This window comes from Mus caroli, unplaced genomic scaffold (assembly GCF_978045245.1).
Source record: "Mus caroli unplaced genomic scaffold, Mus_caroli_1 scaffold_10, whole genome shotgun sequence".
NCBI lineage: Eukaryota > Metazoa > Chordata > Mammalia > Rodentia > Muridae > Mus > Mus caroli.
The window spans coordinates 44,300,182-44,371,419 of record NW_028227265.1 but is presented as its reverse complement, the minus strand read 5'-3'; the positions used below and the strand labels follow the sequence as shown (position 1 = coordinate 44,371,419).

The window sequence follows — 71,238 nt, the reverse complement described above, 5'->3', positions numbered from 1 at the left end:
TTCCCCAGAAAGAGAGATTGAAAGTAAAGTTCACTTCTGGGCTGGTTCCATACCCAGTCTGCAGTTTTCTTTGGCATGTACCCCAATATTCAGGGATCTTCAATATCTTGGAATCTCCAACAGAATCCAGATTCACTTTCACAGCTTCACACAATGGCCCTTTGAGCCTGCATGCAGGGACACCCCTGACACATTCCTGGCCTCAGAGTCTTTCATTAGCCATGGAGGGAGATTTCACATCTCCTTTCTTGTATCCTTGACTCTAAACCCAAAACCACATTAAATAGCATGAGCAAGACCCCATCCAGATAGGTTTCCAACTTTTGAAAATGAGTTCAAGGAGGCCAGTACAGTGAAGGAGACCGTCAACATGTTGTTTAATCTCTGTCTGCTCTAGACATTCAGCTACTCTCAAAGCATCTTGTTACTTCCCGGGTGGACCCCACCTGCCAAGCCGGTGTACCACTCCTTACCACCTGGAAAAAGAATGCCATCCTGGGATTTCACCCACGAACATCCTCCACCTAATTACCTCACCTTAGTTTCACGTCTCACTCCTGACCATGCCCTAAGCACTACTCCTGCAATCTGAACAGGGACAAGCTACCATATCACAATTTTCTCTGCAAACATTATTTCCTCTAACCATGCAACTTTACTTCAGCTCTTGACTCATCCATGATGGGACACAATTGCTGTTCCCAAACATTCTTAGTTTTGTCATGTTCTGCAAGCTACGCTAAGTGTTTCTAAAATTCCTTTCTCAGGAGAGATAAAACAATGTCTACCCCTCCTCATTCTACTAATGTCCCAACGATACACTGAGACACAATTTCCCTCAAAGTTCACCCTGGGAAAAAATAGTGCATTTATTGAGGAGCTTACTCACAGAACATAAAGAAGGGGTTACTTACAGAAGTCTGGGTGCTCCCCCACAAAAGATCACACCAAAACATATTTACCCAACTGGGCCGATGGCTTTCTTATAACCACAGAGATGGAGCCCACCACTCCTTCATATGTTAAATCATCTATTTCCTCAGAGTTTGACAACTACTGATCAGTTTTGTTTATAGGAAGTATTATGTAGCCCAGGATATCCTTGCACTCTCTGTGTAGCCATGGCTTACCTTGAAACCATTTACCGCAAATGTTGGAATTCCAGAGATATGCCACCACACCTGAATTTATGTATTGTCAGCAACTGAACCCTGTTTCTGCTGCTTGCTTGTTGGAACTCAGCCCCCTCTTTCAGTTATGCTTGCATCAGCTTTCTGTTGTTGATGGTCTCCTTCACTGCATCGGCCTCCTTGAACTCATTTTCAAAAGTTGGAAGCCTTGCTGGGTGGGGTCTTGCTCTGAGGTCACCACTCCCTTTAGTCCATTTAGCACTAGGCTTTTCTGTAAACCTTTTATCTCCCTGAGCACTGGACTCAGCTCCATGACCCTTCTTGGTGTTCCTTTTCTCCGCACACTGGACAGTTTGTACTTCTCTTTGGCCAGCTTGCTCGTTTTCATTCCAGAGCTGCAGAAAGTGATTACTAACAGCCATCTGGCAGTCAGTGCGAAGCTGTCTTAAAATCTTCTCTGCCAACGCCATTAATCTAAAACTCTTCAATTTAGCCTTCAGCAGACTTTTAGGACAAGATCAAAAAGCAGCCACATTTCCCCCCCAAAATATCACTAGAATGCTCTAGTGATCATTTGTTAATATTCTTCCCCTCTGAAACCTCTTAAGCCAGGCTTACATTGCTCTCAGTACTACCAGCTTCCAAGCTTCTATCAGGATGGATCAGTAAGAATCAGTAAGCCATGCTTAAAGTATTCAACTACTTTCCCAATCTAATGTTCACACTCCATGAACAAACATTATGGTCATACCTGCCACAATACTCTAGTCCCTGGTACCATGTTGGTACTTCCAGTGATGTGAAAAGATACTATGACCAAGCAATTTATATAAAAGAAAGGATTTAATTGTGGACTTGCTTGCAGTTTTAAAAGGTTAGTCCATTATCATGTCTGGGAGAATGCTGGCAGGCAAGATTGCCATCTTCTGAGAGTTTTATATCCTGATCCTCAGGCAGCAGACAGAGAAAGAGAAAAGACTAGACCTGGCATGTTTTAGTGACATACCTCCTCCAACAAGACCACACCTCTTAGCCCTTCCCAAACACTTCCACTAACTGGGAACAAAGTATGCAAATAATGAACATATGGAAGCCAGACTCATCCAAACCAGCATGCCAGGGCTTTGTGCACAATAGGAAGTCTGCCAACTGGGCTTTATTTCTAGTCCTTCTCACAGGTGCAGTGGTTCATCTGTGACAGAGGTATCAGCAAACATCTGCAGAAGCAGTCTGGCTGCTGCAATGTGTAATACATTGATTTGAGGCCAAGCTGGCATCCCAAAGGGAGACTGACAGTGTAAGGAAGGAATCATAGTAAGAAAGAGATATGAAATACAAGGCTAGAATCTATGGTATTGGCCTGCCACTTTTTAAAGGCTATGGAACTCAAAATGGGAAGTGCTAGCTTCTAGTTTTGTTGATTCTTTATATAGTTCTCTTTGTTTCTATGTGCTTGATTTCAGCCCTGAGTTTGATTATTTCCTGCTGTCTACTCCTCTTGGGTGTATTTACTTCTTTTTCTTCTAGAGCTTTCAGATGTGCTGTTAAGCTGCTTGGGTATGCTCTCTCAAATTTCTTTATGGAGGCACTCAGAGCTATGAGTTTCCCTCTTAGGACTGCTTTCGTGTGTTTCATAAATTTGGGTATGATGTGCCTTCATTTTCATTAAATTCTAAAATGTCTTTAATTTCTTTATTTCTTCCCTGACTAAGTTATCATTGAGTAGAGAGTTGTTCAACTTCCATGAGTATGTGGGCTTTCTGTTGTTTTTGTTCTTATTGAAGACCAGCCTTAGTCTGTGGTGATCTGATAGGACGCATAGGATTAATTAAATTTCCTTTTATCTGTTGAGGCTTGTTTTGTGTCTGATTATATGATCAATTTTGGAGAAGGTACCATGATGTGCTGAGAAGGTATATTCTTTTGTTTTGTGTTCTGTAGATATCTGTTAAATCCATTTTGTTCATAATTTTTGTTACTTTCACTGTATCTCTTTTTAGTTTCACTTTCCAGGATCTGTCCATTGGTGAGAGTGGAGTATTGAAATCTCCCACTATTATTGTGTGAGGTGCAATGTATGCTTTAAGCTTTAATAAAGTTTCTTTTACAAAGATGGGTACCCTTGCATTTCAGGCACAGATATTCAGAATTGAGACATGATCGTGGTGGATTTTTCCTTTGATGAGTATGAAGTGTCTTTCCCCATTTTTTGATAACTTTTGGTTGAAAGTCTATTTTATTCAATATTAAAATGACTACTACAACTTGTTTCTTGGGACCATTTGCTTGGAAAATTTTTTTTCTAGTCTTTTACTCTGAGGTAGTGTTTGCCTTTGTCACTGATGTGTGTTTCCTATATGTAGCAAAATGCTAGGCCCTGTTTACGTATCCAGTCTGTTAGCCTATGTCTTTATTGAGGAATTTAGTTTATTGATGTTGAAAGATATTAAAGATCAATGATTGTTGCTTCTTGTTATTTTTGTTGTTAGAGGTAGAATTTTGTTTGTGTGGTTCTCTTCTTTTGGGCTTCTGTGAGATTAATTTCTTGGTTTTTCTTGGGTGTAGTTTTCCTTCTTGTGTTGGAGTTTTCCTTCTATTATCCTCTGTAGGGCTGGTTTAGTGGAAAGATATTGTTTAAATTTGGTTTTGTAATGGAACATCTTGGTTTCTCCATCTATGGTAATTGAGAGTTTTGCTGGGTTTAGTAGCCTGGGCTGGTATTTGTGTTCTCTTAGTGTCTGTATGACATCTGTCCAAGTTCTTCTGTCTCTGTTGAGAAGTCTGTTGTAATTCTGATAGGTCTGCCTTGTATGTTACCTGATCTTTTTCCTTTACCACTTTAATATTCTTTCTTTGTCCTGTGCATTTGGTGTTTTGATTATTATGTGACGGGAGAAATTTCTTTTCTGATCTAGTCTATTTGGAGTTCTGTAGGCTTCTTGAATGTTTATAGGCATCTCTTTCTTTAGGCTAGGGAAGTTTTCTTCTATAATTTTGTTGAAGATGTTTACTGTCCCTTTGAATTGGGAGTTTTTGCTCTCTTTAAAAACTATTATTCTTAGGTTTGGTCTTTTCATTGTGTCCTGCATTTCTTGGATGTTTTGAATTAGGAACTTTTTGCACTTTGTATTTTCTTTGACTCTTGTGTCAATGTCTTCTATGGTATCTTTCTATGCCTGGGATTCTCTCTTCTCTCTTGTATTCTGTTGGTGATGCTTGCATCTGTGACTCCTGATGTCTTTCCTAGATTTTCTATCTCCAGGATTATCTCCCTTTTTGATTTTTTTATTGTTTCTATTTCCATTTTAAGATCATGGACCGTTTTGTTCAATTCCTTCACCTGTTAGATTGTGTTTTTCTGTATTTCTTTGTGTTCTTCTGCATTTCTTTAAGGGAGATATTTATGTCCTCCTAAGGTCCTCTATCATCTTCATGAGATGGGATTTTAGATCAGAACCTTGCTTTTCAGGTGTGTTAGGGTAACCCAGGCTTGCTGTGATGGGAGAACTGGGATCTGATGTTGCCAAGTAGCATTGGTTTCTGTTGCTTAAGTTCTTGCAGTGGCCTCTGGCTATCTGGTTACCTCTGGTGTTAACTGGCCTTGCTGACTAGAGCTTGTCCCTCCTGTGAGCCTGATTATGTTGGGCCTCCTTGGGTCAGGCTGTCTCTGGGAGTGGGAGGGGGTCTGGAGAGCCTGATCTGTGAGCCTAGCTGTGTCAGACCTCCTGGAGGTTAAGGTGTCTCTGGGTGTGGATGGGGTGGGGAGAGTGGTAGAGCACAGGATCTGCTCCTGGGTGTAGATGCAAGCTCGAAGGAAAGTCTCTATAATACTTTCAGAGAAGATTGTGGTGCTTTGAATAGGAATGGCCCCCATAGACTCTTGTGTTTGAATGCTTGGCCATAGAGAATGGCACTCTTAGAAGGTGTGACCTTGTTGGAAGCAGACTTTGAGGTCTCCTATGCTCAAGCTACTATGCCCAGTGTGTCACACAATCTCCTTCTGCTGCCTACAGATCAAGATGTAGAACTCTCAGTTCCTTCTCCAGCACCGTATCTGTCTTCATGCTGCCATGTTTCCTGCCATAATGTGTAACAGAATTTTCCCTCAATTAATTTAAATATTGATACAACAAGAAGCCTGTGGTTGGGCAGAGGAAAAGGAAGGCAGGTGGAGATTTTTAAAGACATGAGAGAGGACAAGAGGAGGAAAGAAGATGGAGGAAGAGAGAGACGATTCAGACTTGACATGGCTTTAAATAGCCCCAGGTAGCTATGAATATCATAAAAGGATAGGGTGATTGGGATAACTTGTCTAATCTAGCTTGTACCTTTATCAGTTGGCTCTAAATTATTGTGTGGGCATCTTGTGAATTGAGAATTTGATATATAAAACTGACTGATAATTATAAGCTTCTAGAGTTTTGATTTACTGGGTTAAGGGGATTTGTGACAACTAGCCATGTATGTAGGAGGGGGTTGGCTGGGAAGACCGCCATCTGGGGCTAGCCATGGAGGTGGCGAGACCAAGACTGCCAGAGCAGAGAGTAGCTGGGCATAGCATGGGATAGTGACATTTTAAAATATTTCCCATAACAATAATGGACTAAACCTCTGAAACTGTAAGCCAGCCCCAATTAAATGCTTTCCATTAAAGGAATTGCAGTGGTCTCTTCACAGCAGTAAAACTATAACTAAGACAAAGATCTATAGCCATTAAGTTATTCAAAAAATAAAAAATAAAGGGACAGGGCACTTCCAAGCTCTTTGTATGAAGCCACTACTACTCTAAAACCAAAACCAGGTAAAGAACAACAAAAAAACCAATATCCCCAATGAACATAAATGGAAAAGCATCAGTAAAATACTAGCAAACCAAATACAGACACACAGCATTAAGGCCCTCTATCACAACCAAGTGGCTTTATCCTGGGAAAGCAGAGTTGGTTTGTTTTTTTTTTTTTTTTTTTTTTTGGTTTTTTTGTTTTTTGTTTTTTTGGTTTTTCGATACAGGGTTTCTCTGTGTAGCCCTGGCTGTCCTGGAATTCATTCTGTAGACCAGGCTGGCCTTGAACTCAGAAATCCGCCTGCCTTTGCCTCCCGAGTGCTGGGATTAAAGGCATGTGCCACCAGGCCCAGCCAGAGTTGGTTTTTATATATCATATAAATGGAGTTAGGGCAAAAAAAAAAAAAAAATCATATGACCATCCCAATGGCTGCAGCAAAAGGCCTGTGACAAAAGTCTAACAAACTTCCATGATAAAAGTCCTAGAGATAGAAGGCCTAGAAGGAACATGCATCGGCATAATCAAGATTATATATGACATTGTTATAAATAACACTTGAAGCAATCTCATTATAATTAGAAATGAGAGAGTTGTCTACTATCCCACTTCTTTTCAATATAGTCCTCAAAGCACTAGTTGGAGCAATAAGGTAAGAAATCAATTGTAGGGACATAAATAGTAAAAATAAGTCAAATTGTCCCTCTTTGCAGATGAGTTAATATTATTCATAAGAGAGCTCAGATTTTTCATTAGAAAAATTTTAGAAACAATAATTTTAACAAAGTGGCAGAGTACAAAACCAATGTACAAAACTTAAGGGATTGCCAGTTCAGATTTCAGGATATATATTATAGAATTACAGTTGTAAGGCCCTCAAGTTGTAAGCCTCAAGGCTCAAGAGGTTAGGTCCCACCCCCTAGACTATTCTATCAGTCAAAACCAGTCATTCCCAGTCCCTCAAAGTAGGAGAGTGGCCAGGACCCACCCTATAGGGGAAAAAAAAAGGCTCAACTCCCAAGCCACCTTGTACAATTTTTCCCTACAGGAAACCTTGTATAAAGTCTGCCTCCTGCTCAGTTTTTTGCTACTTCTCTCCTAAGCAAAGGCAGCCACCCTCTTGCATCTTTCCCAACAAATCTCTTGTGTGAATCTGTTGTGCAGTGTGACTCTGTGGTATTCCTTGGCTACCAACTGCCAGAATACCTTTCCCCTCAGAGTTGTAACACCTACAATAATAATGAAAACAATATGGTATTGACATAAAAAATAGACACATAGACCAATGGAATAAAACAGAAGACCTAAATGTAAATACTCATAACTTCAGTCATCTGATATTTGGCAAGGAGACCAAAAACATACACTGGAGAAAAGACAACATCTTTAAAAATAGTACTGGAAAAACTCAGTGTCCATATGTACAAGAATGAAATTAGACATGTATCTATTACCTTGTACAAAAATTAGATCTAAGTGGCTCAAAGACCTCATTTTAAAACCTGCAATGGTAAAACAGCTAGAAGAAAACACAGCCAGTACTCTATAAGAATATAGGCTCAAGAAAGGAGTAATTGAGGCCAACATCTGACAAGTGGATCTCATAAAACTAAAAAGCTTTCGATGAAGAAGAAATCAAAGAATGGTGGAGGATCTTACAGTAGACAGAGGATTAATATTCAGAATATACAAAGAACTCAAATCAGAGTCAAGAAATGAACTATGAAAAATTGGGCTAGAGAACTGAACAGAGTTCTCATGAGAAACAATAAAAATAGCTAAGAAATACATCAATACATGTTCATCATTTTTAGCAGTTAGAGAAATGATAACTAAAACAACTTACCATGGTCAAAATGACAAAGATCCAACAAAACAGCTGATAACAAATGCTGTGTGGTACGTGGGGGGAAAGAACTCAAATTTACCTTTGGTGGGAATGCATGTTCCTCAAATCCAAATCCTTGAGGAGCTTAAAAGATTCCACCATATTACCAGCTAGACCACTCCTTTGCATATGGCCAAAGGACTCAACAGACATCCTACTCCACAGGTACTTGTGTAACAATAGACACTGACCCCAATTTACAATACCTAGCAAATAAAAACAACTTAAAAGTCTTTTTGAGGGGCTGGTGAGATGGCTTAGCGGTTAAGAGCACCGACTGCTCTTCCGAAGGTCCTGAGTTCAAATCCCAGCAACCACATGGTGGCTCACAACCATCTGTAATGAGATCTGACTCCCTCTTCTGGTGTGTCTGAAGACAGCTACAGTGTACTTACATATAATAAATAAGTAAATCTTTAAACAAAAAGTCTTTTTGATGAATGACACAAATAAATACTATTCATCTGTAAGGAAGTGAAATAAGGAAATTTGCAGGTAAATAGATGTATCTAGAAAATATTGATTCAGGTGACTCCGCTTTTTTGATAAAGCCTTAAAGAACATTATTTTGTATTTACCTACAACTATATATAATGCATATAAGTGTAGTGGATGCATTTGTGTACACATATGTACACATATAACTCTTAAATGAAGTTACGTCACTTGGACTGATAATGCTCTTCACAAGAGCCATGAACTGCTTTAAAAAATCCTAGTATCCAGGATTAAGAAACCTCCATTTTAGTTGTCCAGAGTAATCTAAATGATTCCTAAAATAGCAGGCTATTGTTGTTGCCCTTGCCTTCCAGAAGTTGAAGATAAATTCCTACTGTTGAAGACACCAGCTACTTAAGATGAAGGACTGGGATGGTTTGAATGGGATCTAACCTGAAAGCTTTCCTCCTGCAGTCTTGATTCCATAGAACCAGAAAGGACTATGCAAACTGCTTAGGGAGAGAAGCAATCCTAGTCATCTCCAGCTGTGAGGCCTGAGAGCGATAATAATGACCAGCATGGGGCGATACCCCAAGGGTGCAATACTGGCCCTCATCTGAGGTGGAACCAATAGCTTAAGTCTAATTGGACTCCGGGCTTGCTCAGTGACTCAGGGACAGTGAAGTCATGGATCTTAGAGAACCTACTACTGCCATTTTACTTGACCTGCATAATATCTAACTGCATTCTGAATAGTTAACCTTATATTCACAGAAAAGTGTAGCTCTCAGCCTTCACCAGATGCTTCTCTTTGGAATAGAGAGTTACAGAAAACCATAGCTGGTCAAAATACAGAAGACAACTGATCTATAACACAATTCCTGTATCTAAGGCTCAGGAAACTTCTAAGAAAAAAGGAAAGAAAGACTTCAAGAGCCAGAAGCCCAGGAAGTCTGTTGTAAAATTGTAGCTCCTAGAATTGACAGGGAATCTTCCCTTATGATATCTAAACCATGTCTACCTAAACAAGACCTGAACAAGACCAATAAGCATGCTAATGTGAAAGGAAGAAATCTCATGGGGTGTCACTACCGTCTCTGACCAGCAGAAAAGAAGCGATGAAAACGATGTCCTTTTTAAGGCAGTTTATTCAGGAACTTTACAATGTGCAGGAAAAAAGAATGCCCCGACCTCTCTCGGCCATCCCTCTTTATACCCTCTTGTCCACTCCCCATCACCCCAGTCCACGTAGGCACAGTTCATTAGCTCAGGACTACATTCTTCACATCATCCAATCTTACGTCGTGGTGCATCTGCACAATGCAGCTCAAGGTACGTGGCTATCTTGAGGGATATGAGGAAGTCAGGTGCCAGTCATAAGACTTGGCAGCAGTCCCAGGCGCCATCTTGGGGCCGAGGCCACACCTGCTCCTCACAATGGGGCATCTCTAGACAAAGAACTAAGTAGTCGGTTTGGAGAGACGGCTCAGTGGTTAAGAGCACTGATTGACTGCTCTTCCAGAGGTCCTGAGTTCAATTCCCAGCAACGACATGGTGGCTCACAACCACCTGTAACCCACCTGTAAACATCTGATGCCCTCTTCTGGTATGTCTGAAGAGAGCAACAGTATACTCACATAAAATAAATAAATAAATAAATAAATAAATAAATAAATCTTAAAAAAAAAACCCAAAACTAAGTAGTCTTCCTCCCATAGAGAAGGCCACTAAAATGGAATATTCAACACTGTATTAGTTACTGTACTATTGCTGTGAAAAGACATTACAACCAAGGCAACTCTTAGAAAAGAAAGCATTTTAACTGGAGACTTGCTTACAGTTTTAGAGGGTTAGTCCATGATGTTCATGATGGGAACGACAAGCTTGGTGCTGCAGCAGTAACTGAGAACTTAATATCCTATCTGTATATAGGCAGGACAGAGAAAGAGAGAGAGACAGAGAGAGAGAGACAGAGAGCTAGACAAAGAAGAAACAAGGCACAGGGTCTGGTATGGGCTTTGAAAGCTCAAATCTCAAATCACATCCCTCTAACACAGCCACATCTTCTCAAACAGTTCTATTAACTGGGGATTGAGTTTTCAAACATGAGCCTATAGGGGCCATTCTCATTCAAACCAACACAAACACTAAGTGATCAGCCCTGAAATCACGTGCACCAATACTTAATAGACTTATCAGACTTCATCTATATATTTACACATAAACACATACACACACACAACAACAACAGTAACAACAGCAATTAAAGGAGGAGGCCAGGAGTTTCAGAGGAAGTGGGGCATGGTAAGAGTTTGAGGAACAAAATAGAATAGAATGTTATCATCACATCTTAATGTAAAAATGTCTATAAAATTAGGATCACAGGACTGAGCAAGGTACACACACCAGTAACCCAAGAACTCAGGAGGCAGAAGCAGGTAGATCTCTGAGTTCAAAGTCAACCTCACCTAGTGAGTTCCAGAATAGCTGGGGTTACACAGAAACTATGAGTCAACCCCTCCTTGCAAATAGAATCACAGTTATATCAGAACATACTAAATTATGTATTACAATTGCAAAAATTTATATTTCACTAATCTGGAAATTCTAAACGCAATGGATGATTTTCTAGTGTGTATAACCTACCAAAGTTAAGCCCAGATTTAATAAATACATAATTTAACAGATAGTAATTGTTTTGCTAAATGGCACATTAAAAACTGCCTTCCAAATGTTTGTGCTGATACCCAGATTAGTGCTGCTCTCACCTTTGATCACAGCTTTTTTTATGGTGGAAAAAAGTCAACGCAAATTTATAAGCAAAGTGTTGAGTGAGACATCTCTATCACTTCCTACCTTGAGTTAACCTCCAGCTCCCAAGGCTCAGGGAGCATTGCAGAAGAGGGGGTAGGAAGAATGTAGGAGTTGGAAGATGTGAAGTACTATCTTCTGAACGAGTGATGTGGAACTGCACTCATGAACTCATATCAAATGTTACTGTGTCAGATCAAGCCAATCAGTATTCCAACATGGGCAACAGGGTTCACGAGGCCCTGCTCCTAGCTGAAGAGCAGTTGATGGCTCTTGAAGAAGGGGGACTTTTCTTCTAGAGTGTGGATACTAGTAAGTCACATTTGTTCCAGTGGATGGTTCCATATGTAGACAGCACTCACCACTCAATGGTTTATTTGGGGGTAGGAGAGAAGACATGATGAGGAATGTGTGGTGTGTACATGGTAGCCTAGCTAGACGGTGGTGACCCATGTCTTTTATCTCTTGGAGGCAGGTAAATCTCTGAGTCTGAGGCCAGCCTGGTCTACAGAACTAGTTCCAGGTCAGTCAGGACTACCGAGAGAAACCTCGTTTTGAAAAACAACAAAACAAAACAAAAAAACAATGTATATTTCTATAAAATCCTCAAAGCATAATTTAAAAATATTCTTTAAAAAGAAAATAAAAAAGAACCAGAGGAGCTTATGGTAGAAGAGGCCTGTAATCCTAACCCTGAAGAGGAAGATACAGAGCGTCAAAGTTTGGGACCAGCTCGTGCTGTAGAAGGAAAACATATCTAAAGAAAAACAAAAGTTAGAACATAATTCTCTTTTGAGTGTGGGCTAGATTTCTAAGATCAGGTTATCACATGGTATTGTAGTATCCCCTTGCTCTTTCTGGGGTTTATTCTGGAGAAGCCAGCTGCCATGTGGAAAAGGACCCATAAGCTACACTGTGGAAAGGGCCATGGGACAGGATCTAAAACCTCCAGTTAACAGTCATGGAGTGTCCACAAACAGGTCAGTCATAACGTCCAGACGGCAGCACCCTAAGATGTGATAAAACAGGCCGACCTAGAACCCAAGCTAAGCTGTTCTCAAATTTCTGATCTAGACTATCACAACATACTAGGTTGGCTCCTGAAACCCTGACAAGTGGTAGTGAGGAAATGAAGACAGGATAGATAAAACAGGTACAGGAAAGCTTTGGAACAGGTTCAGTAAGCTAACAGCCCAAGCAACCCAAAATCTCATAGTGTTTATTAGGTACAATACAGAGGGGAGCAGACAAATACCAAAGAGGAGGAAGCGACCGTTGGCAACTGTCCACAAACACTAATACTCAGCTTCTAGAGGAAAGAGCCTCGCCCAGGCAAAGCTCTATTACACATGGGAATGAGGCATTCCCTTCACCTAGCAGTCCCTTTGTCAGCAATACATATTTATTCAGGACTTTATTTATCCAGGCTCTCCACCACTCCTCACACTGCACAATGGTGAAATGAATGTTTTTAGGCAGTTCCAAGAGTGACTGATACATAATAGTTAACTATACAGGTAGAGAACCTTTAGGGATATGATGGTAACTCATTTTACCCTAAAAGGGACGGTGGTGGTGGTGGTGGTGGAGTGGTTGAAGAAGGTAATTAGCTGTAAATATCTAACAGATGGTATCTTATTTACTAAGCACTTAAAACTAGAGTTAAATGGGTGAACACCAAGCAGGAGGAACTGTGGTGGGCAAGAGAGCTTCCTGGAGACCAGGTCTGTTTCTGCATAGCTGCAATGGACGTATCTTAGAGAGGCACAGCCCCCAGGGGGCTCATCTCTAGACTGCCTCTTGCTGCTGCTGTACCTTCTCATGTTTGTCATTGCTATGTCCCTCCTGAATGTGTGAATGAGCATGGGGGGGGGGTCCTCACTGCCTACAGTCTGGCGTGATTGTATCGTGGGAGACAGCCCACTCTGTTGCACAATTTTCCTGCAGATCAACATGAACTTTCATAAAATAATATTGTTTAGATAAATTAATAATTTTTACAAATTCCTGATTTAAATAGTTATACAAAGTTAGGATAGTTGGTAGAAAGTTTAATTATATTTATTTATATTGTTTTGCTAGAAAGATATAATAAAGTACAGTGTGGCCCCTCCTTGTAGTGAGGGCTGCATAGGTTAGGAAAGAGTACAGTAAGCTTTCATACGATACAAGCACATAATGGTACTTGAAAGAGAAAATAGACTTGAAACAAGTTAATGAACAAAGAAAACATTCATTCTAGGTTGGGTCTGAGTTCCTTCATCTTGTGATCTAGGGATATGATCATAGGTTTCAGTGTGCAGCATGAAAAAGACAGGATTATGAACAAAGAGTAAATAATTCTGTAAGAATAGAGTCAATAATTAGCCAGTTTAGCTGAACAAGACTTCAAAAATAAGATGTAAGAAGATGATCTGTTGCTTGGTAAATACAAATTGTCAGCTAATCATTAGGAAAAACTACTATAGACTTGGCTTGCATAAACTTTGTTAATCAATGACAAAAGAATTATTGCTTCTGGGTTATGATGAATTGGAGAGAGAAAGATGGAAAATGTTCAGTTAGGTTGAGTTTCGAAAGAAGACTATAAATCCATAATCCTGTAGTAATCTCCTTTTGTGTAAAGATTTTAGCCTAACTTAAGGAATATGTTTTTGTGGTGGCCCTAGAGAATTAAGTTTTGCTCCCTCACCCTTTTTGCCAGCCTTGGCGAATCAAGTTTTACTCCCTCAGAGAAAAAGTCTACTGAGTAATTAATCAATCACTGACTCCATGCCTCCTTCTTGGTTTACTTATTTAACCTGTCAAAACTGGCCTTCAGCATTAAATAAAAGAATTCAGTAAGCACAAGACTACATGGCAACCACTCCACAGGTAACCTACTAATTTCCTTCATCAATTGTACAAAAAACAAAGATAATCCAAAATTGTTAACAGCAACTTTATTATTTCACTGATGAAAAAGTTGTAGTTGTGATGCATTTCACATAAATTTACAATAGTGGAGGTTATACATAAATTACATTAAGTCACAAAATTTCTATTTTATAGAATCAAATTACTTTGATGTATCCAGATGATGGCATAGTTCTTAATGGATAGCTGAGTCCAAATATGCAAAATATAGCTTCTGCTTCTGACCATGGTGCTTTAAAATTCTTCAACATGCATTAATATATTCTAGTTGTAGGGAATATATTACACATAGGCTTTATCTTGCATTCAGGGAAAGCCCAAGCTGAATTTCACACACAGTACTCCTGTCCTCTAAAGTAATCTCAGATAGGACCAGAGAACAAAGAAACAAGTATGTTTGGGTTAGTATTCCCCATTAATGAAGAAAATACACAATCAACAATTCATCAAAATAAAAATAAGAAAGGAGAGCTCCATTAGTAGCCAGAATAAGTGGGTTTTGCTTTCAATTTTCACGGATCACAGAAGTTTAAAGAGCAGATCAGTCATGCTACTTGGGTGATCAGACAGACTTAAACAATTATGAAGTGAGTTAAGGTCCTGAAGGTGTCTGGAGGTGCTGGGTAAACACATCACAGGTAAGGAATGGGAAACCTACCTCAGCATTTCTGAAAGGCACAATCTATGGAAGGGAGACCTAGTTAAGCCCTTTCTGATGTGTAGAAAGGAGTATGCTGAGCTGTCTTCTTTTAAAGGATGAGACCTTCATAGATTGGCCCCTCAGACTCTGGTGATTCCCGTCTTGAGCGCAAGTGCTCCAATGTGTTGTGAAAATGCTTGTTTATTTGTTCTGTTTCTTCACTGGACTCAAGATTTGGGAGATCTTCTCGAATCTTTTGAATAAGTTGGTTCAAGACTTGAATTGTTACCTACAAAAAGAATAATTGTGTAGCAGGCATGTATCACAAAAGAAAATTTAGCAGCACTGTTTTAAGGAACTTGCATTACTTTCATCAAATACTTGAGTAATTATGAAAAAGAGATGAGAATATGATTCTGAGTTTAAGCAACATCTATTAGCTATTCACTAAGGAAAAAAAGAATTGTAAAAACTCAAAATATAGAGCAACATAAACCAGCAAAAGAATAAAAAACAAAACTGTATTTAACTTAAAAATCTTTTAAAAATGTATTTATTTCTATTTTATGTGCATTGGTATCTTGTCTGACTGAGGGTGTTGGATCCTTGGAGTTACAGACAGTTGTGAATTGCCATGTGGATGCTGGGTATTGAACCCAGGTCTTCTGGAAAAGCAGTCAGTGCTCTTAACCACTGATTCATCTCTCCAGCCCCTAACTTAGAAATCTTAATAATTGCCATAATGCTACAAATGGACAATGCCCTTAGGAATGACTGAACTACTACACAGTGACAAATCAAGCCTACAAGTTGGCAATGTGTATTTGGTATTTTGTTAATTGTACAGTATAAACAGAAAAAGATTCTGGATAATGGAAATAGATTGCAGGTAGACTAAGCAAAGTTAAATTTTCACAAATTAAAAGTATCAAATTTACAGAAAGAGAGCGATTTCACTTACCGCATCATTTTCTTTTTCATAGAAATAGATGTACCTGTTCAGAATCTCTATAAAGAGCTGAACTTGTAGAGAGGGGTCCATGCACTGATTTGCTATTTTTAGTGCCTTCTTTAGGCACTCCATGACCCTTTTACCTCCATGAAGCTAAAATAAACGGCATGAAAATATTAAAAGGATTAATGAATGAGAAATATCCCATTTTATCACCATCAAAGAAGCACAACACTATAAGGCTCTTTTATGCTGCAAAGAGACACAACGAAATCCTAAAACAAAGCAACTGTATTTAAGAACAGAACTGGTGCCAGGTGTGGTGGCAAATATCTAACTTTAACCCCAGTATTTGGGAAACAGAGACAGGTAGATGGGTCTCTGTTAGTTCAAGGCCAACCTAATCTACATAGTGAGTTTCAGGACACCCAAAGCTACATACAGAGATTCCAACTCAAAACAAACAAAAAGAAAATTACAACTAGTAGTTAACAAGCTGTAGTGACAATTTCGGCATTTTGGTTTCTTTTTAAAAAAAAAAAATTCAGAAATATTTTAAGGATATGTTTTGGTTTTAAGCCCAGATGTGAAATATGGGGTTGCTTCAGATTGTCCACAGCAGCTGACTATGATGTGCTCTAGCAGGGATGTGATTTTGCCAGCTGTAGGTAGTTTCTGCAATTGTGTGATGTTTTGAATTCTGGGGACTTTTGAGAGAGTATATAAATGCTAGGGATCAGAGAGGCAGGGTTGTTGTTGGTGGATAGTTGATTGGTTGCTGTTGGTCACAGTTTATTAAATAGTGGTGCACAAAGCAAAGACAACTTAGATATCCTGATAGTGAAGATCAAACTTGCCCTAAGGAACTCTAATCAAACAGAAACATCTCTAATCAGCAGGAAGTCTAACTTACCCCCTTTCCCCTCTATCCATTTTTATCTCTTATTTAGTGTTAGGGGATTGAAAGGGTGAAAGAAAAGGGGAGGAGAAAGGTGGAAGAAAGAAGAACCCACAAAGTAGCAAATACCAGCTACAACAGTTGCTGTAAACACAGCCTTTTTAAAGTAGACCCTTTACCACAGGGTGAAATGCTAACATCACCACCTATTCATTTCCTCTAATAAAGCAAAGCAATTGTCTTTGTCAAATTTCCAAGCTCCCAATGTTTCACTTCCAAAGCCCAATGACAGGTGACCAATCCCTGGTACCAATTCTATCTTCTCTAACAATCAAGAGGAACGTTACCTCTTCCCCATTTTTGTCTGTGTTTCGGCCAGACCAAAACAGATGTGCACATGTGCTCACGGCTCGGCCTTGATCTGGTTTTTTCAGAAGTTTTGATGCAGCAAGCGCACACTGAGTTCTCAAGGGTTCATGATTCTCTTCACTGAAGCATTTCATCCTCTCAAAAGTCCCGATGATCAAGGTGATAGCAGCCAGCTGTGCTTTAGAATCACTGATTTCATCTTCATATAGAGAAAATGCCTGGTATACATAGAACAAATATTCATGAACCAACCTTCAATAGGAACATTTTCTAACGTTCTTCCAAACCCCATTCTATGAGATGGTCCAAGTGCCATTCACACTAGTGCACGGTGTACCTTTCAGTGAAGAGGCACAAACTACAGCCAAAAGAAACCTAGTCCAACTTTCTTGAGCTGATACTTCTCAACTGAACTAACCACAGAATGAATGTTTTGTTCATGAAATACTTTCACAGCTACCCACTAGTAAATCTTGGGTTTCTTCAGTTCCTGGAAACTCAACAATTTTGCTACTCTACAGAGGCAATGTGACTACCATAATGAAGAGATTCCCACATGGTCAGATAGTTAGTCATAGATTAAAAGATAAAGGAGAGTGCTTGGCATAGTGGTGCACCCTTTTAATCCCAGCACTGAGGAGGCAAAGACAGGTGGGTCTGAGTTCTAGATCAGCTAGGTCTACATAATGAGACCCTGTCAAAAAACAGTAAACTAGTTAACACCAAGTGCATTTCCTTAAAAATAATGGACCAGTGACTGAACCCAACAAACTGGACGGGAAAACCCAAGAAGGAAGAGAGAGCTCACCTGGGACATAAATTCATATGCTACTGTTTCATGATTTTCAAAGCCAATTTCTCCAGCAGCTAATGCTCCTTGAAGAAAAAGTCTCAGTGGTAATTCAGCCAGCTCAGCTTTAATCAAAGCACTAATAGTCTGGTGAGCAAATGAAAATATCTTCTGGCATTTCTTTTCCCACTTGTCATCCTGAAACAGGAAAAACCTATCAAGTCCAAAGGTAATTTGTTCATTCTACTGAAAATTTCTAATAAAACCTCTAAGCGAAAGGACTGGATCTCAGGTCAGTTTCTCTGTCACTTTCTTCTCCCTCATTTACAGAACGCAGAAGTAAACTAAGCAGGGTATTTCCTTAAAAACTAAACCCATCTAAAGCTGCTGCTCTGTAATTTATATAGATCTGATATTTCTTTTTCTGATTAGAAGAGCAATACATCCCTAAATTGAGGAAAATAACACACACACACACACACACACACACAAACATAGAAAATACAATCAACCCTGGTAACACAGTTGCTAATGTCTTCCTGTCCACTTTTTTTCTATGTAAAGATAGTGGAGATATTTGTGTGTAGATTTTGTGATCTGTTTGCTTTAAAGCAGATCACTGAAAAAAAGTTAAAATGCGGGCTGGTGAGATGGCTCAGTGGGTAAGGGCACCCGATTGCTCTTCCAAAGGTCCAGAGTTCAAATCCCAGCAACCACATGGTGGCTAACAACCATCCGCAACGAGATCTGGCGCCCTCTTCTGGAGTGTCTGAAGACAGCTACAGTGTACTTACATATAATAAATAAATAAATCTTTAAAAAAAAAAAAAAGTTAAAATTGGGTTCATACTACAAACGATTTGTATGTAACTTCTTGTCAAGACAAGATTCCTCATAATACTAAGTTTTTATTATTTTAACAAGGAAGTATTCCTTCAACTCATTTATAATCTAATTGGTTATACAGTCCTCCTTTAGAAAGCATCTGTGAAAACATATAAAAGGTCAGAATATATACAAGGCTTTATTAATACCCTAGTTATGTGCCAAGTGCTATGATTTAGCAGGTACAAACACTTGCCATAAGTCAGATAACCTGAGGTCAATCCTGGAGCCCCTAAAGTGGAGGGAGAGAACTGACTCTATAAACTCATCCTTCGTCCTCCACATACACACCACAGCATCATCCCAACCCATCATACACATAGTAGTAAAACACATAATGACGTTTAAAAAACTTCCACGATTATCTCTTAGTGTAAAATCTTAGAATAATAATTAATGTATTTATAACACTACAGTTACACATTGGCAGCATGCTAAAAATGTAGTACTAATTCACATTTCTACCACTATTAAATATTCTTAACATTGCAATTGCTGAAAATTATTTTTCTTTTCCCTTTGCCATCTAATTTCCAGGAAATTGTAAATACCAGTGAGGTTAATAACTTTATCCTGCTATACCATCCAAACTTCTATAAAACTGCAAATTCTCTTTACTTTTTAAAGATGATAGGAAGACTTGTTACAAGGATTGAATCCAATAATCCAAGTACGTATGTCGTCCTTATTACACTAGTTGCTACCTGGGGAGGGTGTCTTAAATTTTGTTTTCCCCTTTAACTTTCTTGTCCTCAAATTTTTTTCATCTGATAACATTCCATACAACTTGCCAGCCACTGGTCTCCTGCTGACGGTTTTAAGTTAGACATGTGAGATAAGTATTCTTTCAGTAACTGGTTTATTTTACTCAGCATGCTGTCTTCCAGGACTATCTATATTGTCACAAATGCTAGGGGTTCTTTCATTCTATTCAATAGAATAATGTTCCAGTATATGTATGCACAGATGTGTATGTATACACACATCATATTTTCATTACCCATCATTGAGGTGACTATCCATGGCCACTGTAAATAATGCTGCATTGAACATGAAAGTATACAATCTCTCGATAACAAAAACTGATTTCATCTCCTATGGATAGCTATCCAATAATGTACTCTACCACTGAGCTACATTTCAGCCTAATAATTTTTGGAGTTGTTCTCCCCTCCCCTCCCTCCTTTCCTCCCTCTTCCTCCTCCTCTGTCTTCTTTTCTTTTTTTTTATTTTTGAGACACAGTTTTTCTGTGTGACAACTCTAGCTGTCCTGGACATTACTTTGTGAACCAAGGAGCCCTCAAACTCAGAGATCCAATTGTTTCTGACTCCTGAGTGCTGTGATGAAAGGTGTGTGCCACCATGACTGGCCCACACTGTTTTATATAGAGAATGCATTATATTTATATTCTAACAGTGGTCCCTTTCACCACTTGTACGCGATGCCAAGGAATAATCCTAAAGCTTTGTGCATGCAAAGTAGGTAATCTACCAGTGAGGCTTATGTTTCCAGCCATTCTCCTGTCTTTTTGATATTAGTCCACTAAAGATGAATCATGTATTTTCATTTGCATTTCCCTCGTGATTAATGTCACTCAGCATATTTTTCTGAAGCCTACTGTCATATCTGTATGTGCCCCTCAGGAATATTTCTACTTTGTCTATCTTAGTTTATTTGTTGTTTTGGAGAAAGAGCTTCATTATAGAGTCTAGACTGGCATCATCTGCCCATTTTTAGATCCAGTTATTTATTTTCTTACTACAGAACTGCGTTTCTTATTTTGTTTTATGGGGTGTTGAGATTTACTTTTATTTTACGATGACTGCTTTGCTTGCATGGAAGTATATTGTGTGTATGCTTGGTGCCCAGAGAGATAAGAAGGGGATGAAAAGATACCTCAAACTGGACTTAAAGATAACTGTAAGCCACCATGTGGGTGCTAGTATTCAAATTCAGGTCTTTTGCAAGAGCAATAACCTCTGAGGCATCTCTCCAGCTCAGTGTTCTTTATTTTGGCTCTAGTGCCTTATAAAATATATGATTTACAAATTTTTGTTCCATTCCATATACTATCTCATTGCACTGGTGTTTCCTTTGCTGTGCAAAACTTTTTAGTTTTATACAATCTATTTGTCCATTTTTGCTTTTGTGACTTATGCTTTTAGTATCCCCTATCCCTAAAAATCAATAACAAGATCAAGGTTTAGTTCCTTAATCCATCTTGAGTTCATTTTTTGTGCATGATATGAGATAAAGAGCCTATTACATTCCGCTATAAGTGGATATCCAGTTTTCCAGTCCCCTTCATTAAAAACTGTCCTTTTCCCTTGTGTTTCTGGCATAGAATAGAGATTTAAGGAAGATGGGGCAGGGTGGTACATGCCTTTGATCCTGGCACTTGAGAGGAGAGGAAGGTGGATCTGATCTCTAGAGTTTGAGGCTAGCCTAGTCTACACAGAGAATCCTTATTTCAAAACAACAGAACAAAACAAACCAACAACAACAAAAAAAACCAAAAACAGATAATCTGGTCACACATGGTTTTCTGGATAACTCCTCAGTTCCCCTGGCCTATTTGCATATATTTCTATTAGTACTACACCATTTTGATCATTATTGCTTCATAATATGGCTACTTTTTAATTACTTTTTTAATTAGATATTTTCTTCATTTACAATTCAAATGCTATCCCGAAAGTCTCTTATTCACTCCCCCCAACTTGCTCCCCAACCCCCCCCCCCTTCTGCTTCCTGGCCCTGGCACTCCCCTGTATTTGGGCATATAATCTTGGCAAGACCAAGGGCCTCTCCTCCCAAAGATGACCGATTAGGCCATCTTCTGCTACATATGGAGCTAGAGACACGAGCTCTGGGTAGTTCATACTGCTGTTCCTCCTATAGGGTTACAGACCCCTTCAGCTCCTTGGGTACTTTCTCTAGCTCCTCCATTGGGAGCCCTGTGTTCCATCCAATAGATAGCTGTATCAGAGTCATGTCAGCAAAATCTCACTGGCATATACAATAGTGTCTGCATTTGATGGTTGATTAGGGGATGGATCCCTGGATGGGGCAGTCTCTCATGGTCCTTCCTTCCGTCTTACCTCCAAACTTTGTCTCTGTAACTCCTTCCATGGGTATTTTGTTCCCCATTCTAAGGAGGGATGAAGCATCCACACTTTGATCTTCCTTCTTCTTGAGTTTCATGTGTTTTGTGAATTTTATCTTGGGTACTCTGAACTTCTGGGCTAATATCCACTTATCAGTGAGTGCATATCATGTGAGTTCTTTTGTGATTGGGTTACCTCACTCAGGATGATACCCTCCAGGTCCATCCATTTGCCTAAGAATTTCATAAATTCATTGTTTTTAATAGCTGAGTAGTACTCCATTGTGTAAATGTACCACATTTTCTGTATCCATTCCTCTATTGAGGGGCATCTGGGTTCTTTCCAGCTTCTGGTTATTATAAATAAGGCTGCTATGGACACAGTGGAGCATGTGTCCTTATTACCAGTTGGACCATCTTCTGGGTATATGCCCAGAAGAGGTATTGCTGGATCCTCTGGTAGTATTATGTCCAGTTTTCTAAGGAACCGCCAGACTGATTTCCAGAGTGGTTGTACAAGCTTGCAATCCCACCAACAATGGAGGAGTGTTCCTCTTTCTCCACATCCTCGCCAGCATCTGCTGTCACCTGAATTTTTGATACTAGTCATTCTGACTGGTGTGAGGTGGAATCTCAGGGTTGTTTTGATTTGCATTTCCCTGATGATTAGGGATGTTGAACAGTTTTCAAGTACTTCTCAGCCCTTCGGTATTCCTCGGTTGAGAATTCTTTGTTTAGCTCTGTGCCCCATTTTTTAATGGGGTTATTTGATTTTCTGGAGCCCAGCTTCTTGAGTTCTTTGTATATATTGGATATTAGTCCCCTATTGGATTTAGGATTGGTAAAAATCCTTTCCCAATCTGTTGGTGGCCTTTTTGTCTTATTGACAGTGTCTTTTGCCTTACAGAAGCTTTGCAATTTTATGAGTTCCCATTTGTTGATTTTTGATTTTATAGCACAAGCCATTGCTGTTCTGTTCAGGAATTTTTCCTCTGTGCCCATATCTTCGAGGCTTTTCCCCACTTTCTCCTCTGTAAGTTTCAGTGTCTCTGGTTTTATGTGGAGTTCCTTGATCCACTTAAGACTTGAGCTTAGTACAGGAGATAAGAATGGATCAATTCTATTCTTCTACATGATAACCTCCAGTTGTGCCAGCACCATTTGTTGAAAATGCTGTCTTTTTGTCACTGGATGGTTTTAGCTCCTTTGTCAAAGATAAGTGACCATAGGTGTGTGGGTTCATTTCTGGGTCTTCAATTCTATTCCATTGATCTACCTGTCTGTCGCTGTACCAGTACCATACAGTTTTTTATCACAATTGCTCTGTAGTACAACTTGAGGTCAGGGATGGTGATTCCACCAGAGGTTTTTTTATTGTTGAGAATAGTTTTTGCTATCCTAGATTTTTTGTTATTCCAGACGAATTTGCAAACTGCCCTTTCTAACTCTGTGAAGAATTGAGTTGGAAGTTTGCTGGGGATTGCATTGAATCTGTGGATTGCTTTTGGCAGGATAGCCGTTTTGACTATATTAATCCTGCCAATCCATGAGCATGGGAGATCTTTCCATTTCTGAGATCTTCTTTGATTTCTTTCTTCAGAGACTTGAAGTTCTTATCATACAGATCTTTCACTTCCTTAGTTAGAGTCACACCAAAGTATTTTATATTATTTGTGACTATTGTGAAGGCTGTTGTTTCCCTAATTTCTTTCTCAGCCTGTTTCTCCTTTGTGTAGAGAAAGGCCACTGATTTGTTTGAGTTACTTTTATATCCAGCTACTGCACTGAAGCTGTTTATCAGGTTTAGGAGTTCTCTGGTAGAATTTTTAAGGTCACATATATATTATCATATCATCTGCAAATAGTGATATTTTGACTTCTTCCTTTCCAATTTGTTGACCTTGACCTCCTTTTGTTGTCTAATTGCTTTGGCTAGGACTTCAAGTACTATATTGCATAGGAATATGGCTACTTTTATTGTTATAATGACAAATACCTAGTTATAAAGTGCTAGAAAACAGAACAGAAGCTATCCTGACAAAAACCTGGTATGAAAGCAGGTAAGAGTATTAAGATAAAAATGTTTTTAAAACATTATTAGAAAATCAAGTTTACTGAGCTTTATTCCGTAACATAAACCTGAATGTTCAACTTCCATGAATAAGAGACTGAGGTGTTTTCTTTAAAATTATGCCACCGAAGACAAGCCATGATTCTGTTTTAGAAAGAAACAAACTCTTAGAGTAGTCGCATGCAATTTATAACATTATTCAATAACAAGCTTTTTTGAGAAGTGATTATACAGTGCTGGACCTTATCACTAGGTAAAGTTACACTGATTCAGACCCTAAGGAAATGTTTTAGCATCAATTCAAACTGATTCAGTCTCATACTTTCAAGTGCTGTTATGTGATTTCTCAGCCAGTGTGTAGTTCACCAGCGTCAGCTAAAATCAGCAAAGGGTGAGTAATAAATCGGGAGTTCCTGAAAATGTGATCTGACAGCATTATCACTCATTCTGTGTATGTGCTTGAGCTTTTCTACAGCTTAGAAGATACAGTAAAGGAAAAGGAGAAACGTAGTGACAAATTTCAAAGTAAACCTACCATTTGGGAATTCTCTTTGTATCGAAAAGCCAACTGGTAAGCTGCAAATACCAAAGGTGGCAGTGTGAAGCGAATCCGCTGATTTCCACCAGCCCCAAAATGTTTTCGTGCCGTATTCAAAATCTGACAAAGAAAACATTTTAAAATAATTTTCCATGCTAGGATTATTTGTTTACAAAATTACATGGGAACTCTATTCCATAACTTTATTCCAAGCTGCTACTGTTTTATGATAAACCAGGCTTTACTGAAGTACACACTTCCTATATTATAAAATACTAACTCATTTTATATAAGCAAATTGGAAGCTTACACAGGTTGTAATACTAGCCTTAGGTAACTAGTCAAGAATAGATATGTGCTCTTTCATACACAAACTATACTTCATTGATAAAGACTGCAGGCCGAGGAAGCAGAACAGACTTACATGTAAAAGTAGATTCTAGTACTGTCTAGTCTTTATTGCTGCAGTGTAGCAATCTGCTTAAACATTCCATCCTGGAGAGAAGCTCCTAAGATTCAGGAAGTAAATAAACTTACAAGTCCCAGAGAGCTGAAACTTGTAAGACTAACAGGTTCCTCCTCAAGGAACAATAAAGCATGCTGGTGGAGGAGAGAACCAGCAAGGTGGCCTGGAGGAGCTTGTCCAACATGGAAGCTGACTGCAAGTCATGCAGAGCTCCTGGACTGCAGCTTTTATGAATTGTCACCTGTACCAGAGTGGGATTTTCAGTTATGCCATTGTCTTTGAGACAGCCCTGTTCCTGTGAATAACCCCTTACTGCCCATACTCCTGTAAGTAATCCCAATAAACTCACTTGTTGGCCAAATGGAACATTAAATGGGTCTGAAATCTATTCCTAATAGCAGTGAAGAGATGTCTGAGTTGCATCTCCCAAGGATAAGTCTCATACTGCCTTCCTCTTAGCATAAATTTCATTTGAAAAATGAGGTAGCATACTCCTATAAAACTGTTGGGAAGATTAAATAACACAAAGTTTCAATTATGTCATCAATACCTTGCACAAAGTATGTGCTCAGAAAAGTAGGCAATTCTGGAAAAACAGCTCTGGTGTGTGTGTGTGTGTGTGTGTGTGTGTGTGTGTTACCAGAAGTAGAAGAATCACTCCTAAAAGTCAAGGCCCTAAACTGAGCTCAGAGCTCCAGGAAGCCAGTTATTTGGAAAAAGTAGCTGCTTCAGACACCTTGTGGTTGCAGAAAGAGATGACAGACCCCACAGTCTCCAAAACCAGAAAACAAACAAACAAACAAACAAAACCAGGTTATCTAAGGAAAGCAGCTAAATTCCCCTTTCCACCTTTCCTATCCTTAGCTTCAAAAGGCTACATGTAACCCCTCATTCTCTTGAACTCTGACCACTGAGTGACTGGGGCCTATGCCATGATTAGTTGGCCAGAATTAGAGAAACCACCTTTCTGGAATTAAATAAAGCCTGTTCTAGCTATTTGGGGTTGTCTAAATTCTAATCTTTTAGATCTTCCTATAAACTTAATTATTTATCCTTTCAGGTAGATCAAACTTCCTAAGCACACTTAAATTAAGAAAACTACAATATAATTTAAAAAGCCATGTGAAACAAATGTATAGTTGGTTCAGAAAGAAAAGAAGAAAAGGAAAACCAAAGGATTGGGCAGATGGTTCAGTCAGTAAAATGCTTCTAGCATGAGCTGAATTTAGATTCCCAACATCTACATAAAAGGCCAGGCGCAGCCATGCAACTGCAGTGCCAGCACTGGGAAGGCAGAAGCAGCTGACTCCATGGAGCTCACTGAGGAACCCTGTCTAGAAAAACACAATGGAGAGAACCTGACTTGATGCTGACCTTTAACCTTCGGGTGCACCCACATAAACACGCAAATACAAACACTAAACAATTCGCATAAAATACAGTTTGTGATATATTTGGGTCTTGTGGATTTCTTTGATATGGAAACATACAAACATAACCAATCAGCCACAAATACTATCAATGTGACACAGAAAATGAGAGCATCCCCCCCCCCACACACACACAGAAGGAAGAGCGAAGAAGGGGGAGCAACTTAAAATATTTCAGTATTCACATACTGTCCTGATCACATAGTACATAAAAAACTCTCCCTAAGACAAATGAAAGAAATCAGCCTTTTAAATCATCCACTATCAGATGCCAACATACCTACTTAGCTCACATTTAAATCTTCATTTCATAAAGAGTAACTGAGGACTATGATACAAGAGAAAGCTTTGTCTTGTCTGATCACTAAACTTTAAAGTCCTTCATACATTTTCATCTGACAAATATCTTCCTATTAGACTTTATGTCTCATGAAGTTTATTATGATAAACAACTAAACATTCTAAACGCACTACACTGTTGGAAAAAACACAGAACACAGAACAAGTAATATCCAACTAAAGGAAAGCAAGCTTTTCTGCAATTCTCAGGTTTTCAAGAGAAGCTGGAATACCTGACTTGTTCTTCATGAGTGCCAACAATTTAACTATCCATTTATACAAAAATAAAATCCCAGCTGTGCACGGTGGCACACAACTGAAATTGTAGCACTCAGGAAGCTAGGGCAGCAGGATCATAATTTTAAGGCCAACATGGCTACAGTGAGAACTTGCCTCAAAAAAACTAAATAGGTAAATAAATTTTTTTAAGGTCACGAACTTTAATTCAGTAACAAGTTTTTTAACACCTTAAGCCAATGCAAAAGCTACATTAAACCATTTTAAACACTTTTCTGCTCATTAAGCATGATGAAAGGTTACAGTAAGAGATAACTCATACCAAATACTGCTGATCAGGATCATCAGAACGTAGCAGATGAATAAATCGGCCAACAAGGCTCTGTTCATCAGCAAAGTCTTCTGGATCAGGGTCTTCTACAGGTTGGTCTGGCTGATCCTGAATCAATGTGGACACCAAATTCATTATGGAATCTACCTGCAACACAGAAAGTAGAAAATATTAGCCTGACACTATCAACAAAAAAGGCAACAGTTTCTAAGTGGATACATAATGAAACAATATCAGCCAAATAATTTAGTGTTTTTGTAAAAAAGTTAGAAGAAACAGTTTCACCCAGCTGTGAACTTTTTAAGCTACTTGTGTAACAACCAGTTTGACAAAATTAGCCCATTGGTACAATAGTGGAATGAATATTTTAGGAATAACCAGGGCTTTCTACTTGGACTTAAGGTTTGTTCCACAGGGTAGAATTCATGCCTGGTACTGGTACTGCAAACCTGGCAAAGAACCTAAAGATTACGAAGAAAAAGGGCTAAGGCAGAGTCTACTACTATTATTTTTCTAAGTGGACATAGTAACAAACTATCTTCTAAATACCCTTCCAGCCACAGATTATTATAGCTTTCTCCCTTATCAATGATGCTTCTTTTTGCAGTGGATAACAGTTAATAGAGCTCAGGGGGTAGAAAATAAATGACTATGGAGTGTTAAGCCCTAAATAGCATGTCTTTAGCATACCCTCCCCAACATGGCTCAGGGAACACTGAAGAGGGGACAGAAATATTATAGCCAGAGCTCAAGGACTACTGCAAAATAGCACCTTCCCACAGTACCTGTGATTGCCTGCCCAAGAGCAAGCTAGTCAACACTCATCCTGGATAGAGAGGAAGTTCCCAAGGAGCCAACCCTAGTTGAAGAGCTATTGGCAAATACTGGCTACTGAAGGTGGGAGAGTCACTTTCTATGGGGTACAGTCACTGGTAGGTTGCTTATACTCCCAGCAGGTGACCCTCTTCTACTCATTCACATACAGGCAATAATAATTGAACTGAACTTAAAAAAAAAAAAACAAAAATAAGAGGAGGACATAAAATTGGGAGGAAGTAGGGGGGTTGTTCCAAAGGCAGTGAAAAGTTGATAGATCAATGTATAAATTTATGGACAAAAATCTGAAAAGAGGTATGCCAAATGTTAATCAACTACGGTGAAATCAGAGGTATTTAATAATTCTTTGTACATCTCCAATTTTTAACTTCTATATAACAAATAAGCTATTCATAGTTTTTATTATTATGTTACCTCCTTCATTTATGACCAGTGTCTACAGCTCAATATCTAAAATCTTAGTCAACCATATTTTCTAATTCCCTAAAAGAGCTTATCTGTGTTCTCTTACCTGGTCCTGTGAGACGATTTCTGTGTTATAATCCAGAACATTACTAAGCACATAACAGCTCATGCTCTTTCTGGACTCGTAGTCAAAGTACTCAAAAAGTGGGTGGAAATGCTTTAACTTTAAGACTGTTAAGATATTGTTGTAAGTATCAACAGGTATCTTCAAAAGTCTGGTAAGCTCCTTTGAAACTGCACTACTGGTAGCAATACTACAAAGAGAAAAACAGCAACCCTTTCATGAGTAAAATTAATCTTTATAACAGAGCACTTGATTCACATTTTAAAAAAAAATCTTTATTTACCATCTATGGCAGGCAGAGGAGTTGGCCCCAGGGTCATGAGAATCAGAGAACTGGCCATGTCTCTTATTAGCTGTAACACTCAGGAGAGCAGGCTCTGCACCTCACCTGGGCAGCAGGGTAGAGCTGACCCTGCTTCCCGGGGTTGCTGGTGAGCCAGCCCCAAGGTGGAGAGAGCAGGAGAGCCCTCAGGAAGACCAGCTCAGATACCTCTCAGGCCCAGATCCAGGGCTCTGAATTGGCCCACTCCAACATCTATCGCATTGATGGAACTACTGAAGGGCACGAAGGGGCCCAATCCCATAGATCCAAAACTACAAGATCTCCACGACACAGGGCAACAACAGGATATCTGAGAGGAATCCCAGTGAGGCAGCAGAAGTCAGAGGAATTGTATCAGACCAATGAGTCTTTGCAATGAACATTTGCAAAGAAATGGGAACAAAAGGGTACACCATGAGATCTGTATACACTGTTATACACTATAGCTTCCATGAGGTTTTTTTTCTCCATTGGGGAGAGGATGCAAGGGTAGAGGAGACAGAAGGGGGAGATGAGAAGGATTGGGGTACATGGTGTGAAATTCACAAAGAACCAATAAGATGTTTTTAAAAATTCATTTACACATTTAAAGAAATAGGTTAAGCAAACTGAGAAAATAATACAATTAATCTCTTCTATTTCAAAATGATCTCCTCTCCAGACAAATATAGCCAGGTCTGGCTCACTCTTGGAGGGATAAAGGGTAACACAGACATCGTTTAATTTTCTCTCTTACTTATGTTAAAGGTCTGTACTGTTTTTCAGTTCACAAGAAATAACTATAGAGGACTAATATCCAATATATACAAAGAACTCAAGAAGCTGAGCTCCAGAAAATCAAATAACCTCATTTAAAAATGGGGCACAGAGCTAAACAAAGAATTCTCAACTGAGAAATACTGAAGGGCTGAGAAGCACTTGAAAAGCTGTTCAACATCCTTAATCATCAGGGAAATGCAAATCAAAACAACCCTGAGATTCCACCTCACACCAGTCAGAATGGCTAGTATCAAAAATTCAGGTGACAGCAGATGCTGGCGAGGATGTGGAGAAAGAGGAACACTCCTCCATTGCTGGTGGGATTGCAAGCTTGTACAGGGGAACACCAGGGCCAAGAAGTGGGAGGGGTAGGGGAGCAGGGCGGGGGTGGGGGGTGGGGAGGTATAGGGGACATTTGGGATAGCATTTGAAATGTAAATGAAGAAAATATCTAATAAAAAATTTAAAAAAGAAAATGGAAATAACTAATAAAAGGGGGTAAAGGGTTAAAAATTTTCCTGTTATGTTTGAAATCAGTCTGTACTGATTCAAGCTTGTTAAGAAATTTTTCTGTTGTGTTGGAAATCAGTCTGGCGGTTCCTCAGAAAACTGGACATAATACTACCAGAGGATCCAGCAATACCTCTCCTGGGCATATACCCAGAAGATGGTCCAACTGGTAATAAGGACACATGCTCCACTGTGTCCATAGCAGCCTTATTTATAATAACCAGAAGCTGGAAAGAACCCAGATGCTCCTCAATAGAGGAATGGATACAGAAAATGTGGTACATTTACACAATGGAGTACTACTCAGCTATTAAAAACAATGAATTTATGAAATTCTTAGGCAAATGGATGGACCTGGAGGGTATCATCCTGAGTGAGGTAACCCAATCACAAAAGAACTCACATGATATGCACTCACTGATAAGTGGATATTAGCCCAGAAGTTCAGAGTACCCAAGATAAAATTCACAAAACACATGAAACTCAAGAAGAAGGAAGATCAAAGTGTGGATGCTTCATCCCTCCTTAGAATGGGGAACAAAATACCCATGGAAGGAGTTACAGAGACAAAGTTTGGAGGTAAGACGGAAGGAAGGACCATGAGAGACTGCCCCACCCGGGGGTCCATCCCATAATCAGCCACCAAACCCAGACACTATTGTATATGCCAGTAAGATTTTGCTGAAAGGACCCTGATATAGCTGTCTCTTGTGAGGCTATAGCAGTACCTGGCAAATACAGAAGTGGATGCTCACAGTCACCTATAGGATGGAACACAGGGCCCCCAACAGACGATCTAGAGAAATTACCCAAGGAGCTGAAGGGGTCTGCAACCCTATAAGTGGAACAATATAAGCTAATCAGGACCCCCAGAGCTCGTGTCTCTAGGTGCATATGTAGCAGAGGATGGCCTAGTTGGCCATCATTGGGAAGAGAGGCTCCTTGGTCTTGCAAACTTTATATGCCCCAGTACAGGGGAACACCAGGAACAAGAAGAGGGAGTGGGTGGGTAGGGGAGCAGGGCGGGGGTGGGGGTGAGCATTTGAAATGTAAATGAAGAAAATATCACAAAAAATTTAAAAAAAAAGAAAAAAAATGAAAAAACTAATAAAAGGGGATAAAGGGTTAAGAAATTTTCCTGTTGTGTTTGAATCAATGGGTAGAAACTAGAAAAGAAAAAAATAGTACATTAACACCTAAAAATTACAAATGACTTAGAGAAAAGCAGGAAGCCTACTTAAGAGATTCAGGAGGCAACTGTTGGGGGGGAAAAAAAATATATATATATATATATATGCATCAATGCCTAAAGTGAATCCCATTACTCAAGGAAACAGAGGCAATAGGGGATCTCTTGAGTTCTCAGTTCCAGGCCAGCCTACTGGTCTACAGAGCAAGTTTCAGAATAGCTAAGGCTACAGAGAGAAATCCTGTCTCAAAAAAAAAAGCCAAAGTGACCCTTGTAGGGTGCCACAGGTCTAGGACAGTATGTCGGAGGAAGCATCCAATGTAGGGAACATTATTCTTTTCCCAAAAGTATTAAAACCAAAGCTCAAATAAAAGAAAAATATTTAAATCATTTTGTTACACTTCAAATATATACATGTCCCTAATTTTCAGCCTAAATATACATATGCCTTTATTTTTCCCAATTTAGTCATCTGCATGAAATCTTTTTCTTTTTTGCAGGGGTGGGGTGGTGGGGTGGGGGTGGTTGATGTGTTTTCCAACTAGTTTAAAAACTGGCTCATTCTTGAGGCTGAAGAGATGGTTCAAAAGGTTCAGAGCATTGGCTGTTCTTATAAAAGACCCAGATTCTGTTTCCACCACCAACATGGCAGTTTTTAAATGCCTGCAACCTCAGTTTCAGGGTGTTCTAGCCTCTGAAGGAACTAGGTACACATGATGCATACACAACAGTAAAGACAAAACAAAAACTAGCTCAGGAAGAGATCTGAATTGGAGACACTGAACTTTGAAGACTGTCTACAGACCTTATAGGCCACTACTTCATTCTGTACACAAGGAAGTAAGCAGCTAGCAAAACTTTCTATCTTGTTTAGCGCCACACAGGAAAAAATCTCAGCATATACTTCAAACAAGACAAATGCTAACATTTCAAAAAAACTGAGAAAAGAAAAACTAATATAATGCTAAAAATTTTTTTCAGTGTTATAACTTTGGGGTAGACAAGATGGCTCAATGGGTAAAGACACTTGCCACTAAGCCTACCAACCTGAGTTCTACCCATAGAGCCCACCTGAAAGAGACAAACAACTAAAGCAAGTTTTTCTCTGATCTCCACATGTGCACATGTTCTAACTCCCTCCCCAACAAATAAATGTAGTTTAAACTGTTTTAAATATAATTTTTACTTACTGTTCAAGGTTAAGCTTATTGAATATCTCCACTGTTGTTTCTAGAACTTTATCGACGTAGTCCACACGATCAGGGTAACATTTCATAGCAAGATTAATGAGAGAGACTTGTAAAGACACAACATCCTCTGATGGCATGTCTTGTCTGGACTGCAATGTTTAGAAAATCATATAATTTATTTTAAATAATTAGAAAAAAAGATATACCAATAGAGAAGTTTCAAAGTCGAGAAAATTCTATACAAACCTGTATCACTGTAGCCACCTGTTGTGAAAATATGTCAAAAAGTTTAATCTCAGCTGGAATTCCGGGTCCATCTTCACGATGAGCAAATAAAGCTAATCTAAAAAAGAAAAATTTTTTTCTTTTTTTAAGATACAGGGATCTGAGCAGTGGGTTCATTTTCTCTTTATTGCTTTTCTTTATTTTCTGAGTCTATTTCTTGGGACATTAAGAATGGTTTTTAAGATTATAACTAAAATACCAAAATATTACTATTAATTTCAGGTGAATTAAATCCCAAACAAGACTTTGGAAATTTAGCCTAGATACATAACATAGTGATCGAAGAAAATTATTTTAACAATAAATGCTACTGTTGTTCTATGGAGGATGGGGGAGGGTGTATGACTTTTTATTCAATGTCTTAACTAAAGTTTTGTTAATGATGCCTTATTCCATTGGCAATCATGTTTACTTATTTATTCACTTTCTTTATGTAGTACAACCTAGCCTAGAATTCACGGTACTCCTGTCTCTACTTCAGAAGTGCTGGGGTTACAGTCATGTGCTACCACACCCAGATTAAATAAATAGGGGCTGGAGAGATGGCTCAGTGTTAACAGTACTTACTACTCTTGCAGAGAACCCAAGTTCAGTACTCAGCATCTATATACAATGACTAGAAATAATGTAAACTTTTATAACCTGCATCTTAAGCTATTCAAAGTTGTGCATACTGCCTTACCTGTCAAGGTTGGAACTGCACCTACATTTTGTTATGCAGAAAAAACCCACCACTGATTGGGATTGCTAAATGACATTCCTCCTACACAGGAAATTCTGGTTAGCCATCTTTCTTTAAGAGCTGGCTCAATAAGCATGCAATGTATGTTCTCCAAGACAATGTGGAGACCTATGCTTTGTTAGTTCCTAGACCTTAAGATTAGTAACTTAATTAGATAGCTTAAAATATATATATAAAAAAAGTCTGCTGAAATAAATCTTTGGTGTTGTTTCTAAGTTCATAATGATATATGCTCACAGCAGGATAAATTATGCATTATTTATCATGTAGCAAGGCTACCAAGCAGTCATTCATTACAGACATTATCAAAAGCCAAGTTATACATACATATATGTTATGCATATATATGCGTGTATATTTATATAGATATAAATGTTAAATATATTATACATACATAATATATTAATATAATATGTAAATGTGTAAAATATAAAAATATATTACAATAATTTTTATGTATTCATGTGTGTATATAAATATATACTTATACATACACACACAAACACCAAAAAGTTTTGCTTTTAAATCTTGGATTTTGTGTGTGTATAAATGCAAGTGTCTATGGAATCCAGAAGGAATGTCAGGTGCCCTAGAAGTGGAGCCTCAGGCAATTGTGAGCAATCAGGGTGGGTGCTGGGAACTGAACCCAGGTCATCTTCAAGAGTAGTATGTGCTCTTAACTGTTGAGCTAATCCCAACTTTTATGTTTTATCAATTAAAACCAATGGCTAAAAAAGTATACTTAGGGGGCTGGAGAGATGGCTCAGCCGTTAAAAACACTGATTGTTCTTCCAGAGGTCCTGAATTCAATTCCCAGCAACCACATGGTGTCTCACAACAATCTAGAATGAGATCTGGTGCCCTCTTCTGGTGTTTCTGAAGACAGCTACTCATATAAATAAAATAAATAAATAAACACTATACTTAAAGGGGATCCACAAAAAACGTGATTCTTAAAAATTCTTTATGAAAATGTGACAGCAGAATGATTACTTAAGCATTCTTAATCCTGCTTATGTTGTTGCTAGTTTAAAAACTAAATCAAGTAAGTTGAAAGATACTGAAAGATAATTTACATAATTGTGAAAAATTCTGTTCCTCCGTAAGTTCTGGACAAGGAAAGGTCTGCACAATAATATCTACACACATCAGTTAAACAGATTAAAGAACTCACTGTAAACTAGGTATGGTGACTCATGTCTATGCCAGCACTTGAACTAAGTCAAGAGAATCAGAAATTCAAGGTCATTCTCATGTACTGGACTACATACAAAAAACAAACTTAAAAAGCAAACAAACAAACCATATCCACATGCCTTCAAATGAAAAGGCAAACAAACCTTCACGCTTAAGTCAGGCAATCACTAACTAGATATTGAACGCTAAATTAGCTACAGCAAAACTAGGTTAAAATCGGTACTTAAAGGAATCACAGAAACAAATGATTTGTGAAAATGTTCTAAGTTTCTCATTTCCGTTTCAGAGCATTTACCTTCCAGTCCTGAGCAGCCTTACCTGTCAATTAAAGCAATGATGATGTTTTTCACATTTACATTTTGGTGTAATTCAGCACAAGCTCTAAGAAAAGGATTCAAAGTCTGAAGATGAAACTCATCAGGAAAAACCTAAAAGTCAGATATGATTAATGAATACAAGGAAAAAAACTTCACAAAAAATTCTGATCTTATGAATGGTATATAAAATCATTACTTATAGAAAAAAAACCCTTAATCTTAGATAATTAAAATCAAAACCAGAAATATCCCATTTCCAGCATATAAGTCTAATAAAACATAGAAAACTCAAGTTTATTTTCCTACATTTTTGAAAACAAAACAGATTATTAGTACAAAGACCAAGTTTGAAAATGGAAGTTTTCTATTTAAGAAAAACTTTTTTTCCTAAGATTTTTTGTTTTTCTTTTTCTGAGACAGAGTTTAGGCACGCTGGCCAGGTTAGCCTTAAATTCAGGGCTTCATGCTCACAAGTAGCTGGCACTACAGGCCATGCACCTCCACAGTGGGCTTAGAATTTCTTTTTCCCCAAACAAAAATGAAAATGAAAATGAGAATCCTTTCAGGAATCCCTGCTCTCTCTCGTCTCTCTCTCACCTGAATGATGCACTCCATGAGGTACTCCTGAGCCAGCGCATCCCTGCAGTTCACAACCTGCTCCAGAATGCCTGCTAGAACAATCTGAAGACAGCAGAGAAAAAAAGGTCAGCTAAAAAGTATTTTGAAAAGTCCAAAGTACTCCTCTAGCAATACACTGAACATGAGAATCATTTTATATTGCTTTCATCCATACTTCAATGCTCAACTTTTAAAAATAGCTTATTATTAAATATAAAAACTTTGTTTCATAAAAAGGGTTATTTTTTTTTTTAAAAACAGTTTGTGCTTTTTTGTCTGTCCTAACAAGATCATGAAGATTTCCCTTGTGTTTTCTTCTAGAACTTTTTGATTATACGTAAGTCTCTGATCTGCTTTTCTAGAGCTTCTACACTGTGGGAGTAATGGTCAAGACATAAAAGTTTCTTTGTTTACACATACTAAGTAGATATTCAACTGTTCCAAAGTAATAAATTAAGAAGGCTACCCTGGGCAGGCACAGTAATTCCAGCACTCACAAGCAGATCTCTGCGAGTTCAAGGCCATCCTTATCTACAGAGGACAACCTAATTTCCAGGACAGCCGGGACTAAAAAGACTGACCCTGCCTCAAAAGACAAACAGTAAGTTTGCCTTTGCACCTTCATAAAAATCAACGGCAGGGCTAACGATGTAGCTTAGTTGGCAGAGTTAATCTCTAGGACTCACTTAGGAGGATCAAAAGTTGAAGGCCATCCTTGACAACAAAGTGAGTTGGGGGCCAGTCTGAACTACCTCAGATGATCAGGGGAGAGGGAGAAAGAAGAGGTCAATATGCAATAATTGGCAACTGGCAACGAATTCCAGGACTGACAAATCTAATTCACTCCTGAAATTTGGGGGTTTTGTTTCATGTTTTTGGTGCTATGGATCCAAATCCAGAACCTGAAACATGTTAAATAAGAGCCAAACTGAGCTATACTTTAAAATGTGAGTGGGACCAAGCCCTGCCCTGCCCTTTTCTTAATGTTTTTCCTGCTTTTACCCTATATCCATCTAGTTTACTACTTATAACTAATAACTTACAAAATTAAAAAATACCATCTAGACTTTTACAGAAAAATTTTGTTGGGAGCTGGCTAAAACCACGGGCTGCCCTTCTAGAGAACCTGGGTTTGGTTCCCAGCACCCACATGGTGCTCACAATCATCTGTAACTCCAATTCCAGAGCATTTGACACCCTCTTTTGGCCTCTGGGCACAGATACACATGTGGTACATAAACACACATGCTGGTAAAAAAAAACCTCGCACATTTTTTTAAGTCTTTAGAAAAGTGTGCTGATCCCTACTTTATTTCCTTTCACTGACTTATGTGTCTGTTCCTTTCATCACTCACTCTTCATGCTTCTCTCCACTGGGGTCTTAGTCAGGGTTTCTATTGCTATGATGAAACACCATGACCAATAAGCAAGCTGGAGAGGAAGGGGTTTATTTGGCTTACACTTCCAGATCATAGTTTATTACTGGAGGAAGTCAGAATAAGAAATCAAACAGGGCAGGAACCTGGAGGCAGAAGCTGATACAAAGGCCATGGAGGGATGTGCTTACTGACGCACGGCCCCTGGCTTGCTCAGGCTGTACCACCCACAATGGGCTGCACCCTCAAACCCCCACTGAGCACTAATTGAGAAAATGCCATAATGCTGGATCTCATGGAGGCACTTCCTCAACTGAGGCTCCTTTCTCTGTGATGACTCCAGCTTGTGTTAAGTTGACATGCAAAAAAATACAGCCAGCACAACGGGCATATGTCAATACCACAAATCTACCTTCACTTCAGTGAGAGTGCATTTAGGTCCTTTTGTCCTAGTCTTTCAAAACTGCTGTGGGTATTACAGGTTCTCTTCTCTTTCTCACATATTTTAGAATCAGTTTATTGACTTTATAAAACAGTCAGACAGGTAGATATGACGGAGACTGCATGAATCTATAGTTATATTTAAGTAAAACTGTTACCTCGACAATACTGAATCTCTAACCCGTAAACATGGTAGTACTTTTATCTAGATCTTTTTTAGTAAAAAAACCAGAAATATATATATATATATATTTTTTTTTTGGTTTTTCGAGACAGGGTTTCTCTGTATAGCCCTGGCTGTCCTGGAACTAACTTTGTAGACCAGGCTGGCCTCGAACTCAGAAATCCGCCTGCCTCTGCCTCCCAAGTGCTGGAATTAAAGGTGTGCGCCACCACCGCCCGGCCAGAAATATTTTTCAATTTAACAAAAATACATTTAAAATAAGATTTTCAGTTTATATCTCACAATGTAAGAAAAAAATGACAACAAAAAGATTAAGAACCTGTTTGTAGCGTTCCACATTTACACCTTCCAACTGACTAAGGCGCACCAAATTTGTTCCCACTAAAATTCTCAGTTCTTGTCTCTCTCGTTCTCTTTTTTCTCTATCTCGACTATGTCCTTGATGCTGCATCCGCACCCAGAGCTTATTCATTTCTGCAAAGTTGAGTAGTACAAAATCCATGGAATCACTGATATCACCAGTTGTTTCTTCACTGCCAAGAAAAAGTTAGAAAAATCTTAGTACACATGACAGGATCAATTTACTCCTCCTCCATTCGTTTCCTTCTTACTCTACAACCACTCACGCTTCAAAAAGCACTTTCAGCTTCATTTCATTTGGCTTATTGTTAAATTTCAAGAATAGACTCTAGCATAAAAAATAAATGCTAGGGGGAGAATACAATACATTTAAGGGGCAAATCACTTTCCATGACTCCCTGTGCTGAGCTCACTGGACTTTGCCCTCACGGCAACTCACTAGAATATAACAAGATGTGCTCTGTTTGGTAGCACACACTGAAATGGAAACAGTACAGGGACTAGCATGGCCCCTTCAGTGACAGCATCTGTAAAGCACCCATATTGTAAAGGAGCGTCACAGGGCTTCACACGGTGCTGGGAGCTTCTGTTACTCTTCAGCTACCACACTTCTTACAAGAACTCAAGCATGCATGATGACCCAGCACCACTGAAGAGGGGTCAGTATGGAGGGCACTGCATCCATACTGCAGTATGGATGGCTTCCCAGCTCCTACCATAAAGAGTTCAACTACAGCTGAATCATTCCATATCCTGACAAAACTAATGTCCAACAAAAGGTAATTGATTAAAAAACAAAAATGAAAAAATCTTTAAAAGACCCCAAAACTTGACATTTAGGGTAGACTGATAACTGCCACTTTATTGTTAAGATATTTTGGCTTCAAATGAAATATTAGCTTTATGAATAAAGACCTTATTTTTCTACATCTTCTAAGACAGGAACTTAGTTTTTCAAATACTTTACTGATTGCCTAATATTTAAAATTCACAGTCAAATTATAATAATAACATCATCTTCTTTGTACACTACTCCATCTTTTATGTATAGTTTAGTTTAATATGTAGTTAATAGTAGTAGTAGTAGTAACTGATTCCTGACATAGTGGCACATGCCTGTAATGTGGACATTTGGGAGGCAGGAGGGGGAGGAGGATTACATGCTCAAGGCAAGCACAAGTTATACAGTGAGAATCTTTTTCAAAATGAAAAGGAATGGAGGGCTAGTGAGATGGTTCAGAGGGCAGAGGCACTTGTCATGTAAGCCTGGTGGTATGATTTTGGTCCCAGAACCCATGTAGTTAGAAGAAAAGAATCAACTGCACAGTTGTCCTCTGACCATCACACACACACACACACACACACCATGGCACAAATTCACACATGCAAACACATACACATCATCACACACACACACACACATACATAATAATGTATTTACAAAGGGACTGATGCAGACAAAAAAAAACCCTACTATTAGTCTTAGAAATTTTAAAAAACAGATAAACTTTAAATAAGAGGAAATTATTAGTTCTCCAATCTGGGATCCATCACATAAAAAGTTTACCACACCTAGCAGCAATCTGCCATTGCTGGGAGAAAAAGGTGTCATGGATTTTAATGCTAGAATGGAGGCCACAAAAGAAACAGAGGTCTCTACAAACTATTTTTAGTTTTTTCCCCACTAGTTAACACCTTTAAAAGGCACACTTACAAAGATTGTCTAATGTAATGGGAAAATGTTCTAGACTATATTAGATGCCTGAAATTCCATCATCTGAGAGTCTGCATGCAGGAGAGCTACTGAAAATTCAAGGCCAGCCTAGGTTACAGTGAGTACCAGCCACTCAAAGCCACATAGCAAAATCCTGCCTTAAAACAACAACAAAAAATTAAAATTTAAAAGGCAGATTTTCCAGAGCCGGGCAGTGGTAGCACATGCCTTTAATCCCAGCACTTGGGAGGCAGAGGCAGGCAGATTTCTGAGTTTGAGGCCAGCCTGGTCTACAGAGTGAGTTTCAGGACAGCCAGGGCTACACAGAGAAACCCTGTCTTGAATAACCAAAAAAAAAAAAGGCATATTTTGCAAATATTTTTTCTAAATATATAATTGAATGTGAGTACATTTTATGTCATACCACACACACTGAATTATATATCTCAATGAAAGTCTAGACACAAATTACTGACACCCATGGTCATATTTCTGTATACTTTTCTACAATTTTAAGACATTTTACTACGGGGTTGGTGGGAACACTACAACTAAACCAAGATTACTTACTCTGTTGGCTCTCCTTCATCAGGTAAAATGTTCCTAGTACACTGAAGAAGGTAATTTCGAAGAAACAAACCCCTTAGCGGATGCTGCACACCACGGCACATTTCTACCAAATCTTTCAAAATATCTTTCCTGGATTGAGGAAATGACTTGACATATACAACTCCAACTGTGATCAAGAGATAACTAAGAGAAGTAAAAAATTCATTTGATTAGAGACAGAATATGTGAAAATTTGACTGTATTCAAACACACTACAAACATTAAATAAACAAGACAGAAACTATATTGTTTTAAGCAGTATTCTTTATGGGGAGAAAAATCACCTACCTTTAAATATAACTACAAAAACTATTTGAAAAAAAAAATCACTGACTGATTCCTGTGGTCAGTCCCCTCTTAACTCATGAAGAATATGACCCAAGATACTGATCTGCTAACTGAAACTGCAGCTAGTATGTACCATTACTTTCCCTTATACATCTACATTTATAAGTGTATTAATTAGCCAAGGTGATTAACCACAGTAACTAACACAACAGCTGTAACTGTATGTTGTAATAAAAGATAACATAAGTGAATGACGTCTCTCCTCTATCTTACTATGCTGTATTCACCATTCTTGCAAAGATGTGAGATGAAATAATGATTATGCTGAGAATAACATAGTAGGTGAGTGAATATGGGGTAGCATTAGGCTATCTCAGCAGCACAGCTTTTCCAACAACAAGATGGTTACTAAGTGACTGAAGGGTAGATAACATATACAGTATGCTCAACAAATGGATGATCCACACCCCCAGTGGAACCATAAAAAGTTTTATCAGGCTACTTCATATAGTGTAGAAATTGAAACTTAATTGCTTCTAGCACTGTCCTTCTAATATTCTAGACTATGATGACCATGGTTGCTTGTGGAAATTGCTACTCACTTCTTTCTCTTTGATTTTCTCATTCACACACCTGCTCTTTCTTACTATGGCAGGCCCAGCTAACTTAGATACTTGCTATGTAAACCAGGCTACTCTTAAACTTGCAGCAATGTCTCTGCAGCTAAGAGCTGGGATTACAGTATATGTCACATGTCTGCCTCTTAAATAAAACCAATGTTAGCTAGTCATGGTGCTTCATGCCTGTATTCTCAGCATTTGGGAGACTGAGCCAGAAGATCATGAATTCAAAGCAATGAGATGCTGTCAACAAAAAAAGAGAGGGATGATTTCTAAGAAAAAATATATTATTATAAGGCAAGAAATGCAAGTATGAGTTTTAAACTAGCATTAACTTTTGTTGGATGAGACTTGACCACAACACAAAGCCTAGAAAGTGTGGCTATAAAATATGTTAATTACTTACAGTCTTGGAATAATGTTTCCAGCATACTGTACAAGTTCATAGAGATCTGCCACCTTTCTTCCTTTAGCAAATTCATCAGTCAGGTAGACCTCCAAGTAGTGCAGTTCATCAGAAATAGCCATATCTTTTAATTATGATTAAGGATTAAGAATAAAGGTAAATTAATAAAAAAACAATAAAACAAACAAAAATAAAAAAAGTTTGCTGCAACTACTGTTGGAATAGTTCAAACTTTTAGTCAGGGCTAGTGATCTAAGCTCAGTAGTGGAAGCATTTACCTCTTACAAGAAAAGCTTTCTATTTTGATTTCCACCACTGACAAAATAAAACAAAACCGCACACTTGGAATGCCTGGCACAGCGGTCCATGGCTACAACACCAGCTACTCATGAGGATGCAGCTGGAGGACCATGAGCTCAAAAAAAAAAAAAAAAAAAAAAAAAAACCCACTTATAAGGTACTTTACATTTAGATGGATGTTAGAAGGGAAGAGAGAATTTCAGTTGGCTTTTATTACTTTGAAATAAAGATTCATTGGACTGTAGAGATGGTTCAGCAGTGAAAAACACCCACTGCTCTTATAGAGGATTTGGGTTCAGTTCCCAATACCCACATGATATGATAGTTCAGAACCATCCCAGTTGCAGGAGATCTGATACTCTCTTTCGACTACCCTGGGCACCAGCTACATGCATACATGCAATGCTAACAGCCATACACATAAAAGTAAATTAGATAATTTTTTTCAAGCTGGCACATGTCTGAAACCAGCACTCAGGCAGAAGAATAGCAAGTTCTTCTACACCTGAGCTATACCATAACACACTGTTTCAAAAACAAACAAACAACCTCCAAGCTACTTGGGAGGCTGAAGGTGAGGATCAGCTAAACACAAAAGTGCAAGAGCGACCTCATTATCTTAAAAGGGGAATTGAGGGGGAATGCCAGGCATGATGGCATGCACCTGCTATCCCAGCACACAAGAGGCAGACACAAGAGGATCACTGTGAGGCCAGGGAAGGCTACACAACAAGATCTTACCTCAAAAACAACAAAAAAACAGATAACAAATGCCACTTAATGGCTTCAATTTTTTTCAAAAATTAAGAGCAATCTATTTTGTGAAACTTAAAAATATGGGTATGGATTTAGTTCAATTGGCAAATTGCCTGTCTAAAATTAAGGTCAACAGCCAACACTGAAAAAAAAAGGGGGGGGGGTGGTGGTGAAGGAAGGATTATTCTTAGAAAAAAAGGGGCACTTTTCTCATTTAACATATCTATCTGCCTGGAGGAGAACTATTTTGTCTAAAAAAATAGAACTGACCCCACACATTTTTAATAAGAAACGAAAAGCCAGGCATGATGGTTCATCCCTATAACCCTAGCATTCAGGAGGCTGAGGCAGGAGGACTGCTGTAAGTTTGAGGTTACCCTGGGCTAAGAAATAAGCATCCATTTCAGAGGAGGCAGGGTGGGAGGGGAGCACTAGTTGCTTTTCCAAAGGACCCGGGTTCAAGTACCAGCACGGTGGTTTGCAACCATCTCTGACTACAGTTCCGGGGAATCCAATGCCTTCTTTTGGCCTCTGCAGGCACAAGTTATGAGTGTGGTCCAGATATATACACACATGCAGATAAGACACATATAAAGTAAAATAAATAAATAAGTAAAAAATAAATAAAAATAAAACAATATAGTATAAACAAAGGCCTTAAAGGCCCTCCCACTCTCAAGTTCTTTTCTCACTTTTTTCTTAATAAATCTGTATAGGTTCTGCTTTAAATACAAATCCAGTAACAACAACAAAATTGGCCTTATCAAGAAATAAATATAAACCAGGTATCGTGGCACACGCCTTTGCTCCTAGCACTCAGGAGGCAGAGGCAGGTGGATCTACGTGTGTTCCAGGACAGCCAGGCTACATAGAGGAAACAAAAACAAAACAAAAAATAAACCAAACAATAAATAAATATGGTCCAAGTGTTTATCCGTCAACAGTCAAAGGATACAAAGTTCATAGTAACTCTTTGGTGACAACATAGAAGTCCGGAGTTCTCCAAGCATATTAGAGGCATGCTTCAGAGCATCCATCAGCTTGTTTTTGTCCTACAGAAATTCCAACGGAAGAAAAAAATAAAAAGACGAGAATGCTTAATTTACCTAAACATTTATCTTGGTTCTATTTAACCAAACACCTGTTACACAGTTTTAAGAATCTACAACACTTATTTTAATCACATAAAAATTAACTTCACAAGTCTCTCTTTATTGAAAATTTAAATTAAAAATACAAGAAAAAAAAAAGCCTAAGTCCTCACCAGGGCTATAAAGCTTGCAAGGCTTACATAACTAAGACAGTATGTTTCATAGAGTAACTTCAAACTTTTCAACCTCTACAAACTAGGAAACTAGTTCTAAAAGTCCACATTTGACCTGTAGTCAAGAAAGTAGGCATGCAGCCGGATGTGGTAGCACACACCTTTAATCCCTGCAGAGGCAGGCGGATCTCTGGGTTCAAGGCCAACCTGGTCTACAAAGTGAGCTCCAGGTCAACCAGGGCTATACAGAGAAACCCTGTCTCGGAAAAACAAACAAACAAAAAAGAAAGAAAAAGAAAGTAGGCATGCTAAAGCAAGATAACTATCCTAACAATGGCTTTGTCCCAGAACTTCAGGCTCTTTGTAGCGTGTGCAATGATTAGTCATGTAAGTCTTTCCTTGTGTTCTTCAAAGCTTCATAACCACCATATGCCCCACTTCACTCATAGATATAGACAATTTTTGAAACACAGTAAGAAACATTCTACATTCTTAGAAAAAGAAAAAAAAAAAACAAGAGAAAACTCATTTTCTAAAACATTTAATTTTCTTTCCAATTTTATTGATAAGAAAATCAAAACAATAAGGCATAAGAGAATATTAAGATTTAGAAAATGTAAGACAATGGGGCTAAGGAGATAGCTCACGAGTAAAGTGCTTCCTATGCAAGGGTCTGAATTTGAATCCCCACCACTCAGGTAAAAAACTGGGGTTTGGCAGCACACATCTGTCATCCAAACTCTAAAGAGGACAACAGCAGATCCCTGGGGCTCACAGGGAGTCTAGCCTATTCAGTGGACTCCAGATGAGAGAGAGAGGCCATCTCAAAAAATAGATGGAAAGAGAGGTGAGGAAGGGCCACTGGTACTTAGGACCCTGCTGTTGTCACTCTCCAAGATCAGGGAGGAAAATCAGAACTTAGAGCCCCCGCAGCAGTGACAACCTGAAGCCAGGTAGTGGGTGAAGACTTAGTAACTCACTGCCAGTCATTATCTAAGGTCACAGAAGTTACCAAAACATCGTTTCCCATTACTGGTTGCATTCGGAGATGAGAAAATATAGAGAGGCTTGGGACCCACTGCCAGTGGCACCCTGAGGTCAAAAAGGGAACAAAGGGCTAGAGAGATGGCTCAGAAGTAAAGAGTACTTGCTGCTCTTCCAGGGGACCCAGGTTCAATTCCCAATACCCACATGGCAGTTCAAAGATGTCTGTAACTCCAGTCCTAGGTTATCAGACCTGACAACCTCTTCTAGCCTCTGAGGGCTCCAGGTACACATGTGGCTCAAAGATACACATGCAAGAAAAATACACACAATATAATAAGACATAGATAGGCCCTAGAACTTTAGCCCCACACCAGTCCACCCTGTAAGGTCAAGGTGCCTGCTGAGATTCTTGCCAAAGCTGGTCTCTACTTAGTTCTATATAGATGATCTTCACCCTTGCTGTTTTCAGAGGAGCTTGGTTTCCTAGAGCAGACTGTTAACTTTGAGAATTCCTTTTTCTTGCTGAAGTAGAGCCCTGGTTTTCCTTGTGAATGATTATTCATATTGTAAGTTCTGGGTTTATAATTCAGGTTGGAGCAAGGTGTGAATAACTAAAGAAAATAACTTGCTAGCAATATAGGAAATGCCATGGAAATGAACTGTGCATATACTTCTGAGAAGAACAAAATTAATCTTTTTTTTTTCTTTTCTGTTAAGCACTAGTCACTATAGTGCATCTCCTGGTTTGGTACTGTATTTTATATGCAATGTACATGCTTTAATATTTTAATGTTTGTACATTAATATTTTCAGTTTGTTTAACCACTTTGCTGCTAAGATTTTGCCATCCCGTTCCCATTTTTTCCTTTACAATTTTAATCATTTCTCTTCATTAAAAACAATGATAATGAAAAAAAAAAAAAGATGAGGTTTACAGGTAAATAGATGGGACTGGAAAAAAGTGCATCATGCTGAGTAAGGTAACAAACATCCAGAAAGACAAAAACACTGCACGCTCCTTCTTAAATGTGGTTCTTTGCCTTCAATCTTTAGATGCATTAAACTAGGAATGCCTGTAGATACTAAGAAACTAGAAAGCGGCTTTAGGGTAGTAGTGGGGGTGATGAGGAGGTGGAAGGCAGAAAGGCCTTGAGGAAAGGGTGCAGCAGAACACAGTGGTACGGAGGAAAGATTTATATAAGGCAAGGGATGGGACAGGAGGGAAGGGTAAAGGAGGAAGCTGCAGAAGGATAGCTAACACTGAGGATGTATGAAGACACTATATGGCAACTCATTATTTATACGTTTATTTAAGAATATGTAAGTCAGGCTGGAGAGATAGCTTAGTGTTTAAGAGCACTGACTGCTTTTCCAGAGGTCCTGAGTTCAATTCCCAGCCACCACACGGTGGCTCTCAACCATCTGAAATACCCTCCTCTGGCCTCTGAAGAGAGTGACAGTGTACTTACTTACATTAAATAAACAAATAAATCTTTAAAAAAAAAAAAGAATATGTAAGTCTTATAAGGAGTTTAACTGGGGTACCCTACACAGGGAAATAACTGTCCTTTCGAAGCCATAGGTTACTTAACAAAAAGTTCTAAGCCAGGTATAGGCTATCCCCCTATGAGTGTTGGTCAGCAAAGTCCCAGAAGCCCCCAAACAATACATATATGCTATTGCTACTGTTCATGCTTTTCCCACCAGAACTTAGTGATAAGATCCTACTGCTGAAAAGAGCACATATTCCAGTTGCAGTAAATGGGAAACTTGGGAAAATCAAACTATTAACTGATCAGAAAGCTTCTTCTCAACTGGCTACTTTTCATAATACCAGAAGATGTGATACTAGGGGAAGAAAGTCACCAACAGTCTTATCCAGATGAGAATCACTGACATGGCAAGATGTGCCCATGGGTGCAATAGTAGTCATGAATGTTATAGAAGTAACCAACCACTTCTTAATTGGCTTTAAGGCCCTCATCACAGTACTATAAACCTCAACAACTCATGACTGGAACTGTTAAGAGCACTTGTACAGGCCCTGGGTTCAATTCCCAGCACCTACATGGTAGCTCACAATCATCCATTAACTCTAATTCCAGGGCATCATCTCCACCAGCACCAGGTATACACAGGTACATATACAGACAGGCAGTTAACACTCGTACACATAAAAGAGTCTAAAGAATAAATAATCTAATGAAAGGGCAAAGGTTCTTGGAGAAAAACCTACTACTACTGTTTTGCTAAACAGTAACAAACTGCCTTCTACGTGCTTATAATTACAATTGCAATTAGTACAGTTCTCTACCTTCATCAGTGACACTTCTTTTAAAGGTGGAGGGAAACGAATACAGAGACTCCCAACAGGCCAAAGTGACTGCAGAGTTCTCCACCCTGTCCCCAAGGCTCACAAACCGTCTCAGAAGAGGGTGAAGAGAATCTAGGAGCCATAAGTTGGGGAGGAGTGCAGTGAGACAGTCTTCTGACCTGATATGGCCACTGCACTCACTGCAGCTATGGACAGCTATACAATGTCGGATCTGTCACTGTTTCACCCTGTGTGCAGGAAGAGCTAAGGTTCCACTGCTCACTGAGTGACTAGAGGCTTTTAATGGGTCCTGGGACAGAGTATGTCATAAGTTGCTCATGTTCTGGGATCTAACCCCTCACTCATACTCATGCAACCCTACATAATTAACATAAAAGATGTAACCTAACAGGGAAAGAAGGGTTTTAGCAGGAAAGAAGGTAATAGAGCACAAAAATAACCAAAGTTAAGTTCTGTGTGTGTGTGTGTGTGTGTGTGTGTGTGTGTGAGAGAGAGAGAGAGAGAGAGAGAGAGTGGGAGGGAGGAGAGGAGAGAGAGATTGAAATTGTTAATAAGATCAAGAGCAACTGAAAGAAAACATCTGACATCAATCAACCTCTGGACTCCATACACATGCACAAATACATACATATACTACATGAAAATGTAAGACACTTTACAAAGTATCGTCATTATTCCAGCAACTTTTAGCTTAAAGTATCTGCCTATGTGGTTCAATTCTTTAAACTTTAACACACAGAATATAAAGTACTTACGCAGATTATTCCTATCTTTAGATAATAAAAACATATAAACAAGTATATATGTAATTTAAGTTTTTGTGCTTTAAGGGTCTCACCACATAAACCAGAACTGGCTTCAAGTTCATGGTCTTCTTTTGTCTCCAGAGGTATTGACCACATGTATGTATCTTTAAGTATAGTTTTTAAGCTAGTTCCCACAATAAAAGTACATATTCACAAGTTCTCAGGATACTCAGGTGAAATAAACTTAGCTGAATAATTCAAATTGAGGCATTCAAATCTTTCATTCATTAAGTATTCACTGAACACCCGTTCTATATTAAATTCTCCTCAGGTCTAAGGTTTAAACGAAACAGGCTCAGATACTTAAATTAGATGTTAATATGCCAATGTATAACTGAATTTTGTATCACTGCACACAAAATTAAGAGGAAGCAGGGCTCTTTGTTCATAAGTATCTACAGTGCTAAACACAGATGAAGATGAGACAGCTGCTGGCGGTGACAAGACTGTCTGAAAGCAGAGATGATATAATCTTACAACCGGTGGTGCTTGCTTAGGAATTTACAGCATACAACTGTATCTTTCACATTTTCATACTTACCAGGCATCTTTTCATCTGGAATGACTGAACCTTCACAGCCTGGATGGCTTCATCCAAAAGTTTTTCCTGCTCATCCTGGGGTGACTGCTGTGTTGTAGGCTAAAATGAAGATTTTAAAAATACTTTCATTAGTGGCTCATAAGCACTTTCTCCTGTCAAAAAGGATTTTTAATTTCCATAGTTTTAGTCATAATCCTTTTCCAAAACTTTCACCAAAGGCCCTTTCTAGCTTCATATCTCAAACAAATTTGTCTATTCTGGCTTCAGCCCAGCATGGTGATGTATGCCTTTAATCCCAGCACTTGGGAGATGGAAGCAGGCACATCTCTTTGAGTTCAAGGCCAGCCTGGTCTACATAATGAGTACCAGAACAGCAAGAACTTCCTAGTGAGACCCTGTCTAAAAATGACCAAAAAATATCTGGCATCAAAGAAACCTGTGGTAGGAGTTTATAGTTATGTTCTGCTAATATGCTGTACATCCACTTGGAACATAGCTGTAAAGCCAAACTTATGATAATTCTAGTATAAATTTAAATTTTTAATAACTTCTCTCTCCCTCTCAACTACATTCACCTACATTTTAGTCTACTTTACACCAAAAAATGAGTTTATAAAAACACAGCCCCCAGCCGGGCGTGGTGGTGCACACCTTTAATCCCAGCACTCAGGAGGCAGAGGCAGGCGGATTTCTGAGTTCGAGGCCAGCCTGGTCTACAAAGTGAGTTCCAGGAGAGCCGGGGCTATACAGAGAAACCCTGTCTCGAAAAACCAAAAAAAAAAAAAAAAAAACCCAAAAAACAAAAACACAAACCCAAAAACCCACAGCCCCCTCCATCATAACAAAAACTAAACAACTTGGAAATAAAATAGCTAGAATTATTAATGACTTAGAAAAAGGTAAAGATAGTTTCCTCAAATACCTACTATTCAAATATACAGATAAGCAGCTAAAAACAAAGTAAATCTATTCTTCCATGTCATCAGCAAAACTCTGCTTATAAATGAACTCATTCTCCTTGTTAAGTAGAATTAACCCATATTTCATGTTAAATATCACCATGTTAACATTACTTCCACAGCATGCCTAACAATGTAATTATAAACACATGTTTGAGATCCAGCATATACAATGTGTGCTACATAAACATTCACTTCACAGACAGGCTGATTCTAGACCTTTCTGATCATATATTTGATTAAAAAAACTAACCAGCAAATTAATGGATAATCAGTATACACACAACAGACTATTGCTACGCCATAAAAAGGTCTCTAGTATTGAAACACACATATTATAGAAATAAGCCTAGAAAACACTACACCAAATGAAAGAAGTCTGACACAATGCATGCTGGAATACTCCACTTATATGAAATATCTTAAACAGATAAATCATCTACAGATTTACTAATTTAGAAGAGGAATGGTGGGTGAACCACTGATTAATGAATACAAAATTTTCTTTTGAGGTAATGAAAATATTTTAGAACAAAGGTAATGTATTAAAACCCATTTACCTGTTCATTTTACATAAATTCATTAAAAAATTTTAAGACTAATTAGAGGAAAAGTACCTCTCTGCATAATGATAGAAAAAGTAGAAGGATTTTCACATAAAAATGAAAAAAGGCCATGTTTCATATCTAAGATAAGTATAAGATTAAATAACAACAACAACAAAAATCCACTTCTGAAATACAATGGTACATAAAAATTAAAAGCTTTGTCTTGGCTTCACTTCAGATAAAGAGAAAAACTGAGTAACGAGCAATGCCCTGTGCTGTTTTGCATAAACTAGTAAGATGAGTTTCCTACAACTATTTCTTTTCAAAAATCATAAAGGACTGAAGGGATAACCTGAGCTCAATTCTTACTATCCACACACTGGGTGGCTGGAAACCAACATAACTTCAGCTCCAGGGAATCCAACACCATTGGCCTCTACAAGTACCTGCAGTCACATGCTCATACAAATGAATACACATGTGTAATTAAAATCTTTTAATGAAAAATGCTTATTTTAATTATAAATGAATTAAAAAACAAGTATCTTAAGAAACGTTAATTTATATAGGAGAAATATTAGCATACACTCCCAATGTCCCTCAGCTAAGCAGTTCTACCCTTTTCTCTAACTTTTATTACTCTAAGAACCTTATGTACATAGAACTACACAGCATTTTCCCTTTTGTATCTGGCTTGTCTAGGATTATGTCCAAGATTCATCTGTATGAAAGCGTTTATCAGAATTTCTCTCTTTTTAAAGACTGTGTAATATTCCAGTATCTGTATATACATGTATATGTGTGTGTGTGTATACATTTATTGATTCACTCGATATAGACATATGAATTGTTTCCAGTGCTGGCTACTATGTGGAAATAACCTATAAAATGGGCTATAAGCAATCACAAATTTTTGGTACAGACTAGAAAAATAAAAAAGCACACAAAGTTATGAATATGCACAGCACTCAGCAATGAACGCTCCATAAATGTTAGCTATTACTATATCCAGTTTGAGAGCATTTACCTTTACTGGTTATAGGAACCTGTTTGTTGGTTAGTTTCTCCACTTATAAGTTGCATATGTAATATGACAATACAATATAAATTGTAAAATAAACAGAATCATCATGTTGATGAATATAGTATTTAAACCTGATGAGAAAGCACAAATTAATACTTCAAAGAGAACTGAGGATAACAAGAAAACAGGAAATTTAAAATAATTTAGGTTGGGGAGTTTGTGTCTAGCAGGCTGAAGGCCTTGGGTTCAATCCCCAAGACTGCAAAAAAGAGAAAGTTAACAGTCTGGATCCCATACACACACTAACTTAGCAATACCCCAGAAATCCGATGAACATTAAATGGCAAAATTCTTTCTTTGTGCAGAATATCTGCCCATTCTCCTCAAAATCTGTTTGCGTTACCTCCAAAGCTCCTAACACAACCTCTTTCCCACCAGGAACCCAAAGAACTATACAGAGTGTTTCAAAAGCTCATCTCTGCCATTTATTTCTATCTGGTGTCTAGCACATTCTATAAAATTGAAAGTACACCAGATGTTTGGTTAGTGCTGGACTCAGGATTTTTAGGAGTACAGTACCAATGATATCAACACTTGCCTCCAGATGCAAAAGTGAGACTCAAAGGTTAACTACCTACTCAAATCATAAAATTGCCTATGACAGAACTGATACCCAGGTTCCATTTTCCAATAAAATTAACAGGGAAAACTGGTCCAATCTGGTTCCCCAGGCACATAAATAGAATTTATAGTGTATCTTCAAATGCTTTGTATTATAAAACACTATGTCAACCAGTAAGTGTTGAAAAACAAAAAAGTTAAACTTCACACCAGTCATGTGCCAAATCTCAATTGTACAAAGTTCTGAGGGGGGAAAACATCTTTTAATACAATATATTATATTAAATATACATCAAATATTTATCAAATTATGGGAACAAAAGCTCAGAACTCAGCCAGCCAGAACCAAAGATGACACAAATACCAAGCTGATCGGAGTCTAGCAAGATCATCATAAATGTCCATTCCAAAAAAAAGAGAAAAAAAAATCAACAAAAAGATTTAATGCTGGTTTTTCCTATTAACACACTTAAAGTGAAGTATGTGCAGTGGCACATAGAATTATCAATACAAAGAATGAATAGTGAAATCAAAAAAAAAAAAAAAAAAAGGACATAAGCATAGCACATCCAAATCCACTACCTGTTCTACGCATACTACAGCAAATGCTCGTATAACGCAAGTGACAACTTGCCCTGTGGAAAACAGGATTCGAATTTTGCGGAAGTTCCTGTTTATAAGGCTAGTGCCACAAAGCATCACGACATGCTGTCGTCGCGGAGAAACCTTTGAATGACTGCTTCCAGCAAGTGAGCTAGAATCCTCAGAGAGCAAATGCGAAAAGGAGACCTGTCTCCTATCGGATGGTTGGGCTCAGTGAAAGAAAGCAGGAAACTCACGTGAGCAGGTCCCTAGAATTCGCTGACAGGAGCTGCAAGATGAACGGGGCTCTGCGGCCACGGAAGGCCGGGGGACCACTGCGGCCCCCCCCCGAAGGATATTTCCAGCAGAGAAAAGGCCATGGGACCCCCGAGGACAGCTGAGCACAAAGCTGGAAATGCACCATCTGGGCGCGACCCAGCTACGGCGCCAGCTCAGAAGCTCGGGGGGCTCCTCACTGTCCCAACTCCGCACAGACCCGGGACTCCGACTCTCAGAGGGAAGGTGGCCGTTCCGTACAAGAGGCTGACGCAGGCCTCCACCGACAGACAGAACCTGCAGCCCGCGACACCCCTAAGGGAGGCTGCCTGGTCTCGGGGTAACGACCAAATCCAGCGCCACCGCCCACCGCAGCCCACCGCAGCCTAACGCGGCCTTCCTCAGCCCGTGCCCAGTCCGCAGGCCCAGCCTGGACCGGACCTGCCTCGATCGAAATGCAGGGCCCCTTACTCCGCCAGCAAGGCTCCTGTCCGCCGGAGGAAAGCGTGGACTGCGACCCGGCAACCCAGGCCCACCGCTTCCCCTCACTCACCATGGCGACTCCGGGGACCACAAGCAGCAGCACCTACCCCGCCGGAGCCGCCCGCCGTCAGGTGACCGAGCCTTCCGAGCCCCGCCCTCTCTAGCCCCGCCCTTGGATGGAAGAGGCTTTTCGATTGGCCCACTTAAAATCTCGCGTGGTTTGGGGAGAAAGGGCAGCCGGCGGTGTGTAGTGGACGGGGCGGGGCTAGAATAGTACAACGCTGCGGCGAACTAGGGACAGCAGGAAGGGAAGCCTTAGTTAAGGGGATCCGTGGCCGAGGAAGGGCAGCGAGAGAACCTTCTGCGCGTCCACTTCGCCTGGGCCCACGCCTCATCGTGTGCACATGCGTAGAAGGATGACCAGGATTGGTGTGTGGAACGGTCTCAACCTCTCGTCGCAACCAATCTGGACCCGCCGGGGGTGGGTCTTAACCCTCTGACAATCTGCGCGCGCATTGCTCTTGGCGCGCATTTCTTCCAGCGATGGAGTCGGAGCTGGTACGCCGCCTTGCCCCGCGTCTCGGCCTTGCGGAGCCGAGTGTGCTGAGGTGAGTGTGGCCTTGCGTGCGGGTAGACGTCCCTGACTGCGGCCCTGGGTCCTCCCAAGGCAGCGTCGGATGAGGGACTGGCGATGAGGGAATGACCGCACACTGGTCTGGGCGAGACTCGGGCTGTAGAAGATGGTTTGAGAGGACGTATGTAGTCGTCCTTGAAGCACTCTAGCTCTGTTGGATACACTGTGGTCGGAAAAGCCGGGGAGGAGCTCTTGTCATTCCTTCAGACTCGATGATTTGGATAAGCCAGGCTTGCAGGGCAGACCCTGTGCAAATCACTATAGATGGCAAGAGAAAGGTAGACTATGATACAGAGTGAAGAGCTGAAGTGATGAGCAGGGCATAAGAATTCCAGAAAAGGCCGGGCGTGGTGGTGCACGCCTTTAATCTCAGCACTTGGGAGGCAGAGGCAGGCGGATTTCTGAGTTCGAGGCGAGCCTGGTCGAGGCGAGTGAGTTCCAGGACAGCCAGAGCTATACAGAGAAACCCTGTGCCGAAAAATCGAAAAAAAAAAAAAATTCCAGAAAGGGCCCAGTGGCGTTGGGGCTGATTTATTAAATAGTGGCACTCATGGGAAAATTTGGTAAGAGTGGCCCAAATAGCTTCCATTTTCCGAAGCCCTTGAGATTGGGAGGATCATTGTAGGATCTGTCTTAGGAAGTAAAGCTACAGCAGGCAAGTGTGTAGAAAGTTCGTAGGCTACTGACCGGAAATACGATAGGACCCAGAACTGTTTTCACAAGCCGCCGAAACTGAGACCCAACCAGTCATTAAGGAAGAGAAAGAAAGGGATTTAATTTACTCTAATCTGCCTGCACCAACTCTTTATACTTGTTGAAATAATGTAAGAAGGAAAGGTAATGTCCAAGGAAGGCGCTTGGACACAGCTAAGTCTGGAGTCATTTTGGTTCTATGTAAAGAACTTCCGCCTCTCCAAAGGATGTGCATTCTAGGCCCCAAATGAACTTGCACAGTAGTTAGGTGGTGTGCAAGTCCACCATGCTGAATTCAGTTCTTTGCCTAAGTGTTGACAAAGTTCTGCAGCAGTTTTAGTGACCATACTGCCTTTATAACCAGGAAAGCAGAGGAGTTCCTGCGGCTGTCTAAGGTGAAGTGTGTCAGCCTGTCTGCACGTAGCTCAGAAACCAGCAATGCTGTCATATGCCTGGACCTTGCAGCTTCCTGTAGGAAGTGCCCCTTGGATAGAGTAAGTTGGCTCCATAGGACATTTGAGTGATCTCATGTGACCCTGAGGTTTCTTTGTTTTAATCTTCTTGTTGGCGTCTCTGTTTCTTTTTTATTATTACGGTTATATGTAAGTACAGTGTAGCTGAACTCAGACACTCCAGAAGAGGGCGTCAGATCTCATTATGTTTGGTTGTGAATCACCATGTGATTGCTGGGATTTGAACTCAGGTCCTTCGGAAGAGCAATCACAGGAGAGAGTTTTTAATCAACTTCAAGGGTACGATCTATCCTGACACAGAAATCAAAGCAACTTGAAGAATCTACGTGGCACCTACAGTCATGAAGCAGAAATCAAGTAATCTTTGTACCCAATTCAGTTTCTCCTCCTTTTGCACATACAGGATCCCATTGCAGGAGATTTTGCCATCAGAAATGGTCTGTCCACCTCAGTTAATCTAACGGGCACAGTCTCCCCTAGGCATGCCCAGTGGCTCTTTTTCCAAGTGAGTCTAGATCTCATCAAGTTAACAGTTGAGAGTAACTCTCACAATTTGTCAAAATCTTTAATGTTTTAAAATTAGAGTCAGGAAGAGTCACATGTTGAAACCAAATGTCAGTATTATTTACAAGATCCATGAGCTGCCAGTTTCTTCATCCATCAAATAAGAATAAAAACCATCTTTTACTGGATTATTATTCTGACTAAAGAAGGCATCTATCTTCTTTATGTAGTAGATGTACACAGTACTTGTGTCATAATGGATGTATTTATTCATTAAAGCTCTGTTAACTTTTCTGTTGCTATCTAACTCTTCAGTCTCTTTTACCCTGGCCTCAAGCTATGATTCTCACTTTGTGAGTCGTAGTTTTGTAAAGGAAACACTTTTCCACCCTGGAATGCTTTGTTGCCAAGTTCCTTTCTGTTCTAACGTGACTCTGCTTTGTTGTATATCTTTTACAAAGCTCTCCATGATTTCCCAAGATAGACTTGGCTCCCTACAATGGCGGATTATCCTGTTCTTCTTCCCTTCCAGATATACACCTTCCTCACCCTACGCCCAGTACTTCCCTTAATTTTCCTAGTAGTTTGTTTTGTGCAGCTGAGACAAGCTATACTATTTAGTCATTTTAAAATTATTTGTAAGTGCTCTTGCTCTCTTGCTCCTCTCTCACTCTTGCTTGTCCCTTCCTGCCCCTGCCCTCTCCCTATTCCCTTCCCCTCTCTCTCTCCACATGCTTATGGCCGGCCTCTACTCTTCTACTTCTCTACTCTCCCTCTCTGTTTCTGCTGCCCTCTTAACTCCCCTCCCCATACCCTGAATAAACTCTATTCTATACTAAAAAAAAATTATTTGTAAGTATGCATAATTGTACCTTTCTATAATATGAATTCTTTGAAATAGTCTGCTCTTAAAGTGATTGAAAAGTTTTGGGTTAAATAAAATTAGTATATAATTAATATCACAGACTGGTGAGGTGGCTTAGCCATTAAAGGCTAGGCTCAAAACCAAAAACATAATTAATATACCTCTTAATAAATATTTAAGAAGAATAATACTGAATTTAAAATGTGTGTTTTTCTTTTCAAAGGCATATTTAATTAGGCTCTCTGGTTTGAACAAGATGATGTATCAGAGCTGCCTTAAATCTTTTGAGTGTTTACTAGGATTAAATTCAAATGTTGGAATAAGAGACCTAGCTGTACAGTTCAGCTGTACAGAAGCAGTGAACTTGGCTGCAGAGATACTGCAGAGGTATGTATAATTTTATAATACTTACTCTATGTGTATAAGTGTTTGCATGTATGTATGTGCACCCCATGCATGCCTGCTGCTCTCAGGTTAGTAGAGAGCATCAGGTCCCATGGACTGGAGTTAGAAATGGGTGTGAGTTACCACGTGGATGCTGGGAACTGAGCCCAGGTTCAGTTCTAAAAGTCTCTAAAAGCACAAGTGTTCTTAGCTGCTGAGCCATCTCTCCAGCTCCTAAATAAATACTGAAAAGTTGTTAGCGGCACAGTCAGCAAACAAATGCTGACAATAGGTCAGGACAATTTAAGTTAGGGGCCAAATTTTGTTTCGTTTTCTCAATTGTTATTGCATTTTCAGTCCCTTTAAAATATTTTCCTGACAAATAATTTCACAAACATTGCTGTCTCCTAGCTACGAGTCTGGTCTTCCTGAAACACAGCGAGCAGATCTTGACTTGTCCAGGCCACTTTTCACCACTGCCTCACTACTCTCGGCATGCAAGTAAGAGTTCTTGGGCATTGCTTTATTGTGGTGGGTTTGCTTGTTTGTTTTTGCTTTCAGAGAGTTTTATGTATAGTCCATGCTAGCCTGGAAGTCACTATGTATCATAAGCCAGCCTTAAACTCATGATGATCCTCCTGCTTCAGACTCCCAGATGCTGAGATTTCAAATGTGTGTGACTCAACACGCAGCTAGTCTAAGTGTTCTTTTACCATTGGGGAATGTTGCCAATACGTGAGCTTTTCATCCTCAAAGAATACTTGTCATTTCATTTTCTTCGGCTCAGCACATTTTGCACTATAGACCTGTAACACTATGGTTTGTGGCCTGGTAATGAGAATCTTGGGTTGGCTGATAATATAGCTGCCAACTTAAAACGAGTGTTTCAAGAAGTTTACTTGCCATGTGGCACCCATGTCTATAAACAAGGTATTCTCATTTCAGACCCTACTTTTACTAAGTGTAAGTTGTAAATCTGTCAGGACAGTGATCATGTTTGATTTTCCAGGCATATTGTTTAAAAAGTACTGCAAAACATTTCTAAAATAAATTCTTACATTTAAATCACCAAAATACTTAGTTATTAGTATACATACTGAATTATTCCATGAAATACTAATTTTTTATATCTTTGAAATTGTTATTTTACTTTTTTTGTTTGTTTTTGTTTTTTTTTTGTTTTGTTTTGTTTTTTTGAGACAGGGTTTCTCTGTGTAGCCCTGGCTGTCCTGGAACTCATTTTGTAGACCAGGCTGGCCTCTGCCTCCCAAGTGCTGGGATTAAAGATGTGCGCCACCACCACCCAGCTTGTTATTTTTACTTTTAAAGAAACTTTCTACAGAAAAATCATGTAGTCTGTTAAAGAATATATTTCTCAGTTTCCAGTCATTAATTTTGGTGTATTTGGCACTTTTAGCAGCATACCTAGGAGTGATTGTCATCCATAAATAATATTCTTTTAATTCAACAAGGGTATGTGTACGAAGAAGGAATGTAATTGATGTTACAAAAGAAGCTGAAAATAGTCAAATAACTCCACTTTTGGAACTATATTAAACTGAACACGAAATGGTTGGTTGTCTGGGGGGAAGGGGGGCGTGTTGCTTGCCATATATGCTGCCTGTGGAGGCAAAAAGAGGACATTGGCTCCCCTAGAACTGGAGTTACAAGTGGTTGTGGGCTACTATATGGGGGTTAGAATTGAACTCGGGCCCTCTTAAAGAGCAGCAAGAGCTCTGAAGCGCTGAGCCATCTTTCCAGCCCCAGGTCTTTTGCTTTTTAATTGCTTGCTGTCAAAGAATATGAACAGGAGTAGGGCAATGAGATGTGACACTCCTGTGTAAATAGAAACATTCTCAAAGCGAGTTGAACACTTAACAGATACTGAGTCCATTCAGCAAATTGGTAACATCTGAGAGGCATGAAGTGCTGTAGCAGATGTCTTTATTTGCCCCATTTACTGCTGAACTGATGAAATTTCCGCTCTCAGATTAATAAGAAACTAAAGGACTTAAGAGCAAATCTGCAAGCTTCCAGCTAATGACATTTGGAAAACAGAAAGTCCAGACACCTGGAGAATTTTAGTAAACTCGTGGGCAAAGGGTCATAGGTTTGTAATCTGTTTTTCTTGCCCAGAAAACTGGTGATATTGAAAAAAAGCAAATTCATGAAATTGTTTTTTAGAATTCTAAAGATAAAGGTGGATAAAACCAAAATGATAACTACATCCGGTGTGAAAAAGACAATACTTGATCGACTGTGTAAGCAGTTAGAAAAGATTGGGCAGCAGATTAACAGTGAGTATTCTGTGGTTGAAAATGCTGATTTTATTAATTTTTTAGTGAGATAATTGACATGTCTGCCCTGCGAATAAAGTGGTTTAGTACCTGTCTTAGTCAAGGTTTCTATTCCTGCACAAATCATTATAACCAAGAAGCAAGTTGGGGAGGAAAGGATTTATTCAGCTTATATTTCCACATTCGGGGGAAGTCAGGACTGGAAATCAAGCAGTTCGGGAAGCAAGAGCTGATGCAGAGACCTTGGAAGGATGTTACTGGCTTGCTTCCCCTGGCTTGCTCAGCTTGCTTTCTTATAGAACCCAAGACTAGGCCCTCCCCGCTTAATCACTAATTGAGAAAATGCCTTACAGCTGGATCTCATGGAGGCATTTCCTCAAAAGTGGCTCCTTTCTCTGTGATAACTCCAGCTTGTGTCAAGTTGATAAACAAAACCAACCACTACAGTACCTTTGAAAAATATGGTTCTACAAATCTATGCTGAGAAAATACATTCCTTAAGAAACATCAGTATCAGCCAAGCATGGTGGTGCATGCCTGCTATTCCAGTACTTGGGAGGCAGAGGCAGGCAGATCTCTGTGTTCAAGGCCAGCCTGATCTACAGAGTGAGTTCCAGGTCAGCCAGGGCTACACAGAGAGACCCTGTCTCAAAAGAAAGAAAGAAGCTGCAGTGTTAAATGCCAGCATCTGAGTACTGCCTGGGATGGCAGTGATCCCATGTCTAATAAAAGAAACAGCCAGAACAAGAGGAGCCGGATTATCTGCTGCTCCTTTATCTCTCTTTGCTCCTCTGGGTACTTTCTGTCATCCAGCTGAGGACTTAGATGACCAAATATAAATTGATTAGAAAAATTAACCTTGAAACCAACTTTTCTTTTTCTAAAAGGAGACTCTGCAGATTTAGCTAGACCAGCACTGAAGAGAAAGAAGCCAGAGTTTAGTCCAACACTGAAGAAAAAGGAGCCAGGGCTTGAACCACCAGCAAAAGGTAGGGCACCCTAGCTGTCTTGGTGCTGAAACTGATGCAGTATAATTTATACACTGAGCAGTCCTGTGTTGATCCCAACAGTTTATATGACAAGCAGCAGCACTAGAGGAAAGCCTGACAACTAATTACTTGATAAGACCTATTTTTCAAGCCAGGCATGATTTACACACCTGTAATTACTTCTACGAGCTTAGAAAATAGACACAGGTTTGCTGTAAATTGAAGGCCAGTTTGATCTATATAGTGAATTCCAGGCCAGCATGGGCTACACATTGATACCATCTCACAACAACAACAAAACAGCCTTTTAAGCAATAATTAAAGGAAGTAACAGAAGTGTGAGTAAAAATATATCTGAAGTGGCCAAAGAATACAGATATTACTAATTTTTAGAGATATATCTGGTACAGCATGACATGTCTTTAATCCCAGCACTCAGAGGCAGGGCCAGGCTGATCTCTGAGTTCTAGGCCAGCCTGGTATACAAAGCAAGTTCTAGACCAATCAGAGCCACACAGTGAGAATTTGTTCGAGAGAGAGAGAGAAGAGAAGAGAAAGAAAAGTGTGAATGTTGGTAACTAAACTGTACCTGGGTTCATATTTTACTTTGCCAGTGTTAAAATCTTTAGGCAAATTAAACAATTCAAGCAGACTGACTCATAAATTGGACAGCTTCAAACCTAAAATTGGTTCAGAGAACACCACCCAGTGGTTAAACAGAAGTCCTAATAGAGTTGACCTAAAAGGAGATAGAAAACATCCAATTGAGTCAAACTACTCATTTACTTTATTTAAGGATATCTAGTGTGAGGTCCCTGTTTGGATAACCAGAAAAGTAGCTTTGGTGATGGGCTGCTTTTTTTTTTTTCCTTCCTCTAAAAATATATTTCCAAATTAAGTTCTAGTTACCTACATAGGAACTCTAGCTACAAAAACAATCTGATACTAATGGCTAATTGTTTGACACTACCTACTGGCTGCGTGCATTTGAAAAGGTGATGTAATTTCTGCAAGCTTCATTTTCCTAGTCTGTAAACTGTGACTAATGTTAGCGCCTACATCATAATGTTGTGATGGGATTGAGGGACAAACGTGGTTGATGTCTTAGAGTGCTTAGAGTGTAGGAGAGAAAAGTGAGAGCTGCCATGTTACACTGCACTCTAGGGTCTTACTCTCTTACCTTAATTGAAGTAAATACTTGCCAATTTTTACTTTTATGCCATTTATAAACTTGTTTAAAATTGCATTTGCTGACTTTCTCTCACAGAAATAGAAGTAATAGAAACCCTACATAAACTACCAAAAGATGAAGATCTGACCCAGGATTATGAAGAATGGAAAAGGAAGATTTTGGAAAATGCTGCCAAAGCTCAGACAGCCACAGCAGAGTGATTTCCATCTCACTGCAGGCGTGTGCAGTCTGTCTGGAGATGAAGGGTGTGGACGTCTTCTATAAGCCTGAATTCCAGGTGTGCTGAGGAGTGTCTCAGTACAGAGGATGCTAGCACTGGGCACCTCACATGGACATTAGATCAACCATATTGCCTCTGTCCTCTCACGTGGGGTGAAATTGGGACCATTTTGCTTCTATGTGTTACGTTTAAGAAAATTTCCTGACTAAACCTAGAATACAAATTTCAAGCTGAAAGACATCTCAGACATTTTATTTGTTTTTGTGGTTTTTTTAATTTTATTTCACTAAATCATTGTTATATAGCCTAAGTTAATAAAATTTTTTTAAATGTATATGAGTATTTTGCCTACATGCATGTTTGTGCACCACATGTATGTCTGGTGCAGTGGAAGCCAGAAGAGAATGCTAGATCCCTAAGCCTAGAGTTACAGACAGTGAGAGCTGCCATGTGAGTGCTGGGACTTAAACCCCAGTCCTCTAGAAGAGCAGCTAGTGCTTTTAACCACTGAACCATCTCTCAAGCCCAATAAATGTTATTTTTATATGCATTTGAGTAGTGATTGTCAGCTTTGAGTAATCTTTCTTAGGCCAAAATCTGTATCTACTGAAATGAAGAACAAGCCCATGTTCCTGTGCAGTGAGCCCTAATACCTAGAACACAGACTCAGACTTCCTGGGTTTAAGACCCGGTCTACTTTGCCACTTGAACAAGTAAAGTTAACTTCTGTTTGCTCCATCGAGGAAGTGGGAAGTAAAAGGTACTCCTTTGGCTATAGATGTGGCTCGGTTGCTAGGGTTACAAACAGGAAGTCCTGAATTTTGACTACCATCACTCCAAAAACCAGGCTTAGTGCATCCCTGTTATCCCAGCACTTAGGAAGAGAAGGCAGGAGAATCAGAAGTTCAGAGCCACCCTTAGCAACATAGTGAGTGGGATACATGAAACCCTGTCTCCAAAACAAAAAAAAGAAAACCTTTCTCACTGCTGCCTAGAATAGCTGGGAGACCCAATGCATGAAAGCACTATAGTACAAATATCTGCTGTGAAGAAATAATAAAGACAGGCCTGACATAATGAATTACACATTAGTACATATTACAAAACAATCCATCGAAGTTTATTTCTTTCCTATCCATACACAGGGAAATGTAACCCTAGTAAACCCTTTATGGAAGAGGCTTTATAGATTTTCATACAGTATATTCTGATCGATTTTCTCTTCCATCTTATAGATATTCCCCCACCTTCCCACTCATCCAGCTCCATACCTTCTTTCTATAGAAAACAGGCAAAAGTACAAATAAAAGCACAAGAAACATGCACATACACAAAGCCCATAAAAACAAAATTCCAGAAAAAAGTGATATGAGACCAAAAAAAATGTACAAAAATAACATGCAGATTTGTGTTGGCCTTCTACTGCTGGGCATGAGGCCTGCCATTAAGTGTGGTTTATATAAACCCAGTGACACTCCATTAGAGAAAACTAATTTTTCCTTTGTAGTTGTCAAATTGAAATGTTTTTTTTGTTGTTGTTGTTGTTAGAGCTCATGCCCACCTCTCCCATCTCAACATTGGGACCCCATCTGTCTTGGACCTGTGCAAGCCCTGTGCATGCCACTATGTCTCTGAGTTCACATGTCTGTCAGTCCTGTTGTATCTGTAAGACATTCCTGTGTCATCCATCTCTGGCGTTTATAATCTCTGCCTTGTTCACATAGCTCCCTGAACCCTGAGAAGAGTCCCATTTAGGACTGGACTGAGTGAGACATTTGAGCTATAGGTGTAACAATATCATTAGGAGTCATTTTATTGCTATGTTCCTTTAGCAGAACAATAGTATTTAGTTTTTCCTTAGGGCCAAGCTCTGTCTGGCCTCAGATTCTTAGCCACTGGGATAGTGTCAGGCCTGGGTTCCATCTCATAGAGTGAGTTTTAAATCCAATCAGATAGTGGTTGGTCACTCCCACAACATTTGTGCCACTGTTGCACCAGAGTAGCATGCAGGCAGGTCTCCATTGTAGATCAAAGCGTTTGTAACTGGATTAATGTTTACCTTTCTCCTCTGGCCATGTGCAAAGTACCTTCCAGCACCATGAACACAAGTCAGTAGGGATGAAAATTCTAGGTAGGCACCAGCTGGACTTCTACATAATGACATGTAAGCATTGTTTACATCAATAGGGCCTTACCATCAGTTTGTAATAGCATTGACAATTGCCAAGTTATTTAGGGGTTTCCATAGTGTCCCTTCGGACAATAGCTCAATTAGATGTAACTAATTCTTGGCACTGCAGGTTTCACTTAGCAGCAAAAGATGTCTAGTTGGAGCATTGTCTTCCTCATTGTTTGGTGACTCCATTTAGATTACACACACACACACATGCGCACACACACATACACACACACACACACGCACACATACATACACACACACGCGCGCGCACACACACACACACACACACACACGTTTTAAGAAGCTTCTACTGTAGTAAGTTTCCAGAAGTAGAAGTAAGGGCCTTCCTCAAAGGCTTATCTCTTCATAAGTATATATTCTTATTTTCCTGTTTGTGAGAGATCTCTCTTCCCTCCTAGTTCCTTACTTTGTGCCTAGCCCCTGTGATTATATGGATTGTAGCATGCCTATGAAAAGCTTAAAAGCTAACATCTACCTGTAAAAAAAAAAAAAATACATAAGGGAGTGGTTAAGAGCTCTGACTGCTCTATTAGAGGTCCTGAGTTCAATTCCCAGCAACCACATAGTGACTCACAGCCATCTACAATGAGAGCTGATGCCCTCTTCTGGTGTGTCTCAGACAGAGTACTCATATACATAAAATAAATAAATAAATCTTAGAAAAAAGAAAGAAAGAAAAATATATGCCACATTTGTCTTTTTCAGTCTGGTTACCTCATTCAGGATTATTTTTTTCCCCCTAGCTCCACCCATTTACCTAGGAATCTCTTGACTTGGTTATTTCCTTTTAATAGCTGAATAATATTTTCCATTGTGTAAATGCATCACATTTTCATCATCTACTGATGGGCATCTAGGCTGCTTTTCAATTCTGGCTATTATGAATCGAGCAGCAATGAACATGGCTGAACAAGTATCTTTGTAGTAGTATGTGGAATACTTTGGATATATGCCCAAAGGTAGTAGAGCTGAATCTTGAGCTAGATCTATTCCCAGCTTCTTAAGGTACTGCCACACTGGTTTCCATAGCGGATGTACAAGTTTGCACTACCACCAGCAATGGATGAGTGTCTCCCACACCCCACCAGCAATGGATGAGTGTCCCCCATACCCCGCATCCTTGCCAGAACTAGGTGTCATCTATCTATCTATCTATCTATCTATCTATCTATCTATCTATCTATTTATTGCTGTTGAACATTCTGACTGGTATAAGGTAAAATCTCAGAGCAGTTTTGATTAGCATTTCTCTATAATTAAGGATGTTGAACATTTCAGCATTTCTCAGCTATTTGAGCTTCATCTTTTGAGGAACTCTGTTTAATATCCCTTTTTTATTGGGTTATTTTATTAATGTTCAGTGATTTTTTTTTTAGTTCTTTATATATTTTAGGTATTAACCCTCTATTGGATGTGTAATTGATAAATATCTTTTCCCATTCTGTAATGTTGAAGTTGCCTTGGAGACCCCAGAACCATGCCAGAACCATGGGATACTTGTCAAGGAAAGTTGCTAATAGGGAGTAGAACCAATCCAAGAGAATGAATTGTGTTATAGTCAACAAAGCTGAAAGAAGTGCTACATCAGCCATGGAGATTCAGAGTTTAGAGTTTGCCCGGCTAGTTTTCAGTCTTGCTTTGGTCCAGTATCTCCTCACTGTGTTCCCTGCGTCCTGGAACAATAATGTATATCCTGTGCTGTTGAAAATATGTTGAAAATATGTGATCTGATTACTGACTATAATTTTATAGGGATTACAGTTAAGAGATTGCATAACTCTCAGAGGAGATGCATAACTCTCAGAAGAGACTTTGAATTTTGGACTTTTTTTTTTTTAAGATATGTATACAGTGCTCTGCCTGCATGTATGCCTTCAGGCCAGAAGAGGGCAACAGATCTCATTACAGATGGTTGTGAGCCACCATGTGGTTGCTGGGAATTGAACTCAGAACCTCTAAAAGAGCATCCAGTGCTCTTAATATCTGAGCCATTTCTCCAGCCTTACTTTGGACTTTTAAACATTGTTGATAGATTATGGGAAGTTTTGAGATTGGACAGGGAGAACCCTTGGAGGAATAGAACAAAGTAAATAAAATAGATTGACTTTAAAAAAAAAAAAAAGGTATCCATAGGAATGTGGATTTATGTCTGGCATTTTAATCCTATTCCATTGATTAGCTTGTCTGTTTTAATGCCAATAGCATGCTATTTTTAATACTATATCTCTGTGGTATGGCATAAAATTTGGAATGTATTCAGAATTGTTTTAATTATCCTGGGGTTTTGTGGTTTTGTGTTTTTTTGTTTTTTTTTTTTTTTTTCGAAGCTGAAAGCTATCCTTTCAGTTTCTATAACTAATTATGTTGGAATTTTGATAGGAATTGTACTAAGTCTGTAGTTTACTTTTAGTATGATGGCCACTTTGACCATATTAATCCTACATATACATGAGAATGGGAGATCTTTCCATCTTCTGAGATCTTCAATCTCTTTCTTCAGTGTCTTAAAGTCTTTATCATATAAGTGAAAAAACTCATTTTTTATATATACATGTATATGTATGTATATATATATATATACATACATACATATATTTGGTATTTGTATATGTGTGTGCATACTTAACACACACACACACACACACACTATTATCATGAAAGCTATTGATTCCATGATTTCTTTCTCAGTCTGTGGTTTTTTTGTATATAGGAAGGTTTGACCTAGACCAGCAAGTCATTTTTCAGTGATAGGGTCCAGGAGATGAGAGGAGTAAGAGGATGGAAAGCCGTTTCTAAGCTAACGGCTTGTGCTATCTTACTACTTATTGAAGAAAAATGGGACAGAGTCAGCAAAAGCCATCATACAATGGGACGAAGTCAGCAGGAAGCTAGTTTAAGTAGTGTTCCACCAGGGTGACTCAGGATATCTCAAGGATATCACAGAGCAGCCTTAGGACTGATAACTCTGTTCTCTTCCATGAGGAAAGCCAAGCTCTCAGGAACCAAAACCTGAACCTCTCAAGGCCCTGGCCCCAGCCCCAGCCTGGACCTTGCCAAGTTTACCCCCGGGCAAAGACCCAGAATGAGGTTCCTTTTTGTAAGTTGTCTTTTGCTGCTTTGTGTGTTCTTCTTTCTTCCACCCTTTCCCACCCCATTCCCACCCCTTCAACCTCCTAACACTAGGAGAAAAATAGGAGAGGAAAAAAAATGACAGCGAGGAAAGGGAGCGATGTCATCTTTAGACTACTTCCTGCTGATTAGGGGCATCTAGTTCCTTGGGGGCAAGTTTGATCTTTGCCATCAGAATGTCTAATTTCTTCTTTTTCTTCTTTGTGCACTACTCTGGAGTCCCCAGAATTCCAAATTTCACACATTAGCAGAAACCATTCGCAGCTGACAAAATCATGCTGCTGCTAGAGGATGGGGCAAATCACAGTCAGCCGCTGTGGACGCCCATATCCCACACCTGGGGTTAAAATTAAAACATATTCTTGCTGGGCGGTGGTGGCACACACCTTTAACCCCAGCACTTAGGAGGCAGAGGCAGGCAGATTTCTGAGTTCAAGGCCAGCCTGGTCTACAGAGTGAGTTCTAGGACAGCCAGGGCTACACAGAGAAACCCTGTCTCAAAAAACCAAAATTAAAAAAAAAAAAATGTTCTTATCATATTCCTGGGGTTTGTTTTGTTTAAGAAACCAAAATCCCCAACTTGTCACTACACTTTTTTGTCTTCTCAGGGGGCCTCTGAAAAAGCCTTGGCTCAGTCTGGCTTTGATCTGGATCTCCTATTATTACTCTATTCCTATTATTCATAATTTAGGGTTTTTTAAAAAATAATATCCCAGATTCCTTGGATATTTTTGCCTGGGGTTTTGTTTTGGTTTGATTTGGTTTTTAGTTTTAACATTTTCTTTGCCTGAAATATCTATTTCTTTTACCTTGTCTTCAACATTTGAGAGTCTTTCTTCTACGTCTTCTTGTACTCTGTTGGTGAGGTTTCCTTCTGACGCTCTCTCATTTCTGACTTCCTAAATTTTTCATTTCCAGTTTGACTTCAGTTTGGATTTACTTTAGTGATCCCATTTCTACTTTAAGGCCTTGAACTGTTTTCATTACTTCATTCCACTGTTTGTTTGTGTTTCCCAGATTTCACGAAGGGATTTGTTCACACCCTCTCTAAGACCCTTGGGCATATCCATAGCAGCTCTTGGGAAGTCCTTGTCTTCTGCTTCAGCTCTATTGCACTTCTCAGGGCCTGCTCTAGTAGGGCTGCTGGGTCTGGTGCGAGCACATTGTCTCAGCTGTCAGTGGTTGTGGTTCTGCGCTGGTGTCTAGGCATCTGGGGCCTGGATGATCGAGGTGATTCTAGGTGTTGTCTTAGCTGGTACGGTTCTGTTCCTTGGGTTCCTTTGCTCTCTCTGATCTTAGGAAAGCGTGGTGACTGTGAGTTGCCTGGTAGAGCGTGCGTCTGCAGGTCAGTGGGTGGCAGAGAGGGATAGAGGTGGGCTAGGAGAAAGGCTGAAAGGGGCATCAGGAAAAAGCTAAGGGCATCCTGTCCACACAAAGAGGTGGGGTCACCAGAGAGTTATAGGTATGGTGAGAGGAGGAGGCCTAGCAAGTAGGTTGTAGTAAGACAAAGAATAATCTGGAAAGATACAGGGGAAAGGACCAGGGAGCCCTGGGTCTGAACCAAGAGTTGGAGTTGTCAGTGAATGGAATTGCGGTGAGACATGGTGCACCTGCAAGTAGATTGTTACCAGGCTGAGGGTGAGAATGGAGGACAAGCAGAATGCTACTCACCTACCTGTGTCCCTGGCAGGTGTGGCCACTGGGAGCCCCACCTAGAAAGTGTTTCCAGGTGTTGGAGGTTCACACAAAGAATGGGGATGGATTGGAAGAGAAGGCTGGGAGTGTCCACAAAGAGGAGGGAAACTGTGTCCACACCATGGTCTTGTGGAGTCCCCAGGGAATGGAGGTAGGGTGGAAGCAGGCTTATTCAGGAATGAAGATAAGACTGTAAAGATTGTGGGCTTTGTAGATGTTAAAAAGCTGCTAGTAGCATCATGTCATAGATGGCTTTGACTAAAATTAAAATGAATGATTGTGTACTCTCTTCAGAAGTACATATACTAAAACTGTCAGAATACAGAGGTTATTACCATGGACCCTGTGCAAGACTGATAGGCAAATTCATGCGATAGTTAAAGTTTGAATCTGAAAAGTACCCCAAAAGTTCATGTGTTGAAGATCTAATCTCCAATGTGGTGTTTTGAGAAGTGATTGGACCATGAGGACTTTAACTCATCAAAATATCTAATCTACGATGGGTTCTCAATTTGAAAGGGTGGTGATAGAAACTTAGAAGATGGGACTCGATCAATGGGGTTGGCATACACATGGGGATTTTAACTTGGCTTCTTTCTCCCTCTCTTTCTGTCTCTGCATCATGGCCCCCACTGGATTAGCAACTCTGCTATCTTCCCACCATGATCTCACTTCTTCAAAAAATACAACTGAACCAACCACATAGACATGAGCGCCAACAAATCTTTACCCCTTTCAGTTTTTCACATATGTTGCCAAAATGGTAGCACTCAGATGGGACAGCTCCTCATGGCTAGCTCAGCCTAATTGGTTATAGAACTGAGGACCACCAGCCCAGGGGTGGCCCAATTCACAATGGACTTGTCTCTCCTATGTCAATTACTGATTTATAATATGTTCTACAGGTTTGTCTACAGCCCTATCTTATGGAAGCAATTTCTCAGTTGAGGTTTCCTCCTCTCAAATAACTTTAGCTTGTGTCGTATTGACATAAAACTGCCATGGACAACCAACCCCTTGTCAACTTGATACACCAATACAACTATATTACAAACTTAAAAGTACCATAGCATTTACCAGTTGAAGCACTTTTAAAAAGTCTAATCTCTAAAAATACAAAATCTCTTTTCAAATCAAAAGGAAAATTCCAAAATCTTTTTTTTTTAAAGTTCATAGTAACTCAACTGTGGGCTATTATCGCGGGGATCTCTGCAAATGCCACAGCCAAAAGAGTAACAATCCTCACTAGGCCAAAAGGAAATCTGCCTCAACACAACCAGTGTTGGTTCAAACTTCGAGAGTATGACCCAAGACAGTTTATTTTAGGTATATTTAAGTACAATAAAATTTGGGGGAAAAAAAATCCCTATCGTGGGACCGTGAAAGTCAGCCTGTTTTCTGGTTGACCCTAGGTTTAAACCCCAGAGACCCAGCAGGTGTTCCCGCAAGGGACAGAAGGCTGTTTGCCACGCCCCCAGACACTAGGCTCCTGACACAAGACCTCAGCTCCATAATTCTGTGGCCATCAGTCATGTAGGGCAATGCCCCAAGCCCCTGGTATTCTGTCTGGATTCCATCCCCACAGTTACTTGGCAACAGCCAGGTATGCTCCTCCCCACAGTTACCTGGCAACAGCAGGTAGGCCGAACCACTATAAAAGGGGCTGTTTGCCCCCTCCTCCCTCTCTTACTCTCTTACTCTTCTCTCTCTCTTGCCTTCCTGCTCCCTTTCTCTCCACATCCCCTTTCCCCCTCTCTCCACGTGGCCATGGCCAGCCTCTACTTCTCTACTCTCTCCTTTTCTCGGCCGTTCTCTGCCTTTACTCCCTCTCAGCTCCCCTTTCCGCCATGACAATAAATCCATGAACTGCCTCAATGGAGCAGGTCTTTCTCTAAAGACCCACGTGTCTAATCTCCTGCATGAGGCCTCCCCCTATGCTCTCAGACACAGTCACCACCAAAACAAGCCGTCAGCTGAGCAAGCCAAGGACTCTTGCCCTGAGGGACCCAGCCGGAGCGCTCTCCTCCCCTTCTTTTCCCTTTGGCCAGGGCTGAAGTCCGTCAGCAGGCCCACACTCTGTTCTCAGCCCTTCCGACGCACCCAGTGGTGTCTGTGGTGCCCAAGAGTTCAAGACAACTCTGGCATTTCCGCAGGGACCTCAGACTGCGCTTCCCCACCCGTGGAGTGGGGTCCTGTGGCTTCTCACAGCCCGACGCCTGCCGTGTGGTGACGTGGGCCATGGGACATGTACAGTCAAACTTCTTGCATCCACCTGCATGAGCGGCCCTAGCCCTGTGGTGGGCCGGACATGGCACACCATTTTAACCCACATCCTAGTATAACACAGTCCCATGTGAACAAGAAGAAATAATTACATTGAAACTCTTGTCAAAGTACATGTCACTTCTTCCATGACAATGGGTTCTATGGATAGGATATATGTGTTATCTTAAGGACTTGGGGAGGATCTGGGGTGGTCTCAGTTATATGGATAACAACACAAAGGTCATCTAGGCTATTATCTACCTCTAGTCCTGGGTGTGGAAGCATAGAAGAGACCCTGGCCAAGAGATCCAGTGCAAGGATCACCTAAGCAATTAGCTAACTCCATTCCCAGCCTTCTGGGCAGAAAACAGGTTACACATTACTAGTTTCCCGAGAGTGAATGTGAGAATCCTTGTACTCTCCCTTCTAATTTTTTAATAGAGTCCAACATTGAATGCATTACCTCTATGGCCTAATTAATATAGACAAGTATAAGAGAATTATGCAGATCATTAATTTGACTATCAATAGTATGAGAAAAAAAATCTGACATACTAACATATGCCAGGAAACTGTAGACAACAAAGATTGTGTTTGAACAAGAAATAATTGATAGTAACTCTATTTTATAAAACTGTGGTTCTCAATCCACTATCTCCTGATTAATTTCTGCTAATATTTTTTCTTACATTGTGAACAGGTGTGG

The 71,238-nt window shown here is 39.6% G+C and overlaps 2 protein-coding genes and 1 non-coding gene across 4 annotated transcripts; 2 read left to right on the top strand and 1 right to left on the bottom strand.

Moving 5' to 3' along the window:
- Positions 1–13,969: 13,969 nt before the first annotated feature.
- Vps35 (VPS35 retromer complex component) lies at positions 13,970–53,167 on the bottom strand. Its single transcript, XM_021169341.3, has 17 exons — positions 53,063–53,167; positions 48,500–48,598; positions 43,522–43,618; positions 41,511–41,634; positions 40,158–40,340; positions 37,833–38,046; positions 35,492–35,575; positions 34,896–35,005; positions 32,600–32,696; positions 32,354–32,502; positions 28,366–28,573; positions 27,009–27,164; positions 24,212–24,334; positions 17,632–17,811; positions 16,802–17,041; positions 15,566–15,709; positions 13,970–14,893 (listed from the first exon to the last, which is right to left on the bottom strand). The coding sequence occupies exons 1-17, from the start codon at positions 53,063–53,065 to the stop codon at positions 14,714–14,716; spliced, it is 2,391 nt and encodes a 796-aa protein (XP_021025000.1). The 5' UTR covers positions 53,066–53,167; the 3' UTR covers positions 13,970–14,713.
- A 63-nt stretch (positions 53,168–53,230) lies between these two features.
- On the top strand, positions 53,231–61,793 carry Orc6 (origin recognition complex subunit 6). Of its 2 annotated transcripts, XM_021169342.3 has the most exons (7): positions 53,231–53,600; positions 54,684–54,813; positions 56,385–56,548; positions 56,957–57,046; positions 58,730–58,842; positions 59,730–59,831; positions 61,099–61,793. In XM_021169342.3, the coding sequence occupies exons 1-7, from the start codon at positions 53,536–53,538 to the stop codon at positions 61,221–61,223; spliced, it is 789 nt and encodes a 262-aa protein (XP_021025001.1). In that variant the 5' UTR covers positions 53,231–53,535; the 3' UTR covers positions 61,224–61,793. The 2 variants fall into 2 exon arrangements, with proteins under 2 accessions (XP_021025001.1, XP_085699860.1); XM_085843734.1 differs by lacking the exon at positions 54,684–54,813.
- Positions 61,794–68,548: 6,755 nt separating this feature from the next.
- Positions 68,549–68,655, top strand: LOC115031890 (U6 spliceosomal RNA). Its single transcript, XR_003837522.1, has one exon. It is a non-coding gene; the product is annotated as a U6 spliceosomal RNA (small nuclear RNA).
- Positions 68,656–71,238: the final 2,583 nt, after the last annotated feature.

Coding starts and splice junctions, on each gene's coding strand:
- Orc6 (XM_021169342.3), top strand. CDS start 53,536: ATGGAGTCGGAGCTGGTACGCCGCCTTGCCCCGCGTCTCGGCCTTGCG. Junction 56,549..56,956: donor GCTGCAGAGATACTGCAGAG/GTATGTATAATT, acceptor GCTGTCTCCTAG/CTACGAGTCTGGTCTTCCTG. Junction 57,047..58,729: donor TCACTACTCTCGGCATGCAA/GTAAGAGTTCTT, acceptor ATTGTTTTTTAG/AATTCTAAAGATAAAGGTGG.
- Vps35 (XM_021169341.3), bottom strand. Junction 41,635..43,521: donor AAAGAGTTACTATGAACTTT/GTATCCTTTGAC, acceptor CATAATTAAAAG/ATATGGCTATTTCTGATGAA. Junction 14,894..15,565: donor ATGAAAAAGAAAATGATGCG/GTAAGTGAAATC, acceptor TTCTTTTTGTAG/GTAACAATTCAAGTCTTGAA.